General features: G+C 33.3%; 3 protein-coding genes across 5 annotated transcripts; 1 reads left to right on the top strand and 2 right to left on the bottom strand.

Moving 5' to 3' along the window:
• The first annotated feature begins 40,205 nt into the window (after window positions 1–40,205).
• Window positions 40,206–42,999, top strand: LOC139893601 (protein RETARDED ROOT GROWTH-LIKE-like). The gene is made up of 7 exons (XM_071876762.1): window positions 40,206–40,719; window positions 41,015–41,126; window positions 41,294–41,453; window positions 41,570–41,718; window positions 42,156–42,307; window positions 42,541–42,655; window positions 42,747–42,999. Exons 1-7 carry the CDS (start codon window positions 40,283–40,285, stop codon window positions 42,873–42,875), a joined length of 1,254 nt encoding a protein of 417 aa, XP_071732863.1. The 5' UTR covers window positions 40,206–40,282; the 3' UTR covers window positions 42,876–42,999.
• A 1,328-nt stretch (window positions 43,000–44,327) lies between these two features.
• On the bottom strand, window positions 44,328–46,375 carry LOC139893600 (large ribosomal subunit protein uL29-like). Its single transcript, XM_071876761.1, has 4 exons — window positions 46,271–46,375; window positions 46,037–46,172; window positions 44,896–45,052; window positions 44,328–44,548 (listed from the first exon to the last, which is right to left on the bottom strand). The coding sequence occupies exons 1-4, from the start codon at window positions 46,272–46,274 to the stop codon at window positions 44,474–44,476; spliced, it is 372 nt and encodes a 123-aa protein (XP_071732862.1). The 5' UTR covers window positions 46,275–46,375; the 3' UTR covers window positions 44,328–44,473.
• Window positions 46,376–48,418: 2,043 nt separating this feature from the next.
• Window positions 48,419–53,789, bottom strand: LOC139894623 (spliceosome-associated protein 130 A). Of its 3 annotated transcripts, none has more exons than XR_011775108.1 (5): window positions 50,712–53,789; window positions 49,791–50,282; window positions 48,950–49,095; window positions 48,799–48,847; window positions 48,419–48,713 (listed from the first exon to the last, which is right to left on the bottom strand). XR_011775108.1 is itself a non-coding variant. In XM_071878021.1 (5 exons), exons 1-3 carry the CDS (start codon window positions 53,718–53,720, stop codon window positions 48,958–48,960), a joined length of 3,639 nt encoding a protein of 1,212 aa, XP_071734122.1. In that variant the 5' UTR covers window positions 53,721–53,789; the 3' UTR covers window positions 48,419–48,713; window positions 48,799–48,816; window positions 48,950–48,957. The 3 variants fall into 3 exon arrangements, 2 of the variants coding, with proteins under 2 accessions (XP_071734122.1, XP_071734121.1); XM_071878021.1 differs by having other exon boundaries at window positions 48,799–48,816; XM_071878020.1 differs by lacking the exon at window positions 48,799–48,847.
• Between the last annotated feature and the right edge of the window lie 18,300 nt (window positions 53,790–72,089).

The following is a 72,089-nucleotide window of genomic DNA, read 5'->3' as shown; positions in this document are numbered from 1 at the left end:
TAAATTCTGATTATGAATGATACAAAACGTGTTGTTGATAACTGTAACCGAACTTAGGTATTGCCGAGAAGGATAATTCAAGGCCAATTGATAAACGCTGTGGGAGTTTTCGAAGCTTTTTGATGCGTTCTTTTCAATTTGTCATCCTAATTACGTTAAAATGCAACTATACACGATCAAAAGAACGAGTACTTCTACATGATGAGGGTAAGCGGAATGGCGAAATGAAAAGAATTCATCTAGGAGATTTTGAGATAACAAATCTTTGTAATTTGAAAAGTTCTCTTGATAGGTTGACTTAAGTTGACTACAAGCTACATTGGTATTGTTAATAAAACTCTCATGTTTGTTTCAATTATTTGATTTACTGTAAGTATGTTCTAAGTATGTTACTGTTATTCTAGTTCTACTGTTGTAGTTAATGAAATTGTACAGGCCCAAATAAACACAAGTAGTTGAATACTAATCTCATATAGTCGAAGTCAAGTGTAGCAGCCAAGATTGGATTACTCTTGAAATCCGATCAAGAGGGAGGGACAACTGTATCACGGGGATGATTCTTCCAGATCACTTCTCCAAGAGGTTTCTTTTCTTATCTTATACGCCGCTAGCATTAATTAGCTTTTTCAATTAAATTAAAACAAAATAATCCATTTCCCATTTGCTTTTCGATAAAAAAAAAACAAATGGTGATCTGTTTTTTGACACAAACCAGTTTTGAGCCTTATCTGATTATATTGGTTTTATCATACAGGTAGAAAAAACTTACTTGGTAAGCTTGGTCGATTACAATTACATCAACAACAACTCATTCTTTGTGTTCAAGGGCTTCTAATATGTGTTCATTGGAATTCCTACTGCACGTTCATTTCTGTTTAATTTAGGATATCTGCAAGTATCATTGCCTGATGTACCGTTTGTGTCATTGCTTGTAAAGTAGTAAACAATTTAATCTCTACTTGTGTTATTGGGTTTTTGTAAAATCTACTTGTCTTATTGGGTTTTTGTAATCTCTACTTGTATGATAAGGGTAGTATGGTAGCCAATTGTTGTAAACATGTCCATCAGTGTATCAAATGTGAAACTTGGCAAGTTTATTTGTCCTTTTGTTGTGCCGAAAACTCGAGTTCTGCAGGGTTTTGGTATGGTTTGTTAAACTCGAGTTGTGACTGTTATCATTTATTTGATGAATGATATCAAATATTAATTATTCAAATTAAAGTAGAAACTATTTTATATGAAAGAAAATGTAACACCGGCCATATTTTTTTTTTAAAACAGCGGAAGACTTATATATTAAAAACATAACATTTAATACATCACAAACATAATCCACATAATTAAAATTAAGTTTACACGACGGTGTTACTTATTGCAAAATACGTGATACAAAGTACACATCAGAGTTCACATGTCAAACATGTCTTCATCACAAGCACCCGTCCAAACTAGCAGTACCTAAACCTGCAAGGGTGGAAATGTGGGGGATTAGCATAACGCTAAGTGAATGGAATCTATTTAACAGATATCGCATAAGCACCACACATGCGAACGTCCAACTATCATACAACTAAAGACAATATGAGGATCGGCGGCTTGTACGAGCACACGACTCCTAGTTGATCGGGCTAGAGTCTACCGATAGTCCTTGCTACACGATTCACAGCATAGTCATCCGGACGCAGGGGGTGCGTCATTCAAAACTATACTCCACAATCGGTAATCCCTGGGCCCAACCTCCTCAGGCCCGGTTGACCTCATACGAACTCTAACCTCCTCAGGCCCGGTTAAAAGTCCCCAGCCTCCTCAAACCCGGCTGGTGTCAAACACAGTGCGCACATAATATCACATAATCACAGTAAGCATGCAATCATTATCTAAGCATGGCAGTATCACTATATCAAAGCATGGTAATAGAATAAATCACAGTAGCATGGCATGCTACTTAAACTCTATCCAAAGATAGACCCACTCACCAATTACCAGCAACTGCTCAGTTATTATTTATGAGCTTCCTCCTTGTCCTTATCTCCTGAGAACAGCAAAAACCAAGTTAGAATAGTGTTCCTATCAAGATTAGACACACTGACAGTGAATTATAGCAAATTAGTAAAAAAATGTGTCCGCTAAAAATTTCATACTTAACACTTTGTAAAATTTTAAAAAATACACGGACAACATAACGGCTATAAATCAACACTTTGTAAAATTTTCACTGTCTAAGACCATCGGTCGATTGTCCCATCCATCGGCCGATCGTCAACACACCATCGGTCGATGGTCTCCCCCAATCGGCCGATCGTCAAAATTACATCCGCTGATCAAAATCTCACACCATCGGTCGATGGTCTTGTCCACCGGCCGATCGACCCTCACCATCGGTCGATGGTCAAAGACCATCGGCCGAAGGTAGTTCATCAGCTGCAACATCAGTAAAGTGACGGGTTTCAACCCAAAATCACCAAATCTCGACTTTGGACACGTTTTTGACCTCAAAACTGGTTACATCTTTTACACTAAACATTTAGAAATATAAACCCACAACATTCAAACACAAACAACATCAATTTTTACCAATTTGACACAAAACCCCATTTTAACAAAAACTAACTTAAAAACCCATTTAATCATAGATTTAATCATGAAATCTTACAAACTTTACCTTGTTAGAATCACAATGACACAAGGAACGTTTTGACACCAAAATCAAGCTTCAATTCGAGATCAAATGATTTAGGGTTGAGATGAAGATGGTGAAGTTTAGGTTAGGTGAATGTGTGAGTGAGAGGAAAGTTCAGGAAACCTCAAGAAAAGAGCTGGTCACTAGCTTATATTTGTGTTAAAACACAATACCCCATCACACACGGGTATTTACCAGTTATCTGATATCTTTCGCACAAGATTAGGTAACCCAAACGAGGTCCAATTAAAATAAACAAACCTGTTCTGGGACCCTTGTCACAAACTGGTTACAACAAAATTATAATAAAACACTAATAAAATAATTAAAATAAAAGCACTTAAGACTAAGCACAAACCCTAAGGGCAAAATAGGTAACTTACAACTAGCCCGGGTTTCATTCTGTTACAGAAAATAAAAAAATACCCGATGAATGATCAAAATACCCGATGAATGATAAAAAAACGCGATGAATGAAAAAAAATACTCGATGAATGATAAAAATATTCGATGAATGATAAAAATACCCAATGAATGAACAAATAGTTGATGAATGATAAACCAAGAATGATAAAAAAAATGTGATGAATGATAAAAAATATCGGATGAATGATAAAAATACCCAATGAATGATAAAAATAACCGATGAATGATAAATGAAGAATGATAAAAATAACCGATGAATGATAAAAATACCCGATGAATGATAAAAAAGGTTGATAAATGATAAACGAAGAATAATAAAAGAACGATGAATGATAAAAAAAACACCCCATGAATGAAAAAAAAAATACCCGATGAATGATGAAAATACTGATGAATGATAAAAATACCCAATGAATGAAAAAAATAGCCGATGAATGATAAACGAAGAATGATAAAAGAATGTGATGAATGATAAAAAAATATCCGATGAATGATAAAAATACCCAACGAATGATAAAAATAACCGATGAATGATAAATGAAGAATGATAAAAGAACGTGATGAATGATGAAAATACACGATGAATGATGAAAATAGATGATGAATGATAAAAATAGATGATGAATGATAAAAATAGTTGATGAATGATAAACAAAGAATAATAAAAGAACGCGATGAATGATAAAAAAAATCCGATGAATGATAAAAATATTAGATGAATGATAAAAATATCCAGTGAATGTAAAAATAACCGGTGAATGATAACCAAAGAATGATAAAGAAAACGTGATGAATGATATAAAAAAATAACTGATGAATAATAAAAATACTCGATGAATGATAAAAATACCCAATGAATGTAAAAATAGCTGATACTTTTGAGATAATTTGCATTAAGATAATCAGTAAGTTTAGCAAATGACATCTAAGCAAAACCTAAAGAGTTACTCATTAACTGTTTTATCCACACAAGATCATAAGTAGTAATACACATACAAAGGATTAATGAGTCCCAAATGGCTCAACTGCAACGATCATGGACATAAAACCGTACGTTGTAGCAACCGCAAATCGTGAAACATGATTCTTAACAAGGGCAGATTGTGAACGTAGTGGCAGATCGATGACATGTACGTGCCATTTTGTACCACTATAGTTGTACCCTTTGCTGCTAATGAAGTAATAATCTCCAGTATCGTTAAGTTGTACTACTTCTTTTTCTGCTCCTGTGGTGTAATTATAAAGCGGATTCTCTGCGTTTCATGTTTGTCTTGTTGACTTGCAATACGTCGTTCAGGTACCTGGCGTATCCAAAAACTATAACAGACAAACATAGTCAATAAATGTTTGATATAAGATTAATGATTTCATTACAAAAATCTTGGTTGTAATAATAAAAAAGGTTAAACTTCAGGCACATGTTTCCACTTTAGGTGACTCCCGCATCACATAACAAGTATATCTTTTATGCTGACGTTGCAACAATACACATTTTCACATCATCAAATTCGAAGTCGAATCCTTGATTTACAGTTCATGAAAGACTAAAATACATACGTAACAGGAATTAGAAGTTTTAATGTAATGTGGATACATCAAAAACACGCATATTTCAACATTCTAGTGACATTGAATACATCTAAAGACACTAACCTATAAGAATAATAGTATTCACATAAATAAGTGAAATATATAAAAATACATAACGCAGATGAAATTAAGCATAGTTACATACCCAACAAGTGGAATCTGCAACTTAGAAGCTTCAAGAATCACGTAAGACTTCCTTTCAGTATCAACAATCACAATGCAATACGGACTATAAACATAATTAGTACAATAAGTTGATTCCAAACATATTTAGTACAATACGTTAATTCCATTTGACGTCTACATTCATGTAGCATCTACATTTGTGAATCACCACAAACAATTAATTAAGCATCTTATTCTTGATCTATTTAATTACAAAAGCTTGTAATTTAACTATGCAACTGTGCAGCTTTTAATAAATCTAATTTCTCAATCTAGGGTTCTAACATTACATATAAAAGCTTCTTTAATAAACGAATAACGCAAACAATTGATTAAAGTATATCAGCGATAAAAGCGATAGAGTGTAGGTTAGAGATTTGTACCGATTTAGATAAGATTAGACGATTATTATTGAGGATTTTGGATCTGAAGCGACGTACAGATAATTGAAGAGAAGAAACGGAAGAACGTAACGGAGAGCGAGGGATGAATCAGGATTTTTCTTAAGGATCATTATTATGACATAAATGACCATGATACCCCTCCGCGTTTTTTAGTATAAAATTGAGTTTTTTTATTAAAAATATGAAATGTGAGGCTCATATTCACTTATCCAGTTTGTACCCCATTTAGTGCTTATCAATGGATTGGCCCACTATATATATATATATATATATATATATATATATATATATATATATATATATATATATATATATATATATATATATAGTGAAAGGATCATGGGAGAACTTGACATAGGAGAGAACCCATAGCACCATGTTATTTCACTTATTTCACTTCCATGCCGAGCCTTTCTTAGCACCATGTTATTTCACTTATTTCACTCATATTAGTAAGAGTATTTTCGTCCTATCGCATCAATTCATTCCTAAACATAAATTAGGGTTTAGATATTAGAGTTTATAAATTAGGGTTTAGGGTTTAGAAATTAGGGTTTAGGGTTTAGAGTGAGTTTTTAACACGAACGGTTTAGAGTTTAGGGTTTAGGGTTTAGTGTTTTGGGTTTAGGTAGAGTTTAGGGTTTAAGACTTAGGGTTTAGGGTTTTAGGTTTAGGGACTAAACCCTAAACCATAAGCTCTAAACCCTAAACTCTAAATCGGGCTAAATTTAAAAAAAAAAATCGAAAAAAAATTACAATTTTTTTTTTAAAAAAGTTGAATTTTTCCACGTCAGCAGGCTGACTGCCACGTCAGCACAGACTGAGCCATGTGTCAGTCTGTGCTGACATGGCAGTCAGCCTGATGACGTAGCATGTTGACATGGAATTAAAAATAATTTCGGAAATTTTTTTTTTCAGAAAAAAAAAAATTTCCTGGAACTTTTTTTTTTTTTTTTGAGTTTTTTTTCCAAAGAATAAGTGCATATGGTAGGTGCATTTACATTAATATTTGAGTTCACTAGGTTCTCTCTCTACCCAAGTTCTCCATGGATCTTCACCCTATATATATATATATATATATATATATATATATATATATATATATATATATATATAACTAAGTCTTTTCATCAATCGATGAAAGAGACAAACGAAAATACAAACGAAACAAATGCAAAACCAAGGCTCGGAAGTAGAAAACGTTCCCAAAACTATACAAAGAGCCTAAGTTAACTAAGTCCGAGCCTTGAACGATCGTTACACTAAAATACACACGGGTCAAAATCAAACAATCACAACCAATACAAAATCCAAATCTAACCATACCCGCTACAAGCATTGTTCTATTTCTGTAGATGTATATCAAATTGAAGACATCAACTTTGAGATGGTTCGTGAAGTCCCAGCCTTGATTTGACTCCAAAATAGCCATATATCATACGGTTTTCCTATTTTTATCTTTTGGAAAGATATATATTTAAATATCTTATCCAAATTTACATCATTCTTATCTTCCATTGGTACATGGAGAACATTTTGATGTCCCGGGCGAACCCGTATAAAAATGCCCTATAACAATTTATACAAGTTTGGAATTCATTTTAGCTATGCATCTCGTTCCTATTTATCTAAAATACAGAGTACCTATAAGTTATAACAAGAATTATAACTTATAATTATATTTTAAGAAGTCATGTTACTAGGTAAAACCATTATAGAACAATTTATTTAAACCAATATGTATAATTCAGTGCATAAATTTTATAATATAATATTTTGCTTGAAGTTTTTATACACTATAAAATAATAACAGTTATCCTTTTTCTGCCTGAGAGCTAGACCTTATCTGACTTCCAGTCTACTAAGACTCAGACACTGGCTTTTATAATAAAAGTTAAAGTACAAAAAAAGTTTATGGGCGATCTACTAAAACATAACACTCCAATAAGCAATGTTAAATTTTCATAAGAAATTGATAACATTATAATAACGAGCATATTGTCGGCCGCGCGTTGTGGAGGCCGACCATTTAAACGTTTCGTACGAGTGTAGTTCACTAAGGTATTCAGCATAGTATGTTGTCTTTAGAAAGTTGACGTGTTGCAATTGAATGCATTAAATGTACATAAGTAGGATCACCCTTGTAAAACTTCGGCCGACTTCCAACCCTTTTGAACAGTTTCCCCTTTAGACTGAAACAGTAGCAGCAACAACAACAAGAGCACTTAGAAGCAGCTTAGCAGCAGTATGGCAGCAAAGAATTGCATAATTATGTAAAACAATAATATTACATTGAACTTTAACACTTTATTTTAAAGAATCGTCTTCCTTAAATTAAACAATAATATTACGTATTAGATGTACGTAGTTTAACCAGATTATCATGTGACTGTTTCATGTTAAACGGAGTAGATAGATAGGCTCAAGTCCATTTGTGGACTTGGTGCATTAGGGTTTGTTAGAGTTTTAAGGTTGCATATGTATTCTATAAATATTGGCTATTGCAATCAATAATATTTACGAGGTTTACATTGTCTAACATGATATCCGAGCCAGTATCTATGTGACCCGCTTCTGTTTCGTGTTCGTTATCTTCTGACCACTTGGTGGTGATACGGAGAGATCCATACTTATTAATTTATATTGTTTTTTTTTTTTTTTTTCTATCCCACCTACCCAAGGCTTGCAAAATCCTTGAAAAAAAATCAAACTCAGACATGTTGATGGACAGTAGGCAGTAGCTGTCACCATATTATCCCTTACCCATCCTTACTCTATTTGTTATTTTGAAGAACAAAGCACCGTCACATGATGCAATTTTTTGAAATATACAACCTTCTTTTTCTCGTCAATCTTACTTATCTTCGCTTTTTTTTAAGTTGACCACTATTTCTTTTTGTTTTGTTTTCTTCTAAAGCCAAATATGCCACCATCTTAGTTAAAAAAAAAAAAGTTTTTATTCTTGTACCTTAATCAACATGAGGATGAGCCGCCTAGCTTTACTAGGTTCCAATCCCCGAAAAAAAGAGTACTATAATAGATTCTGTTTGCAGCGTTGAATAAAATGGGTATTATCTACAAAGTTGTCTACTCAAGTGCTGCACAATCCTTAGGCAAAACAAGCCACGTCGCATGTACAATCCGAGAATATTGATTTATCGTGTCCACTCTTGAGCTGACATTCATAAATATGGGACTAAATTAAACAATAATATTTCCGCTGCTCAACAGATTGTCTTCCTTTTTATTTTCTTGGCCTCCAGGTTGTGAAAAATGTGGGTTCGCTTAGTGCTTGGAATGAGTTTTGAAAGTTTCAAAAAAAAAAAAAACAAAAAAAAAAAACAACCTCACCCCATGGAATCCCAGATGCTTATCGATTGGTGGAAGACTTACTCTAGTGAAATCAGTGCTCGGAAGTCTCCCCTTATATCACATGTCCCCATTCAAAGTGCCTCATGGTATCATCAAATCTCTTGAGTCAACTAGACGAAACTTTTTTTGGAGTGCCTTTGATCGAAAAAAACATCACCTGTGTGTGAGTTGGAACAAAATTCTTTCTGGAAAAAATACGATGGATTGGAAGTTGGAAGCTTGAGGGAAAAGAATTCGGGTCTTTTATGTAAATGGTGGTAAGGTTGAAACAGACGCATTGTGGCGAAAGATTATTAGCTCAATTCATGACGATGATGAGGGGTTGAAGCAGGACGATAATTTTTCGATGCCTTCGGCTAGACGGAGAAATATAAAAAATTTTGGCTTGGAGGTCAACAAACTTGGTATCGATTTCTTAACTTCTTTTGTCGGGAAAGTTGATTCAGGCTACTCAACCTCTTTTTTGAATGATAGACGGCCTTAGTTCGATTTACCCCGGCCTCTTTGCTTTGGAGAGTAATAAAGAGTCAATGGTTATAGGTAGAGTTAGAAATATTCAGACGGATCTTGTAGGAGAATGGGCATGAAGGTCAATTTTGAGCGGGAGATTCAAAGACGAATTAGAAAGATTAGAGGAGCGTTTAGCAGCTGCCAAGAATTATCGTCTGGCCCAGACAACACTGATTTTCGTCCTTAACCTCAAATGGTAAGTTTCCGGTCAAGAAACTGACCGAAACTCCTAGGAGTCGCAACTATTTTGAACACACATAAATGGTTGACTTGTTTGCCCAATAAGGTGAACATCGATATGTGGCGCTTAAAAGAAAACAAACTCCCAACCCGAATAAATTTAGTGGATCGAGGTATGCCTTTGACTTCTACCTTATGACCATTCCGCTCCATGGTCTCTGAGTGCGCGGACCATATATTTACAAAATGTCGTTGTGTTACTCCCATTTGGCTTGCATACCTAACTTGGTGAGGTATTACGGATGCAATTCCTAATGGTGTTCAAAATGCTACAGATACAGCTTGTTTATTGGCGGGACCAGAGAGCTGCATATGGGTATTTTAGCATCTCGATATGTCCTTTGTTCGATTTGGAAATGGCATAATAAGATTGTAAACAACACATTGGATAAGCGGATAGCAATCCTTAATGAAGATTCGAGTATCAGAATACTCTATCATCTCTAGATATCGAACATGATCGAAGTCAACCTCCCAAGTTATGAAGAATGGAAAGACAATCCGAGGTGCTTTGTTGTCGGTTAATATAGCTGTAGATTTGCATCAAGGAGTTCCCATTCTAGCATTGTACTGTTTTGGTAGAATGTAATTTTTTTAACCGTAAATAAAAACTTTATTAACTGAAAAAACGAATATGTACAAGGGTGACTGAGCTCCTGATTACACGATTACACGAGAAAAACGAAATAAGAACCTAAACAGAAACAAACATACATACACGACTATAAGCATATACACACAAACAAAATGAGGAGCAAATGACATCAAGCTGTAAAATCTTTGGCCATTGGTTAACCACACATATAATACCGACTTAAATAAACAAGCAGGGCATTGGAGATTGTGACGACCCGAAAATTTCCGACCAAATTTAAACTTTATCTTTATATTATTCCGACACGATAAGCAAAGTTTGTTAAGTTGAATCTAAATGATTTTAAACTGTGTTCATACATTCATTTAACCTCAACCAAATTCCGACGATTCACGAACCATTTTATAAATGGATATGATTATATATATGTATATATATTATAACTGGAGAATGTTAACAAAGTATTAAATGTATAATACTTTATACGAACGTATTTGTTTCAATATGTTTATCGATAAAATTAAAAGATAATATCAAATGATTGAATTATCAGATACATTGTGATATAATTAAGGGTCTCTGTTATGAGGTCCACTGTGATTTAAGAAATCTATTCTTTTTAACAACATTCGGAAAATGATAAAGTGATCTACAAGTGGAGATTTTGGAGATTTTGTTACTAAAACGTTTTGAATATATAAAAGAAAACAATATTAATTTTCTCGTAATATATATATAAGGATTTAAAAATAAATAATATAAATGTCGAGAGGTAGAAACATATTATAAAACTTTAAATATTATTAATGTTGTTATCATTATTTTTTTATTGTTATAAATTTTGGAAATTATATAAAACAATTAAGTGTCACGTCTTCTTTAAAACAAATATAATTTTATAAAACATCTAGAACCACGTTTGACAATTTGTTGTTAAGTCATTATGATAGATAAAGGTTTTAACGTTATCTAAAAATTTAGAATCTTTCTAGAAACCTTTTGACAATTATAAAAGATAACGGTCCGTGATTCAATTAATATAAATAACTTACAACGTATGATTAAAAACGTGTTTTAAAACTTGTAAGATGATTCAAAATAAACGTTGGCACGTAAATGAATTATAACAAATTAAGTTTTAAAGGGTAAACGATACGTGTTATAGTATTTTCTAAACGAATTTAAAATGAACCTTGAAATATATCTAGTTTTGAAAAATTAAATATTATATTATTACATAAATATTTCCATTACATACGATATGTATAAATTTATATTTTGAAATGAATATATATATTTTACAATGTGACAAGATATAATATTAATTTAGTTATAAAACGAGTTGAGTTAAAATAATTATATATATATTAGTACATTTGATAGAAACATTACAATACTATAGTTTTAATTTTTTTTTTTACTTGAATAAGATTTTAATGTTTCACATGTTGATACAACTATTATTTTAACTACACACGTCCCATAGAATCATATTCACATATTTTCTTAAAATAGCTAACTACAATGCTTATGATATACTATGCAAACTAGTGATAATGATTATCAACATTAATAATAATAATAATAATAATAATAATAATAATAATAATAATAATAATAATAATAATAATATGCATCAACTTGTGTAATATAATAATAATAATATAATAATAATAATAATAATAATAATAATAATAATAATAATAATAATAATAATAATAATAATAATAATAATAATAATAATACAACTGGCATCAATTTGTCTGGTAACAAATTTGGAGAGTAGTGATAATTAAAGAGTAATTCACGGAGTAATAAATATGGAATGGGTGAACAAACCCCACTAAAACATCACCTTACTTTGTGTGTATATATTACTCGTGCAGATGGAAGAAAATGTACTACGAACACCGACACTCCTATCATCTCAATTTCTAATTTTATTTTAGTTAGTAAAAGTATGAAAATTTTAAGTTAATAAAAGAAGTATTTTTTTATTAAAACTAGAAATTTTGTATATGATATTTTTAATACTTCGTCTATTTTAAATGGGACGGAGGACACGGGATGGACAACTATTTTTAAGAGTCGTCTTAAAGCTACAACTCAAAATAAAAATATGAATACTTTAATAAAAGGTAAAAATTTTAACTATACTTTTACCTTCCATTATTACACGGAGCACGAAATACCATTCCGTAAAAACACGGGGTCATAAAGCAAAAATTTCTTGACATAATTACAACCAAAATTCACGTGATTTTTGGTTCTTATTTCTTTTTGATGCCTCACGTGAAGGCTAGGACAAGTAGGGATTATTATATTTTTTATATTTTTTTATTATTTTTTTTGGATGAATGTACATATATATTTCATTTCAAGTTTTGTGGAGAGAGCTACACAAAAACACACGCACTGGTCAAATGGCACTTACAATTTACACTGTTTTTCTTCCATCTTTTTGAAACTACATACATGCACACCTTATATCTATATACACTTCATCAAAATTTTTTTTTTTTTTTTTTGTTAGAAGTGTTATAGAATAAACTATTAAACTAGTGTTTTTATTTTTAATTCGGGTTTCAAACCGATTAAAAACTAAGGAATTTATGGGTTATAGCTAAGGAGGTTTTGGGTAATGTTCGTGGGTACTGTTCGTGAATCAAAGGCCAACCTTGCACTTGTTACTACCTGTCACACCCCCAAAATGGACCAGGGGTAATTGTGACCAATCATATCATAACACAGTTGTATAAGCGAGAACGACTCTAAATGAGGCGTTTTATTTATTAAATAAACAGCGGAAGTATTATTCAAAGTTTTACATCATAAGAGTACAGTAAATGGAAAATGTCTTAAACAAAATGATAAATATGAATGATGGACTCCATGCAAGCAGCAAAGCATACATCAATCATCTAGTAGCAAGTAGCAGCTAGCTCAATCATCACCTGAGACAAAACACGCTTAAAGTGTCAACCAAAAAGGTTGAGTGAAATTCATAGGTTTATAAATAATATCCAAAGTTTTAGACCACAAGATTTAGTTTAAAGTTGATTGATATAGAAATATCAATCTAAAAGTGTTGCTGCATTTTGTAATATCGCTACTAAACAAGTTTACCCTATGACACCTTGTACTGTCAGTGTCGTGGAATTATTATTATGTAACCAAAGACCAACGGTCGAATGGTTAGAGACGTTACTCTCAATAAGCCTACTCACAATAATTAAGTTTTCATTTAAATGTAGCAATTAACGATATTACGGTAGGGATTTAGCATGAATCAAAGCATGACAGCATAGTTAACAATTTAATACTTGTGTCTAAGCGTAAAACAGTTATAAAGCAAGCATGTGTCTCACCCCAAAAGTTATAAAACAGTTATGAAATAGTAAAAAGTGGGGCTATGAAGTTCACCTTAGTAGCACACGAAAGAATTGAGCGGAAGGACGTGACCGAGATCTCAACCTAGAGATAGAACGTATGATCAGACATTGCCTAACAGACAATAGTATATAGTACTATATTGATAGTAATGGTTCATTAAAGAATTTTCATTTTCAGAAGGTTACTATTTATGGAAAGTTTCCACTTATAGTAATTTTCCAATTTTAGAAAGTTCGGGTTAATCTTTAGCAAGACGTTGTACAACTTTACTCAAACTTCGTTGCTATAAAATAAGTCAGGAATGACCAGATGTAACCGGGGGTCCAGGACTCTTGATCAGAATCTAAGTCATGGCATTTGATAATGCTAAAAACGAACATATATTTTATAGCATTATTCCTCAAGAAAGACAAGCTTTTAGTTGCAATTGTTCTATTTACAAGTGATATTCGTTTAAATAATAAAAGGTGAAGACAAAAGACAGATTAGACGAATTGAAGACGCAAATGACCAAAAAGCTCAAAAGTACAAATGACAATCAAAGAGGTTCCAATTATTGATAAGAAACGTCTCGAAATTACAAGAGTACAAGATTCAAAACGCAAAGTACAAGATATTAAATTGTACGCAAGGACGTTCAAAAATTCGGAACCGGGACCAGAGTCAACTCTCAACGCTCGACGCAACGGACTAAAAATTACAAGTTAATTATATATATATAAATATAATATAATATATAATTAATTATATTAATTATATATATATTATATTTATAAAATAAATCGTCGACAAACAAAGAGCCAAAAGCTGGTGAGCTGTATTTACAAACTCCGCGACTCGCGGAGTTCGAAGGCAAAATGGGCCGCGAGTCGCGGAGCCCCAAAGTTTGAAACTCCCTATAAAAACAACCGAATTCTGAGCATTTTTAATCATCATATATCCATCTCTCTTTCAATATATACGTAAAAATATATATATAATTTATATTTTAATTTTAATTTTAATTTTAATTTTAATTTTAATTTTAAATCCTAATAATAAGGGTATGTTAGCAAATGTTGTAAGGGTGTAAGTCAAAATTATGTCCGTGTAACGCTACGCTATTTTTAATCATTGTAAGTTATGTTCAACCTTTTTATATTAATGTCTCGTAGCTAAGTTATTATTATGCTTATTTAATCCGAAGTAATCATGATGTTGGGCTAATTACTAAAATTGGGTAATTGGGCTTTGTACCATAATTGGGGTTTGGATAAAAGAACGACACTTGTGGAAATTAGACTATGGGTTATTAATGGGTTTTATATTAATTAAACAATACCTTGTTAATTTAATATACAAACTTATAATTCGACGTATTTATATATAACCACATACGCTTGACTGGGTACGGTGGGCGGGATATCTATAAATACCAATAATTATTCATTTTATCGGATACGGAACTGGATTAATAGTTAATAGACTTGTTGAAACAGGGGTGAATTACATTCAAGGGTAATTGGTGTAATTGTTAACAAAGTAGTAAAACCTTGGTTTACACGCAGTCGATAACCTGGTGTATTCATTAAACAAAGTATTAAAACCTTGTTACAATTCGAATCCCCAATTAGTTGGAATATTTGACTTCGGGAATAAGAATAATTTGACGAAGGCTTTCGCTCTTTATATTTATGACTGATGGACTATTATGGACAAATCCGTATGGACATATTAAATAATCCAGGACAAAGGACAATTAACCCATGGGCATAAAACTAAAATCAACACGTCAAACATCATGATTACGGAAGTTTAAATAAGCATAATTCTTTTATTTCATATTTAATTTCCTTTATTTTATATTTAATTGCACTTCTAATTATCGCATTTTTATTGTTATTGTATTTAATTGCACTTTTAATTATCGTACTTTTTAATTATCGCAAGTTTATTTTATCGCACTTTTATTATTCACAATTTCATTATTGTTATTTACGTTACGCTTTAATTTAAGTCTTGTATTTATTTTTAATATTTTACATTTTGGTTTTAACTGCGACTAAAATTTTAAAATCGACAAACCGGTCATTAAACGGTAAAAACCCCCCCTTTTATAATAATAATATTACTTATATATATATTTGTATTTTTATAAAAGTAAACTAATATAGCGTTAAGCTTTGTTTAAAGATTTCCCTGTGGAACGAATCGGACTTACTAAAAACTACACTACTGTACGATTAGGTACACTGCCTATAAGTGTTGTAGCAAGGTTTAAGTATATCCATTCTATAAATAAATAAATATCTTGTGTAAAATTGTATCGTATTTAATAGTATTTCCTGTAAAAATATAAGCTATTTTATATACTACTCTGCTAAAACATCAAGTATTTTTGGCGCCGCTGCCGGGGAACTCTTAAACGCCGGAAGCGCAACGCTAATATAAAAAAAAAAAATTTTAGTTTACTTTTATTAAAATTCGTTTTTTTATATAAAAATACGTTTTAAATATTCGAAAATATAAAAAGAAAAACAAAAATAAAAATCGCGTCTAATTTTATTTAACCTGTCAGTTGAATTCTGGAACCCCGCGAGTCGCGGGGGTTTGATGCTTTGAATACCACAAGTCGCGGAGCTTTTCTGACACGCGACAGAAACCCTAACTGCAATTAATTACGGAGTAATTATTAATTATTATTATTATAACCCTAAATATTTATTGTTATTATAATTAGTTTTATTTTAAGTTTTACTTTTTAATTAATTTGTTTTATTTAGTTAAATTAGTTTAATTAAATTATAAAATTAGTAGTTTTATTAAATAAATAATATAAAAATAATATTTTTATAAAAAATTGTACTTTTTACGACTTTTTGTATATTTTTATATTTTATCCATTTTTAATTGTTTTAGCGTAATATTTGTATTTTTCGCTCATATTTAGTTTTAAACTTAGTTTTTGCCATAGTTATTTTTACTTCTAGATTTTTAGGCTTTGCCGTAGAATTCCTTAAGTGCTTTTTCTTTAGACTAAGATTTAGGTGCTTTAGAATTTTGCGACGCCTTTTTAAGTTTTTGTTTCTTTTTAAGTTATTTCCATTTGAGATTTAGTTTTTCCTGTAAGCTTTAATATTTTTAGACGACTTTTACCTATGTATCAATTATCATTCCAATTAGTAATCTCAATATGCGATTACAATTTTAAGTTAGTTGTAGTAATAAGGTTAGGTTAGTCAAATATTTTTAAGTTTTATAAGTTTCTTTTATTTTTCCGTCACCTTTTATTTTTCAACCATTTTTCTTTTTCGATCTTTTTCCGACGAACTCTTTTTCTTTCTTATTTCTCACTATTCTAGTTTTAGGACATAGATTTTTATTCTACTTCTTATCTAAATTTCTTAAAATTACGAAAATTTATTTTAAGTGGTTAAATTGATAGACATCAAAATTTTCTGGTTCGTAGTAATAGTTGGATTTGTACGTGGACCGGGTTATTGGAGCCAAACAGTCCTCAATTATATTGAGACCAAACAAATCCTGCCCCTCTGCTGCATCTTTTGGCTATTCGAAACGTGGGCAAAATCAGAAAAGTCTATTGATTGGATAACTTATTATAATTTTTCTTTCCTTTTAAAAACTAATAGGATATTCAGTGAATGCACCGAGCAAGACGTTCACCACCTTTTGTACGTTCACCACCTGTAACTAGATCAAGACATTTAGCAAATATTACCACCGTTGATTTTTCTTTAGAATCGTCATCCAGTCGACCAAGTACTTCAGTTCAAATTTCCGATAATCCATTTTTTGAACCCGACCTCACAATTGAGAATCCGAAGAATATTCAGGAACGATTCGTAGATCCTGAACCACTAAACTTTCCTCCGGAACCACCAATCATTCAAACAGAGATTGTTGAGGAACGAACCATTAAATCAGAATCCTCTAATGATTCCGATTCAACAAATTCAATTATGGAGAATCTGGAACCTTTAAGTATGGAAGACCGAATGAGAGCTAAACGCACTAGCCAAGGTCACGCAATTACTCATCCAGACATTAATGCGCCAGATTATGAAATCAAAGGACAAATTCTACACATGGTGACAAATCAATGCCAATTTAGTGGTGCGCCGAAGGAAGATCCAAATGAACATCTACGTACCTTTAATAGGATCTGTACACTATTTAAAATCCGAGAAGTGGAGGATGAACAGATATATCTCATGTTATTTCCCTGGACTTTAAAGGGAGAAGCCAAAGATTGGTTGGAATCATTACCTGAAGGGGCGATCGATACATGGGACGTTTTAGTTGAAAAATTTCTTAAACAATTCTTTCCTGCATCTAAAGCCGTAAGACTTCAAGTAGAAATTGTTACGTTTACACAGAAGCCGAATGAAACTCTATATGAGGCATGGACTAGATATGGAAAGTTATTAAGAGGATGTCCGCAACATGGTTTAGACACCTGTCAAATAGTATAAATATTCTACCAAGGATGCGACATCACTACAAGGAAAGACATAGATATAGCAGCTGGTGGTTCTATTATGAAGAAAACCGAAACTGATGCTTACAAAATTATTGATAACACTGCTTCCCACTCACATGAGTGGCACCAAGAAAAAGATATCGTTAGATCATCTAAAGCAGCTAGAGCCGATTCTAGCCATGACTTAGATTCCATTTCCGCAAAGATAGATGCTGTCGAGAGACGAATGGAAAAGATGACTAAAGATATTCACTCAATACGAATTAGTTATGAGCAGTGTGGAGGACCACATTTGAAAAAAGATTGTCTCAGTATTGAATTAACAATGGAACAAAGAGAGAATATTTCATACATAAACCAAAGGCCTGGAAATAATTATCAGAATAATTATCAACCGCCAAGACCGATTTACAATCAAAACCAGAATTATAACCGAAATATTCCATACAACAACCAACAAGGTCCTAGCAATCAACAAGTATCCAATAATACTTACAATCAGTAAAGACCTAATTTTCAAAACAAACCACCACAACAAACCGATGATAAAAAGCCGAATTTAGAAGATATGATGACGAAGCTAGTTGAAACTCAAACGCAGTTTTTCACATCTCAGAAACAAACTAATGAACAAAATGCTCAAGCATTTAGAAATCAACAAGCTTCTATTCAAAATCTGGAACAAGAAGTAAGTAACCTAGCAAGGTTAATAGGTGAAAGAAAATCGGGAAGTTTACCTAGTGATACAAATGCTAACCCCCGGAATGAAACAGCTAAAGCCATTACCACAAGAAGTGGTACAACACTTAAACCACCGGAAATACCTGTAACTTCTGATGAAGCTATTCCTACTCCACAAGAACCACAACCTGATCAAGATAAGGAAAAAGAACCGGTAGTTGAAAAGGTTAATGAAGATAACACAGCTAAGGATAAACCTTATGTTAAACCATAACAACCACCACTTCCTTACCCGAGTAAAATGAAGAAAGAGAAACTTGAAGCCGAGCAATCCAAATTCTTGGATATGTTTAAACAGATAAATGTAAATCTTCCTTTCATTGATGTGATTTCAGGAATGCCTAGATATGCTAAATTCTTGAAAGATCTAATCTCAAATAGAAAGAAAATGGAAGAACTCTCGACTGTTACTATGAATGCTAATTGTTCAGCAGTGCTGTTGAATAAGATACCAGAAAAATTATCTGATCCAGGAAGTTTCACGATTCCATGTTTTCTGGGTAGTCTTAGTTCAATAGAAGCATTGGCAGACTTAGGTGCTAGTATAAATCTAATGCCGTATTCACTATACGCTAAACTAGACCTTGGAGAATTGAAACCAACCAGAATAAGCATACAACTAGCCGATAGATCAATAAAATATCCTAGAGGGATAATGGAGAACATGCTAGTTAAAGTTGGTACTTTAGTATTTCCAGTAGATTTTGTTGTTCTGGACATGGAAGAAGATTCTCAAGTTCCTCTCATATTAGGAAGACCATTCTTAAACACGGCTAAAGCAATGATAGACGTGTTCGGTAAGAAATTGACCCTAAGTATAGAGGACGAGAGTGTTACCTTTTCAGTTGATAGAGCAATGCAACAACTACAATATGCAGATGATACATGTTATTATATTCAAACTATAGATGCACATGCAGAATTATTAGAAGAATTTCCAGAATTACAAGGAACAGGAGAATGTTCTTTAGGAGAAGGTAATGAACCAATTGATGAAGCTGAAATGTTAGCTACACTTATAGCTAATGGATATGAACCAACAACAGAAGAAATTCAAATGCTAAAAGAAGAAGACAGATATCGATACAAATCATCGATAGAAGAACCTCCGAAATTAGAGTTAAAGCCACTTCCAAACCATTTGGAATACGCTTATTTACATGGTGAATCTGAATTACCTGTAATAATATCGTCTTCTCTTACTGAAAATGAGAAATCACAACTCATTTCTGTGTTGAAAGCTCATAAACCAGCCATCGCATGGAAGATTCATGATATTAAAGGAATAAGTCCTTCGTATTGCACACATAAAATCCTTATGGAAGAAGGTCATAAAACGTATGTGCAACGCCAACGAAGACTAAATCCTAATATGCAAGATGTAGTTAAGAAAGAGATTATTAAACTGCTAGATGCAGGTCTAATATATCCAATCTCTGATAGTCCATGGGTAAGCCCAGTTCAATGCGTGCCTAAGAAGGGTGGCATGACTGTCATTACAAATGAGAAAAATGAGCTTATTCCTACTAGGACTGTAACAGGATGACGTGTGTGTATTGATTATAGAAAATTAAATGACGCCACCAGAAAAGATCACTTTCCCTTACCTTTCATAGATCAAATGTTGGAAAGATTAGCCGGAAATAGTTACTATTGTTTTTTAGATGGATTTTCCGGATATTTTCAAATTCCAATAGCACCAGAGGACCAAGAGAAAACCACATTCACGTGCCCTTATGGTACTTTTGCTTACAAACGCATGCCATTTGGACTTTGCAATGCCCCTGCAACCTTTCAAAGGTGTATGATGGCGATTTTTCACGACATGATAGAAGAATGCATGGAAGTTTTCATGGATGACTTTTCAGTCTTCGGTGACACATTTGAATCATGTCTAGTTAATCTGGAACGAATGCTTATTAGATGCGAACAATCAAATCTAGTACTTAATTGGGAGAAATGCCATTTCATGGTTAAAGAAGGCATCGTTCTTGGTCATAAAATTTCAAAAGAAGGAATTGAAGTGGATAGAGCTAAAGTAGATGTAATTGCTAAACTTCCACATCCCACCAATGTTAGAGGAGTTAGGAGTTTTCTAGGGCATGCCGGTTTTTACCGATGTTTCATAAAAGATTTTTCTAAAATTGCCACTCCTATGAATAAACTCCTAGAAAAGGATGCTCCATTCATCTTTTCAGATGAGTGTATCAAATCTTTTAATATTTTTAAAGAGAAACTCACTAATGTGCCGATCATGATAACACCAAATTGGAATCTACCATTTGAACTAATGTGCGATGCAAGTGATTTTGCAATGGGAGCCGTTTTAGGACAAAGGATTGAAAAACGATTTCAACCTATATATTATGCTAGTAAGACGTTACAAGGAGCACAAACGAACTATACAACTACTGAAAAAGAACTCCTTGCTATTGTCTTTGCTTTTGACAAATTTCGATCATATCTCGTTCTAGCAAAAACGGTGGTCTATACCGACCATTCTGCTCTTAGATACCTATTTTCAAAACAAGATGTTAAACCAAGATTAATCCGTTGGATCTTACTCTTACAAGAGTTTGATATTGAAATCCGAGATAAAAGAGGAGCAGAAAATCTCGCCGCTGATCATCTTTCTCGTCTTGAAAATCCTGAATTAGAAGTTCTAAATGAATCGGCCATACAAGACAACTTTCCTGATGAATATCTATTGAAGATAGATTATAAAGAAATTCCATGGTTTGCAGACTATGCAAACTACTTAGTTTGTGGATTCCTTGAAAAAGGATTATCGTACCAAAGACGAAAGAAATTCTTCAGTGATATAAAACACTATTTTTGGGAAGATCCACACCTGTTTAAAAGTTGTCCCGATGGAATAATACGCCGATGTGTATTTGGAGATGAAGCTAGTAAAATATTAAACCATTGTCACACAGGACCAACAGGAGGGCATTATGGGCCTCAACTAACAGCAAGAAAAGTTTATGATGATGGATTCTATTGGCCTACAATTTACAAAGACGCACACCTTCTTTGCAAATCCTGTGATGCTTGTCAAAGGGCCGGAAAAATAAGTCAACGTGATGAAATGCCACAAAATGTCATCCAAGTATGTGAAGTATTTGACATTTGGGGTATTGACTTTATGGGTCCATTTTCAAAATCTCATAATAATCTATATATACTCGTAGCCATTGATTATGTATCTAAATGGGCGGAAGCACAAGCTCTCCCAACTAACGATGCACGAGTTGTAGTCAACTTTTTAAAACGTCTTTTTGCAAGGTTTGGAACACCGAAAGCTTTAATAAGTGATCGGGGTACTCATTTTTGTAATAATCAACTTGAGAAAGTTCTTAAAAGATATGGAGTAACTCATAAAATCTCCACCGCATATCATCCACAAACAAGTGGACAAGTTGAAAATACCAACCGAGCTTTAAAACGTATTCTAGAGAAAACCGTAGGATCAAATCCGAAGGAATGGTCCATTAAATTGGAGGATGCACTCTGGGCTTTTAGAACAGCCTACAAAACTCCAATTAGAACCACACCTTTTAGACTTGTTTATGGAAAAGCATGTCATCTTTCAGTAGAAATTGAACACAAAGCATTTTGGCCTTTGAAGGCATGTAATCTTGATTTACATGAAGCTGGACGTTTACGATTAAGTCAACTAAACGAATTAGAAGAATTAAGACATGAAGCATACGATAATTCGTTAATCTATAAAGAAAGAACGAAGAAATGGCATGATAAAAGAATCAGAAGTTCAAAAGAATTTAAAGAAGGAGACAGAGTTCTTCTTTTCAATTCACGATTCAAGCTATTTCCTGGAAAATTGAAATCAAGATGGTCTGGACCATTCATAGTCAAAAGAGTTTTTCCATACGAAACGATAGAATTAATAAATTCAAATAGGATTGAATTTAAAGTTAATGGTCACAGAGTTAAACATTACATACATGGTCCGATGGAAGTTGACAACGAAGTTAATCACAATTTCGACACCACAGCTAACTAAGTGTGGGGAGAATCAAGTCTTTAAAGGATAATATGTATTTCTGTTAGAGTTAGATTGTCTGTTTTCGTGTAGTTCTCAAAAATGGAACCCGAATGGTCTTTCCCTAGCAGACCCTAAAGAACTAGTCTTCTCCCCCCATTCTGATTTTTTATTTTTTTTTTAGGTTTTTACAAAATGAAGACTGCCTGTGAACTAAACCATGGTCTAATGCTACACGCTTTGATCACTAAACGTAATAATGACATACTACCGAGTGAAATAGTATCAGTTATCAGAGAAAGAATGGACGGAGTTAGAAAAGAATCTAGATGCGAAGATAATAAGTTACAATTTGGTAAAGGAAAATCAAAATCCGCAGCAAAAAGAAGAGCACGACACCTAGAAAGATGTCACAAATGCGGAAAATGGTCACATGGAGGTAAATGTTCAAATAATCAAACCTATTCAAACACCGAATTTGTTACTTTATGCAGAGACGGACCGTTCATATGTTTAGAAGAAAAGACACTGAATGCTCGAGGTTATGCCTATGTAGCCATGGAAAACCAATTAAACCGACTATCTTATGAATGGGATAGATCATATAACTAAGAAAACTATTTCACATGTATGTTTGTACAGTTTTTTATTTTATTTTTATTTTTAACCTTTTGATAATAAATGCTAATTTGTTCGCTAAAAAGTATTAAATTGGTATTGAATAAAATTAGGTTTGGCGACCGAAATTATTGATATCATCCAAAAATTTATTACATCACTGCGAAATTTAACGTTTATTCTTAAGGTATAAATATCTTTAAACAATCAACCCAAAATATTTCAAAAATTCGTCATGAGTTAAATTAGGTCTTGGAACCGAAATTACTTTACCGAAAAGAGGGGCGTATATTTTTGATAATATTTGATTGATTAAAGTGGGATAAAAAGCCAAAAAGATTTTTAATTTTATTTTTACCATGTTTTTAAAATTAATATTTAAATCTTAAATTAATATTGTAAACTTTGTAAAAATAATATATTTAAAATTGTAAATATTTGAAAAATTAATATAAGTTTGGTGTGAATTTATAATATGAATTTTTAAATTAAGTTTGGTGTGAATTTTTAATTTTTAAAATATGAATTTTTAATTTTATGCATTTCAAATTTTAAGTTTGGTGTGAATTTTTAATATTAATTTTGAATTTTATATTTAAATTGTGTGAATTTAAAAATAAAAATTTACTTTATCTCATTAAGTTAAAAATATGATTTTTAAAATTCGTCGTAAGTTGAAGACTAGGTCTTTGAACCGAAATTGCTTTACCCAAGGGAGGGACGAGAACTTTTATTATCATTATTTTTAATCTTATTGAATTAAAAGTATGCCAAAAACATTAAAAAAACCAAAAAACTTAGCTTTTAAAACAATCGCTACAAAAAGAAAAATTTTAAAATTTTGTCGAGGAACGGACTAGGACATCGATCCGAAACGACCTCGTCCTAAATAACAAGGGAAACAAAATTTTAAAAATTAATTACTTAATTATTTTATAAGTTAAAGATTATATATAAAAAAAAAACAAACAAACAAACTCCGCGACTCGCGGAGTTTGAAGGGTAATTCACCGCGAGTCGCGGAGGGATCGGATTACAGAAAAAATAAAAAGAGCTGAAACAGCTCAGTTGCACACCACAAACTCAAACAAACTGCGAAAATAACTGCCGAAAAAACCCAAAAAATACACCCCAAAATCACAATTTTTAACCGTTAATCATCAAATCTTTTACTAAAATCATGTTGAGAAGGATGCTATCAAGGAATTACTCAAGAAAAACGGTAAATTTCTACACCTAAACACCATTTAATCCGAAAATTAGTGTTCTTGAGCAATTTTATACCCAATTTGATTTTGATGCTTTTTAGTGTAATTAGGCTTAAATTGTTTATGTATTATGCTTGTATAACCTAGATTGATGCTGTTTAACATGATTAGAAGCCTTAAACTTCAAATTTTGAGTAATCTAGGGTTTGTGTTCTTGAGCAAATTTGGGGCTTTTTGATATACACAAGTTATGGCCGATTTTTGTCATGAATTGTTGCTAAATTAAGTAGTGTAACATGTCTAGGTAGTTAAATGATCCAAACTTTGAGCCTAAACATGATTTTGAGAATTAAAGTGGACTTTTTCAAGTCTAAAATTCATGAACTTGATTTTTGAGAGATAATGCCATTTGAAACTTGTTTAATTGCTAGTAATGATTATTTTGACATGTTATTTGAGTTGAATGCTTATGAACTTGGCGAACATTTTCGTATATGCTATTTTGAAAAAGTGTAGATTTGATGAAAATATGAAAATGAGCTTAAGTTTGATATAAATTGATCATGTCATTGTAATTATTTTGATTGATGATTTTGCTGACACTAATGCATATTTGGATGCACAAAAATTGTGTTTGATGTGTTTTGCAGACTGAAAGGGGTGAATCTTCATCCCAAGCTCGCAATGCTCCTGCTGAGAATGCGGAAAAACAGGAGGTGGATAACTACTACAAGCAAGATATACCTCATCCAGTCATGACCTTTTCTGATATGCACTTGGAAGATTTGCACCCGAACCTGAGATTTGACAGACTTTGGATAGATTATCCAAAATATCAAAGGGGTTTGCATACTCTTCATTCCAAAGTTGTTGAGGTACCTAGGGTCATAGAATGGGGACCCTTAGAAGCTGTAGAATTGGCCGGGCCAATTAGGGAATTACTTGTACAGAGGTATGGTAATTCTACTTTTAATGACTGGGTACGTTTATTCACCATGCGTAGACCTGTATATAAAGTATGGTGTGAAGAATTGTTGTGTAGTATAGAGTTGAATGATCGGGTAGCTAGTTTAACCGATCGATCTTTTATTAGATTTTTGTTAGGCGGTTCGATGCACCACATGTCTTTACTAGACATGGCTCAGGCTTTACGTATATATACGCCTGAGGAGTTAGCATCTGCCGATTGTAGAGGATTGATACTAAATGGTAGAAAGATAGATGAAAATTTTGATACACACGGTGTATGGAGTCAAATGACAAGCCATCACCGATTCAAAGGGGGAAATTACTCTTATTTGGATATAGATAGAGCCGAATTAAGAGTGATTCATAGGTTTTTAGCTAATTCGATTACACAAAGAGGTAAGAACAAGGAAAAGGTAAATGAACAGGATTTGTTTTACCATATGTGTATTCGAGACCCACAAAGCGCTGTAAGTATACCTTATTGTGTGGGTTATTATTTATCAGCTATGGTTAGGGGGATGAGACTGCATAGCATAATAGGAGGTGGTATTTTTATTACTTTGATTGCTGAATATCTCGGTGTGGATATAAGTCGGGGGGATTATTAGTCGAAGAACCAGAACTCCGCGATACTATAGGTTTAAATGTATACCATGGTGCAAAAGTTTTGAGGAGGCAAAATAACGCTGCAGTACAATACCATGGTAGACATCCACAGGTTGAGAGAAACCAACAGCAAGGTAATGTAGGAGGGGGAAATGAGATGCAAGAAATACAAAGGTTTATAGCTTCACAGGAGTACGAAAATGCTAGACAGAGAGCATTTGAGGATTGGCAAGTTCATCAGAACCAAATCATAGCTCATTGCCAACATATAGGTAGAAACTATATTCCTACACCAAAACCCATATTCCCTCCCTGGTCTATAGAGATGCAACCACCGTATCCTACGTATAACCCTGCCGAAGCATTCTATAGCACCTATGGTTATGCTTGGAACCCCTATTGGTATCAATATCATCCCTAGTCTACTTAGTTTTTTTTATTTATTTTGTAATTTGTAATGTTGATACGTTTAATACTTATGTTAATATTGTAATAGTTGTTATAATTTTCTAACTTTTATTCTTAGATTTTAATAATTTTTGAATGTGGGGTAATATACCAAACTTCAAAAATATGTATATATGTTTGCAGTTTATCTTATGTACACAACAGGGTAAAACAACGCATTTTCAAAGACTGACATTAAGTTCAGCAAAAGCAACTAATTTTGACGACAAGATGCAAAATATATGTGAAATAACAACAAGACGGAATGAACAAATGATGTGCACCATTTATCATTCAGCAAACAAACGCCAATATATTTGGAAACTTTGGTAAAAATTTAATCATTTTCACACAAATCACCCTCAATAATTTAAATTGTTACTGATTTCTTGCAAATGAGGGCATTGCAAGATCTTAAGTGTGGGAAGGGGTTAAATTCTTTTGGATTTTAAAATTTTTATCTTAAACACTTGGTTACCATTAAAAATACTAGTAAAGCAGTAGTTGTATTAGAATCTAGTGCTCTCTGATAATAAAGAACAGCCCTAGTCTTATATACTGATTACCCAATTCTAGTAAAAATTTTCAAAATTTTCAATTAAATGAACTCAAAATCATGCTTATGCATATTTATGAACGATAAAACTAGGTTTCAACACCGAAATTATTGCTACCTAAGAAGGGACATAAATTGAGAAACAAACCAAAATGTTAAAATTCATTTAAAATGGAATAGAGGACGATAAAAAAGGAAAATAAAAGCCAAGTGTGGGAAAATTCTCCAAGTTATTCAAAACATATATCACATATTTTTGTACAAACAACTGAAAATACTTTTGCTTTGGACGATACTAATCAGTTTTACCCGGTTTACTGTAATATATTTTAAAGAAAGATGGATCTACACGATGAATCAATTCCATCATTAAAAGGAAGTAAAGTCTTCCGAAAAAGACACGCGCTTCTTGATTTAGGTCATGAAGTTGTCGTCCAGACCAGCTGTAGGTTGACGAAAAATCTAGAAAAGTCATCACTAAAATCAGCAGGAAATCCAAGGACCTCAGCATTAAACAGGGTCACCAAGTGGTCAGATTTATCCTAACCATGAGAAGGATTTATCTCGTACAATAGGGGGCACCATGCAAATTAGCTTGATAAGACTAATGAATCAGATCCCCAGAAAGGATAATCTCCTTAAAAGATCAAAAATCAGCTTTTAAGCCTGATATAACTCAATCCTTGAGATTGACCTTAAAGATTGAGAATTACAAACTCATGGAATTCAATGATATCTAAACTCGAGCTTGAACGAGAAAATATTTTGATCAAAATTACAAACCGATTTGTTTTCTGAAAACCCTATTTTCAATGCGTTCATTACCATTGAACATAAAATCCTAGGAATTCACCTGGAATTCATTAGGTCACCTGAACTAAATCGGGTGTCAACCGTAAGAACGGTGGTTGCATAGTGGTCAAAGACAGGACCTTGTACCAGACCGAAAAATCATAAGACTATTGCTCCTACTAAGGATAGTAATTGTGTCCGACACGTTATAGACCATAATTAAAAGCATGTCAGGGGACATTGCCTTAACAGTTGCTTGTTCAACGCTTTCCTTTACAACCGGACGGTAGTTTACCGAAAGGTAATATACGGGACAAGTAAACTGGACGTGTTGCTTTCCAAATACAAGGTTAGCAAGTGGGTGACACAAAACCGCAAGTTTTGAGCTAAAATTTTCAAATCTGAAACCCACCAAACCCACAAAAATATTTTGCAAACACCGGTGAAGGGTTATTCCGGAAAACTTATCTAGGGTAAAAACTAGATTTAATTTTCAAAAGATCAAATGTTTTCATAAAGATCCAATTTCCTTAATGGATCTAAATTTTTATAGTCATGTGGGACTGTAAACCATATCGTTACTACCATTGTTTATACCGCCGTATAGAAATCACTGATGTACAAAGTGTGAAGAATAAAGAAGTGATTCTAGTATTTCAAGATGATATTGCTTGAGGACAAGCAACGCTTAAGTGTGGGAATATTTGATAATGCTAAAAACGAACATATATTTTATAGCATTATTCCTCAAGAAAGACAAGCTTTTAGTTGCAATTGTTCTATTTACAAGTGATATTCGTTTAAATAATAAAAGGTGAAGACAAAAGACAGATTCGACGAATTGAAGACGCAAACGACCAAAAAGCTCAAAAGTACAAAAGACAATCAAAGAGGTTCCAATTATTGATAAGAAACTTCTCGAAATTACAAGAGTACAAGATTCAAAACGCAAAGTACAAGATATTAAATTGTACGCAAGGACGTTCGAAAATTCAGAACCGGGACCAGAGTCAACTCTCAACGCTCGACGCAACGGACTAAAAATTACAAGTTAATTATATATATAAATATAATATAATATATAATTAATTATATTAATTATATATATATTATATTTATAAATAAATCGTCGACAAACAAAGAGCCAAAAGCTGGTGAGCTGTATTTACAAACTCCGCGACTCGCGGAGTTTGAAGGCAAAATGGGCCGCGAGTCGCGGAGCCCCAAAGTTTGAAACTCCCTATAAAAGCAACCGAATTCTGAGCATTTTTAATCATCATATATCCATCTCTCTTTCAATATATACGTAAAAATATATATATAATTTATATTTTAATTTTAATTTTAATTTTAAATCCTAATAATAAGGGTATGTTAGCAAATGTTGTAAGGGTGTAAGTCGAAATTCTGTCCGTGTAACGCTACGCTATTTTTAATCATTGTAAGTTATGTTCAACCTTTTTATATTAATGTCTCGTAGCTAAGTTATTATTATGCTTATTTAATCCGAAGTAATCATGATGTTGGGCTAATTACTAAAATTGGGTAATTGGGCTTTGTACCATAATTGGGGTTTGGATAAAAGAACGACACTTGTGGAAATTAGACTATGGGTTATTAATGGGTTTTATATTAATTAAACAATACCTTGTTAATTTAATATACAAACTTATAATTCGACGTATTTATATATAACCACATACGCTTGACTGGGTACGGTGGGCGGGGTATCTATAAATACCAATAATTATTCATTTTACCGGATACGGAACTGGATTAATAGTTAATAGACTTGTTGAAACAGGGGTGAATTACATTCAAGGGTAATTGGTGTAATTGTTAACAAAGTAGTAAAACCTTGGTTTACACGCAGTCGATAACCTGGTGTATTCATTAAACAAAGTATTAAAACTTTGTTACAATTTGAATCCCCAATTAGTTGGAATATTTGACTTCGGGAATAAGAATAATTTGACGAAGGCTTTCGCTCTTTATATTTATGACTGATGGACTATTATGGACAAATCCGTATGGACATATTAAATAATCCAGGACAAAGGACAATTAACCCATGGGCATAAAACTAAAATCAACACGTCAAACATCATGATTACGGAAGTTTAAATAAGCATAATTATTTTATTTCATATTTAATTTCCTTTATTTTATATTTAATTGCACTTCTAATTATCGCATTTTTATTGTTATTGTATTTAATTGCACTTTTAATTATCGTACTTTTTAATTATCGCAAGTTTATTTTATCGCACTTTTATTATTCACAATTTCATTATTGTTATTTACGTTACGCTTTAATTTAAGTCTTGTATTTATTTTTAATATTTTACATTTTGGTTTTAACTGCGACTAAAATTTTAAAATCGACAAACCGGTCATTAAACGGTAAAAACCCCCCTTTTATAATAATAATATTACTTATATATATATATTTGTATTTTTATAAAAGTAAACTAATATAGCGTTAAGCTTTGTTTAAAGATTTCCCTGTGGAACGAACCGAACTTACTAAAAACTACACTACTGTACGATTAGGTACACTGCCTATAAGTGTTGTAGCAAGGTTTAAGTATATCCATTCTATAAATAAATAAATATCTTGTGTAAAATTGTATCGTATTTAATAGTATTTCCTGTAAAAATATAAGCTATTTTATATACTACTCTGCTAAAACATCAGCATTCGAGATCCACAAGCTTACCCATAAATGGCAACCTAGACATCATTCACTTACGACCGTGAGTAGCGATGAAGTTCACATGAATTATACATTATCTTTGATTAACCTTCACTTTAGGTGTATACACACAACGAATTATTAATGTACTTAATAATTATATATGTGATAATATAACCTAAATATTATTTAATATTTAGTTATTATACCTTAGTATGTCTTATATATATTAAATATAATTACCTTTAAATAAATACCTAAATTACTTCAAAAATAATAGTATTTTATTAATCGAACATTATTCAAAAATGTCTAAATAATAAATTAAATATCTAAAAATTACATACATAATTTTTATAGTCTTAGTTAATCATATAAATTAGTAGAAAAATTTAAGAAAACGTTTTTATTATATTTTTGTATTTATTTTTGTTTTTACCCTTAATGTATTCACAAAACAATTTTAATTCTACATAATTACTAAATAGACCCAAATAATTATTTTTATAATTTTTATAAGTTTCTATCAGTCTAATAACCTGTAGAAAAATATTTAAAAAAATATTTTTTATTATTTTATATTTATTCTTAATTTACCTTCGAATTACATAATAATAGAGTTTAATTATATAATAAATACCAATTTGACCCAAGTAATTATTTTTATAATTTTTTTCAGATCTATATAAGTTTTAAAAACTCAGAAAAAAATTATATATATTTTATTTTTGGTTAAAAGTATTTATTACGAATTTTACATTATTTTTACGTTTAAACACTACATAATTTGTATTTAATTATAAATAATATTCCATAAATTATCAAAATTATTTTTATGCATCATAACACTTATAATACTAATTATAACATATAAATATAATTAATTTCGAATTTTACAAAGAATATACAATAAATATAAATATAAATGACAATATTGAAAAAAAATTAATAAAAATAGAAAGTACCTCAAATTTTCTTCAAGGTTTTGAGAGAATAACTTAAGTTTTTGTGTTTGGCAAGAAAAAATGAATGAGGAGCCATGTATTTATAGGTAAAAAATGGTTGGTGAAAAGAAAAAATAATAATAAAATAAAGGTGTCAATTTTGACAAAATAATAAAAACATGTTAAAAATATTTTTAATAAGTTTTTGTTTTTGAAAATATTTAGTCAAAATTCATGGGCTCATTATTTAATTTATTAAAAAAATCTTATTTCTTTTTATTTTTATTTTTTTATAAGCTAAAAATATATATAATGATTAAAATAACTTATCATTTAATTAATAATTATGTTACATATAGTTTTAAATATAATACGCATTAATATTAACTAAAGTTATTTTATATAATTAGTGTAAACTTTAGTTAACAGAACGTGTCAACTAAAAATAAATATTTGATCAACGTCGAATTTAATTATATATTACGTATGGATAACAACCCTATAGTCAAATTAGTCAATTCAGGTATGGAAATATGAGGGTTGTTATAGTACCTACCCGTTAAAAGAAATTTCGTCCCGAAATTTAGTTGTTGCCATTAATCGGTGTTGTTCGTACATAGACGAGGATATTTACGTTTTATTTGGTTTTCACGTTCCCAGGTATGCTCGGGGCCTTGCGTGAATTCCAACGGATAGAATATTGTTCTGTTTCAAGAATTAAAATCATACATACTATAATTTCTACAAGTTCTTCTACGAAGTTCATTTTATTATTAATGCGGAGATCATTCAAAATGATGATGTTATACAAGTCATTTCAGTAAAATGGATATATAAAATGTGTTATGAATAATATCGAGCTCATTTAAACCTTGAGCGTTTATGCCACAATGTTAGGGTAGACAAAACAGAGAGTAGTTCATGAAAATTATAGTCATGAATTTTGATAGAGATCATCATTGTTTACAACAAGAATATTGTAATGATGAATATAAGTTGAAGAATAAAGTTTTATCACTATTGAATAATATGGATAGAACGATTCGATTATAGAAAGAGTATAAACGAAGCTATCGTAAAAGAGTGAATGAGTAAATTAAATGTTCGCCTTAACTTTTGACGTAGTCACGATTGATTTCCGGAATTCAAGGGATTAAAGGAAATCTTCGTAATCTATAAGATTTGATTATCCGGTATTTACGGAATTTTGGGATTTCTTTGATTAAATGCGATGAATTGCCTCGATTGCTGTGTTTGGAAATTTTGCTATAAATTAGCTTCTTCCATTTCATTATCTTCATCACTTCTATACTTTCTTCCTAGATTCATACTTCCAAAAGATTTGTTAATATGCTCAATCCCGTATTGATATTTGTTATTATATTGACCATATATGCAGTCATGCTTCTTTTTCTTTTACCACCAGAGGAATCTGTTTACTTCTACTATGCTCTTGGGGTTATAGTGTTTTTAATTCTCCCGTGTCTTTATGTTGCTATACGCATTGATATACACGATTTGTAATTTCCGTGTTGTTATCGGGCTTTGTATTTTCCCTTATATGTCGGAGCTCTTTACCTTTTTATTCTGATCTCGACTCTAAGTTAAGCGAGTAATGGTCCAGAATTTGTAGGTATGAAGTTTCGAATGAACCTAATGTTCTAAGCGTAATATCACGATTTGATTTGGTAAATTACCAGAATTACTGAGGATAGAACTATCAAGAATATATGTTCTTGATATGTTCAGAGATTAAGTAGAATGTAAGAGTCGTGTAACATGGCAAATAATGATTATAAAGTCTATGAATCATCATCTTCCATTAAAAATTTAGCATGACTTACTGTAATATAATCACGTTGGCCTGACGTCATTATATTATACTAACTCATGCTTCAATTTCCAACATTTCTTCAAAACATTTATAATTTAAACTTGAATTTTACTGAATATAGAAACTAAAATAGTTTCCTTTATAAAGATATCGCAAAGAGATACTTAATTGTGGACAAGAATCGTTATGAAAAAATCTTCAGAAATATAGAGGATATTTATAACGACATTTTGGAATTTCTAAGTTCGAAGGTTGATGGAGAAAAATTTTCCGCAAGCTTTTAACATAACTTCGGAGCAAGATATTCTCTAAAGATTTCATCGGATCCAGAATTACCTGGATTCTTTGAATATAGGGTTTGGTCCTTGTATTTGTCCTTGGTCTCCTCCATGGTTAGCTCAATCCGTTTTTCAGTTCCAAATTTTCTTTTGAGCTTTTCCAACGTACCATTCTTTATTATCAAACTTTTGGCCATTGAGACCATCTACAATTTTGCTGTTTCCTCTGGATTTAATGCAGCCATATTTGATTCATCGGTTATCAATCCGAGATGGTTTCAAGAAATTTCATTTTTAGATGATTAAACGCTGATTGTAATCGTCAACGGTTCTAATGGTTGATGAATAGGCGTTGTTGATTTCAAAAGTAATGAACGATAATTTCGGTGGTTTGATGTGATAATTCATCATAGAATACGAATGAATATAATTCATGAATGTAGTGATCTTTAGGAAGATTACACTTTCTAAAGCTTTACTTGGATTCCGATATGTCCAAATCAGAATAGGTAATTAAATTTGTATGAAAATGGTTGTTCTTTAGTGAACGGATACATATGTGGATGTAAGTAGTATAGTTACTAATTATTGAATCAGAATTTAAAGAATGTACAATGTAAGATATTGATGTGAGATATAAATATTTCTCGGGTTTTACCTACCCGTTAAAATATTTTCACAATTAACAGTTTGTACAAAAGGATTTTTAATTACAATCTTTATGAAGATATACGTTCATATATGTATTCTTCACGTATAATATAGATTTAATGAGTTAATATACTATTAAAATCATTTGATTTGAGGTTGAAGCGAGAATAAATAATCTTCAAAACTTGAGAGATTACATAATCATCGCAGAATCTTTCTTTAATGAAGTTATGAATCAATACTCCATCGTTCATTGTTATTGATATACCTCGGTATATGATGTTGATGCTTGTGGAATTCTTGTGAAATTCACAAGGCACGAATGATGTTTTCTAAAGAGTTTTGAGTACATCGAAAATGAAAGTGTAAAACCAAACATGTATTTGAATAATACACTTAGTTTATTATGAAATGGAGTTTATTGTGATGAAGCAGTGATTAACAAGGAATGTATATCATAGCATATTAGTGATATGAATTAACCAAGTAGTACATACTATTTAAGATTCACACGTAATAGCTTAATACGAAAAGATTTATTATTGTTCCAAACCATATATATATAAAGTATACATATATAATTTTCAGGAAGAATGAGTCAATACATCTTAACTCATTATTACTAATATTCCTTGGTATCTATGGGGCGTATGATGTTGATATCCGAGGTATAGATTATGGTGTTTGTTATTGGTGAAGCTGATGTTGTTGGTGGTGATGATGTTGGTACTGGTGGTGATGCTGGTTATGCTGCTGGTGCTCGTAGGTTTCGCACCATATTCTCCAGAGCCACCACTCGAGCGCGAAGCTCATTGACTTCTTCTATTATCCCGGGGTGATTGGCGGTTCGGACAAGTGGATGAATAAGATCTAGAATTTTAGATATTATATATTCGTGACTGGATACCCTGGAAATGAGGGTGAAAATAGTGTTCCGAACGGGTTCGCCGGTAAGTGCTTCAGGTTCTTCACCAAGAGGTGAATTCGGTTGGTAGAAGGGATCACCTTCTTCTTGTCTCCATTGATCAAGTTTACTACGAACCCATCCCCAATTCATCCAAAATAGATGATGACTAATTGGTTGGTTCATTCCGGTTACGCTGCCATTGGAGCTCGAGGAGTTCGAGGAATCATGTGAGAAATCCATATTATCTGATCGGAATAAGGGTTTTTGTTATGAGATGAGTGTTGAATATTGAATGATATATTTGTCTTCTTGATATACGTATATATAGCAAAAATATTTCCGTAATTTACGGAGGAAATTTAGGAAAAGTGTTAGACAAAGTTTATTAAGATAGATATGATAAGATATAATAAGATATGACGTGTCTATAATCCAATAATAGCAGTATGACGTGTCGAGATCATAAAATGATAAGTATGTAATCTGATAATCTTTTGATTAAAGACTTTCAATTCGTAATGGCCTATTCAGGTCTAGGGGCTTGAGCTATAGGATCCTTTAAATCGGTAATCCAAACCCTTCCATTCTAGAGTTTCGTAGACGCCATCCGTCAAGAAAATTCAATAACGAGAAATAAAAGGTATAAAAGTAATGAATATGAGTAGTGATGACATTATAATGTCTTTGAGATTCTCGATAACTCAATGACATTTTTCGGTTCGCAAACTGATGCATAAAGGCATAAAGCATATAGGTACGTGATATAATAGGGAGTTATATACGTTTGAGTATGAATAGTAACAAATATAGGAGTTTCAAAAATTCATGGATAATATTTCATATAATACATATGTAATACACAAAACCATGATAAATGACATAGGAATGTCGAGAACGGTGTCGCATTTAAATGTGGTGGCGGAATTGAATAGTACTTAGGAGAATGAGCAGAGTTCTTAGATTGGCTCGGCATTCTAAGATAAGTAAAGTTTCTAAAGTATAGTGTAGCATTTAACAGTTAAAGGCAACAATTAAAGGCACTATAGTCAAAGGAAGTTGTAGTCCTACATTGCTAAGGTACCTAATTGTATAAGGCACACATAAGATGCAATCCTGGTTCTCTACAACAACCTGCTCTGATACCAATCTGTCACACCCCCAAAATGGACCAGGGGTAATTGTGAGCAATCATATCATAACACAGTTGTATAAGCGAGAACGACTCTAAATGAGACGTTTTATTTATTAAATAAACAGCGGAAGCATTATTTAAAGTTTTACATCATAAGAGTACAGTAAATGGAAAATGTCTTAAACAAAATGATAAATATGAATGATGGACTCCATGCAAGCAGCAAAGCATACATCAATCATCTAGTAGCAAGTAGCAGCTAGCTCAATCATCACCTGAGACAAAACACGCTTAAAGTGTCAACCAAAAAGGTTGAGTGAAATTCATAGGTTTATAAATAATATCCAAAGTTTTAGACCACAAGATTTAGTTTAAAGTTGATTGATATAGAAATATCAATCTAAAAGTGTTGCTGCATTTTGTAATATCGCTACTAAACAAGTTTACCCTATGACACCTTGTACTGTCAGTGTCGTGGAATCATTATTATGTAACCAAAGACCAACGGTCGAATGGTTAGAGACGTTACTCTCAATAGGCCTACTCACAATAATTAAGTTTGCATTTAAACGTAGCAATTAACGATATTACGGTAGAGATTTAGCATGAATCAAAGCATGACAGCATAGTTAACAATTTAGTACTTGTGTCTAAGCGTAAAACAGTTATAAAGCAAGCATGTGTCTCACCCCAAAAGTTATAAAACAGTTATGAAACAGTAAAAAGTGGGGCTATGAAGTTCACCTTAGTAGCACACGAAAGAATTGAACGGAAGGACGTGACCGAGATCTCAACCTAGAGATAGAACGTATGATCAGACATTGCCTAACAGACAATAGTATATAGTACTATATTGATAGTAATGGTTCACTAAAGAATTTCCATTTTCAGAAGGTTACTATTTATGGAAAGTTTCCACTTATAGTAATTTTCCAATTTTAGAAAGTTCGGGTTAATCTTTAGCAAGACGTTGTACAACTTTACTCAAACTTCGTTGCTATAAAATAAGTCAGGAATGACCAGATGTAACCGGGGGCCCAGGACTCTTGACCAGAATCTAAGTCATGGCATTCGAGATCCACAAGCTTACCCATAAATGGCAACCTAGACATCATTCACTTACGACCGTGAGTAGCGATGAAGTTCACATGAATTATACATTATCTTTGATTAACCTTCACTTTAGGTGTATACACACAACAAATTATTAATGTACTTAATAATTATATATGTGATAATATAACCTAAGTATTATTTAATATTTAGTTATTATACCTTAGTATGTCTTATATATATTAAATATAATTACCTTTAAATAAATACCTAAATTACTTCAAAAATAATAGTATTTTATTAATCGAACGTTATTCAAAAATGTCTAAATAATAAATTAAATATCTAAAACTTACATACATAATTTTTATAGTCTTAGTTAATCATATAGATTAGTAGAAAAATTTAAGAAAACGTTTTTATTATATTTTTGTATTTATTTTTGTTTTTACCCTTAATGTATTCACAAAACAATTTTAATTCTACATAATTACTAAATAGACCCAAATAATTATTTTTATAATTTTTATAAGTTTCTATCAGTCTAATAACCTGTAGAAAAATATTTAAAAAAATATTTTTTATTATTTTATATTTATTCTTAATTTACCTTCGAATTACATAATAATAGAGTTTAATTATATAATAAATACCAATTCGACCCAAGTAATTATTTTTATAATTTTTTTCAGATCTATATAAGTTTTAAAAACTCAGAAAAAAATTATATATATTTTATTTTTGGTTAAAAGTATTTATTACGAATTTTACATTATTTTTACGTTTAAACACTACATAATTCGTATTTAATTATAAATAATATTCCATAAATTATCAAAATTATTTTTATGCATCATAACACTTATAATACTAATTATAACATATAAACATAATTAATTTCGAATTTTACAAAGAATATACAATAAATATAAATATAAATGACAATATTGAAAAAAATTAATAAAAATAGAAAGTACCTCAAATTTTCTTCAAGGTTTTGAGAGAATAACTTAAGTTTTTGTGTTTGACAAGAAAAAATGAATGAGGAGCCATGTATTTATAGGTAAAAAATGGTTGGTGAAAAGAAAAAAATAATAATAAAATAAAGGTGTCAATTTTGACAAAATAATAAAAACATGTTAAAAATATTTTTAATAAGTTTTTGTTTTTGAAAATATTTAGTCAAAATTCATGGGCTCATTATTTAATTTATTAAAAAAAATCTTATTTCTTTTTATTTTATTTTTTATAAGCTAAAAATATATATAATGATTAAAATAACTTATCATTTAATTAATAATTATGTTACATATAGTTTTAAATATAATACGCATTAATATTAACTAAAGTTATTTTATATAATTAGTGTAAACTTTAGTTAACAGAACGTGTCAACTAAAAATAAATATTTGATCAACGTCGAATTTAATTATATATTACGTATGGATAACAACCCTATAGTCAATTCAGGTATGGAAATATGAGGGTTGTTATACTACCGTTGTATCTGCATATTTTTCCTACAATATTGAACCACAATATTGAACAGTGAGTTTATAGATCCCTTTTTAATTGCTTTTGAAATCTATATTTTTGGGCTGAGAATACATGCACTTTATTTTAAATGCAATGGACACAAGTACATACTAAATTCTACACTGAGTTTGAACCGAAAATCCCTTAGCTTTGGTAACTAGTAACTGCCAGTTATAAGAATTAGTGGGCGCGAGTAGTTGTATATGGATCCATAGGGCTTGACATCCCCGTCTGTTCCAGGTATAGAAACCCTAGCCTGAACTATAAAACAGACGTATGCTATTTGAGTTTAGTACACGTTGGATTGCGTGTATTGTACATGTTGGTTGCATGTATGTTAAAACAGGGGTACTTATTATAACGTTAAAGTTTAGTTACCAGGGTGCTCAATCTTGTAGAATATTTTGATAAACGTTTCTGGATGAAACAACTGAAATCTTGTGATCCACCTTTATATACAGATTATGCGCAATACTAAAACTATGAACTCACCAACCTTTGTGTTGACATTTTTAAGCATGTTTATTCTCAGGTTCCTAGAAGTCTTCCGCTGTTTGCTTATACGTTATACAAGCTATGTGCATGGAGTCATACATGCTTTATACAAGAAAACTTTGTATTCACAAAATCATCATCATGTATCTTATTTTGACTGCATTGTCAACGGATGTAGTATTGTAAACTATTATATGCGGTGATTGTCTATACGTAGAAATCATCAGACGTCGAAAACCTTGGATTTATATATTCATTTATAGTGTGCCTTTTCAAAAGAATGCAATGTTTACAAAACGTATCATATAGAGGTCAAAACCTCACTATGAAATCGATGAATGATGTAATACGTCTAAAGGGATTTGGACGTGTCATCACAGAGATGCTACAGTACTGATCAATTCAGCGACAAAGCGGCATCACCAACACCCATTTCACGTTATACGTGCGTATGCTTATAACCAACAAGGAAACAACTTGAGCCATGAGTCTTGAGCCAAAAGTAACCTTCAACCAATTCCCAAACGGTTGAAATCATCCATATCGAAAGATCTTGGGTTATGAATCCATTTGTCCCAATCAATGCCTTTTTGCTTCTATTAGAAACTCATTCGAAAGTTTTTTGTAAAAGATGACACTCAGCTAGTGTGCTTTTGGTGTATTGCTATTTCTGGCCTTTAGAGTAATAAAAATAACTTTCTAAAAAAAATAAAAATAAAAATAAAAAATAAAGTTAACTATCAGTACAATTTTTAATGATAATTAGTGACAAACAGTATCCACATAATTTGTGCAAACTATGATGATCAAGGTTAACTGCATAGACCAAGCGAGTAATTAAACTGGATACACTGGAAAAGCAAAAAGGCTCAAACAAACAAACAAACAAACACCCTAAACCCTTTTACGCCGTCGCTAAACCACCACCACCATCACCACTGATAATTCTACGGCAATAAAAATGTGGCGACACGGCAAATTTATAAGCAACACAACAACAACCGTCACCATGCTTTCCATCCCATCTTCCCAAACCCTAACCCTAAGATCATTTCGTACACTCATCACGCTTTCCTCAAACCCTATTACTACCTTATTCACACCACCACCTCCACAATTTCACCCGATACTCTCTAACCTAACCCTAACTCAACACCGATTTTTAAATTCCTCTCCGATTACAACAACTGTTCGTGAATTCTTCAGATCAAGTTCGAGTTTCGTTAAGGCCAAATGTATTTCGTCATTTTCAACGCCGTCGGTTTCGGTGGCGGATACGGTGGAGCGGGATCAAACCGTGCCCGAGACCGCGGTTGATGTGGATTCTGGTGATGATTGTGCTATTGATGAAGATGTTAAACCTTCTATTCCAGTGAAGGCTTATTTTGTCTCTACTAGGTATCCACTTAATTGTTCTCAAGTGTGTTTAAATGGTCTAATATGAATTTGGAGCAACAAATTTGCCCAATTGCAATGCCTAATATATCTGAGAATGAATGTTAAAGTGTTTGAAGCGAATATATGCCGGTGAAGATTGTTCCGTGAATATATGAATAATGCTTAACAGAAATGAAGCTAGCTCTTATTTTAGGACGATGATAGCTAGTTCTTTTTATTTGATGAACATATATTGATACTATTGGTTACTGTGTTCAACTTGAATTTGAATTTTAACTCTGTGATTTGTTTGCAGTGTCGATTTGAAATCTTTGGAGAAAATGAACAAATCAAATTATGTACAGCCTACGTCTCGGATGACTAATTACGTTGTCTTGAGGTTTGGTAGTACCAAGCCCGAGAATATCGTAAGTCTTTTTTTTCTTGTCGTTATAACTTTCAGTTTCATTCTTGTGTGTTTGATTATGTGCGATAGTGATTTTGGGGAAGCATTTGTATAATAAGTGGATGATTATTAATTATTAAAAACAGTTATATTTTGATGATGATTGGTGATTGGTAATTATTCTTTCAGGGTTTGGGTGCAAGTATAAGTGGGAGTGACATCAGTTATATGATAGTTTTTCAGTATGGTTCGATTGTCATGTTTAATGTCCGTGATGATAAAGTTGAGGAGTATCTGAAACTCGTAACAGATCATCATGCTAGTAAGAAAGTTGAAAGGAGACATGATGGTAAGCCCCTCTTTTAGTTTATGATTTATTTTTCTGTTCATGCTACTTTAATGAATATCATATCTTCTTGAAACTTGGATACAGAAAAATGTGAATTATTTTATGTTTAAATTCAGAGTATGAGGTTAGGGAGAAACCAAGTTTGGATACATGGATGGAAGGTGGGTTGGATTATATAATGCTGCAGTATTTGAATATTGATGGGATCCGTACAATTGGCAGTGTTCTTGGTCAAAGTATAGCTCTTGATTACTATGTTCACCAGGTAGGTCATGAATTCTGCAGTGTTAAGTTTATCATAGTAACTAAGGTGGCAATTTGGATCCATTTAATTATGAATGGGTCATTTCGTTCATGATATGCTTTATTTCTAACAGCTCAAACAGGTTATATTAAAAGTTTGCTAAGAAGAGAAACGATTTGAATTGATTAATAGGGTCTATCAGGTTAAAAGCCACTAAAGTGTATTACTAATCTTTAAACTCCCCTGTATTTATTTGTACTTTTCTTTAATCATAATTGACACATTAAACATGTATAATTAAATTTTCAAGACTTTGTATGAACACAGTTTTGACTTTCAGTACTCAACCACATTAAGATAATCCATTTGCACCCATGACCTAACGTTTTCGAGCCATTCGTTTGGCTTCTGTAGTAAATATGAATATATAGTACAGTTTCTAATAATTCGTTTTTTAGGTTGATGGTATGGTTGCAGAATTCACTGATATAAATCGTGGAATGGAAAAAACTGGAACCTTCACGATGCAAAGGAAAAAACTATTTCAGTTGGTGGGCAAGGCTAATTCAAATCTTGCTGATGTCATACTTAAGCTTGGACTTTTCGAGAGGTAACCAAATACTAATTTAGACATTTTTTATGATTTTATCCTATGGAATTGTACTCTTTGATATATACTAATACTATATGCACTAATTAGGAGTCAATTATAAAAATGATACATTATAGTGAAATGATGCTAAACGATCATAGAAAGATTAAGAAACCAATAATTTAAACAAAACTACAGATATGAGAACCGATACAAACCTGCTAATAGAAAACTGTGTTTGGCTTGAATAGATCTGATATTGCCTGGAAGGATGCCAAATATGCACAAATATGGGAGTATCTAAGAGATGAATTCGAGTTAACTCAGAGATTTGCTAGTTTGGACTTTAAGTTGAAATTTGTGGAGGTAAGAATTAGTATTGTTCTTCCTGCAAACTTCTTTTATTTATATCCAGTGTTTGGTTTAAATGAACTTTTTTTTTTATTTTTTATTGCAGCATAACATTCGTTTTCTTCAAGAGATTCTGCAGAATAGGAAATCTGATTTTCTGGAATGGCTAATTATTGTGCTGATCGGTGCTGAAATCATTATATCTGTGTATGACATTGCTCATAAGTCTCTATAGAACTCATCGTTGTTCTAATAAGCTAACTTATGCTCATTTTTGCTGCACATGTATAGAGTTTAGTCACAACTCTATAGAACCTATCGTTTATTTTGCATCACTATCCAGTACATATATCATTTTTGTTGGCATAAAATGCATAAGCATTGGTTCAAAGTTCTATTTAGGCAGTATAGGTTACTTGTTATATATTCAACCGTTAAGTCTAAAAGTTTAGATTTCCTTTATAATCTGGAAGTTGGAAGACCAGCTTGATATTTCTTGCCGTTTAATGTATCAACAACAAAAACAAAACCCAATACCACATAAGTGGTGTATGAGAGAGGTGAGATGTAGACAATCTTTCCCCTATCTGAGAATAAAGACAAGTCATTTCTCTACTCAGAGTGAAAACACTCTCAAAAGTAGAAAAAAGTCATCCCCTCTATCTATTCTACGGATAGAGAGATTGCTTCCGAGTGGACCTCCGGCTAATAAGTAGGAAATTTTTTAAAAATAAAAAAAATAAAATAAAGATTAAAATTGACACGCCATGAAAATGGTAATATCAAATTTCCATGTGTTTTATATCCTGTCTGAAATTCACTTTAGGCTCTAAGAGTCATTCAAGTCGCCAATAAATCGACGCTTGTTATCCACAAAATATTGAAATTCAGGAAAAAGCTCAATACTACGATTGCGTTTCGAATGTGACACTGAAACAACCCTATATAACCTATTGAAATACAATGAGAAAACAAATCGACAAACATTGATCCAAAAACAGCCTGCACACTCACGTATCATAAACGTGTCATGGAACGTGATAGTCAGTTGAACTTGAACATGACGGCTGGACCTCAATCTTAAAGTTGTAAAGACATATAATCCCAAGCTACCCGAAAGTAACTTATTCGGATCACTGAACCAACCGAACACCACCACGAAAAGGGCAAACACCCGATAGTAGACATTGAAACGGTCTGAAAACAGAAACTTGAAGTTGCAACACGAGCCGAGAGAGAAACCTGGTTCTTGAACCCGAGCAGGAGTGAACAGAAAAGTATCCAAACTGACTGAAGACTACAGTTGTCGAGCAACAAGGGTATCAATATTGAGAATCGCAGAAAATGTAAACAGTCTAGGTGACCCAAACCAAACTAGGTAGTGGATCAGCAAGATGCAGCATTAACATAGGGTCATTTCGCAAGATGGGGTAAGATTGATGATCACAGAATATATGTTGTTAAGCTACAACTTTGGTGTCAAATGTTCATATCGAGTGTGGGCAATCACTTGAATTAACTACATATATCAAATGAATCCTTCCCATGTACCCCCTACTAGTTTTGAGTTTTGGAAGCATATAAGTGGTCCTACCGATATAAAGTTGATGTTCATGAGCTTTGATGGCAGTACGGTACAAAGATCATCACGGACAACAAACATATCTAAAAGCAACGTGTCAACAGAGATACTAACCAATAGGTAAAATTAAGCAGTACTCGTATAATTCAAAGATGAAGATCAAACAACAAAAATTTAACTTGGTCCATAAACATAAACAAAACCAGGTTCAAAAGTCAAGTGATAAAGCAATTGATATAGTTGAATCTACCCTAAGCCTTGATAGCATACTTCCTCAGCGGGAAGTACTTCTCTTTCTTCTTCTCTCGTTCAGTCTTCAGCGAAGCCTATTGCCAAAATACAAATTGAACTTCAGATTTAAAACGCATGATATAATACAAACTCAAAATAGATATATATACGTTCGCGTCATCAGCATGTTATCCAATTCTGATATAACTAAGAGTACTTTTTGAATTCAAGATTTGGGTAGCAAATTAACCATTAACCATATAGCTAATAGTATAAGAATTCACATGGCATTTCATGCAACTTATGAGACTTCCCCAAAGCAGAAACGCATACTTTCAGGCATTACAAGTATCCAGTAGTATAAAATCAGTATTGATTATTTAAAAATCAATGCAAATGTAATGTCAACATCCATATGTTGAAAAGAGCATTAAAACAATACCTGGTGCTTGGTCAAACGCCTACGAATGGCTCTAGTTTTCTTGGGACGTAAATCAAGAGGCAGATACTTCTTATTCTTGTATGCTTCCCTGAGCTTTGACTTTTGAGTCTGTGAAATAACAGTCAACACCTGTGCAATAGATGTCCTTACCACTTTTCTGCATCCACAATCACAAAAGATTAATAAATAACAATAAAAACTTAAGAACTAATAAGTTTTCTATTGCAGCCTAAAGCTATATACCCCAGCAAGCAGACAAATTACACAAGGAAAAAACAAAAACAATTTGATAACCCAAAAGGATAAACGAGACTAATCATCAAATGAGCAACCATTCCAACTTTCCATGAGAAAGTGACTGAGTATAAACAATAATGCAACATAAACATTAGCAGGACATATAGATCATTTCACCAATGTATACCATATGTATACAGAATATATAACGTTCTACATTACTATTCAGTCTTTAATAAGACTGGGTAATGGATTACTAATTACTGCTAGATATGCGATATATTATGTATAATTACTAGAAACTTAATAACAGAATGTCCAACCACCACAGCTTAAATTAAAAATAAATGACATAACAAATGTTAAAAAAACTAAACCTGAGTAGCAGACCGATAATTTAAAATACTTCAATCTCTACATGTTGCTAGACCAAATTATAAGTTAAGATTAATAATAAATAAATAAAAAAAAAGCTACCTGAGACGAATCATATATTGTTTCAACATAACAAATATACGCAGATTATAAGAAATTAATGGCTAACATATCAATAAAATCTTAGTTTAGCATCATTTAAATAGATTAATATTTCCTATGAACTAACCTACACACTACATATATAATCAGAGTGCTTGTACAATTAACTAGTTATACCTCGGAAAACAAACAAAAACAGATTGCAATATATGATTCGTCTTAAAACATATTTTTTGTTTCTACTTACAAAATTTGTATATTGCTTAGAACAATTTCTGAAAAAACCAAATTCAGTGAAACACATCAAACAGGCATCCTTGCAGCATTATTAATTTAATCTAATCATAAAAGATAAAACTATTGTACGCATAATAAAATTGATATAAGATATATATAAAAAATACACAAATCAGTTTATAGAAAATACATTTTCGAGAGCTTGTTAGGAGCACCACCGGTAACTTTAGCAACACGAAGGAGAGCAAGTTCAGCTTTGAGATCCTTCAATTGAGTAAACAAATCAGCTTTTGTTTTTTCTCTCAACTCATGAACTTTGATACGAGCTGCATTTCACAAAATTATATAATATACAAAAAATTAAACAGTGAAATGAATATAGAAGATTAAAATGAGAATTAAAACATTAGTAACTGAAGATTACCCATGGATAACGATTACGTAAAAGCTGCGGCTGCTAATGGAAGGTTGTTATGAAACCCTAAAATCGAAACGATGACCGGCCGGTGTTTGGGGATGTGAGGCTTTTTGGTATATAATGGACGTAGTATTAAATTTAGTAAGCCCGGCCCAAAATACTAATGTGTAAAGCAGAGGGCCATTTTAGGCTTCAGCCCAATTAATCAAACCAGCTTTGTTAGAAATGAGGATAAAAAAAATTCGTACTTCGCTGCGGGGTGATTTTGGTCAATTAACGGTTGGTTAAGTGCACGTTTTTAAAAACGGTTAACGGTCGATTACTCAAAAGTTTAAAAAAATAAAAGAATGAAAAAAAAGAACATAAAAAAAGAAGATGAAAAAAAGTTGTAATAACAATAACCGCTAAGTGGTTTTTATCGGTTAACGGTAGGTTAATTTAAAATTAAGGATAAGGTTAATGGTCGGTTAATTAAACGTTTAGAAAATAAAGGAATGAAAAATGAAGGGGTAAAAATGAAATGGAAAAAGTAGGTAAACAAAAATGGAAAGAAGTTTTCTCGTAAAAAAAAAAATTAAAATGCAAAATGACAAAAATACCCCTATGAATAAAACAAAGGGTGCCACTATTTACGGGAGTAAGATGGTGAAAAAATCTCAGTTAAAAAAAATAAATGAATAAAAAAAAGAAGATGAAAAAAGAAAATGGAAAAAAGTTGTAAAAACAATAACTTCATCGCGGTGGTTTTTATCGGTTAACGGTATGTTAATTTAAAATTAAAAGATAAGGTTAGGGGTCGGTTAATTAAACGTTTAAAAAATAAAGGGGTAAAAAGGAAATGAGAATAGTATGTAAAAAAAATTATGAAAAGAAGTTTTCTCATAAAAAAAGATTTTAAAATGCAAAATGACCAAAATACCCCTGTGAACAAAACAAAGGTTCCCACTGTTCACACGCGTAAGATGGTAAAAAAATCTCACCCTTTTAGGATGTGTTTGGCACACCAGCTTATTGGAGCTTATGAGAGCTTATAGGAGCTTGATCTTGTGATTTTAATAAGCTCTAAGTCATAAGCTTTGTTTGGTAGACATAAAAAGTAGAGCTTATGAAAATTATAAGCTCTTAAAAAATAAGTTACTTGTAGCAGCTTATGAAAAAAAAAAAAAAAAAAAAAAGAGCTTATGAACTGAAAAATAAGCTCCAACTAGATTATCAAACACTTATAAAATAAATAGTAAGCTCCAGCTACCAGCTTCAAAAATAAGCTTCAGCTCCAGCTCCAGCTCCAGCAAGTTTCATCTAAACACACCCTTCGTAAAGTTTATAATTTATAATTATAATGGATATTTAAGTTAATAGTTGAATATTTATTTGTGATGTGATTTGTGACAACGTATTATTTATGTTTGCTTCATAATGACAACAAAATGATGGAATAGTTGTCGGTATCATAATATCGAAGTCTTAAGTTCACATCTTACTGACAATTTTTAAAGTGACCAGAGATGGGTCTTAAACATTCATGGATAACTCAATAGGATCGCATGCACGTAAGTAAATGTACTCGCTTTCTATGGGTAACTAGAACAGTACAAACATCCACTGTCCATTTTATGTTTGCTACATAATAGAAGCAAGATATGATTCCACAGGGGTATGATTTTAAACAAGAGACTTGGACTTTGTTCTACGCAAATAGCTTTCATGAATCGATAAAAGAAGAGTAAAAAGGAAAGATTGTGTTTAACAGAAAAGAAAGGGTCAAACTAACATTTTTTTGTTACTGCGCCCAATTACAGTATACCAAACAGTGATTCGATAAAGACAATTGTTGAACCTTCTTATCTGAACATTAAATTCATGAAATGCTACTTCTCCGCCCAATGATTTACCGTTAAATGTTCCCATAGGTTTGAACTTGTAGACAAAATAAAATCTACAACTGCGAGAAATAACAATTGAGTTTTTGTGACACACGACCAACTACGCTGTTTAGAACAACTAATCAACTATCCTAAGTTTCTAACGCAAACACGTTACTCGAAGAAAAATTAACATGGCATATAACATTATCTATTTGTAATACAAGAACAAGAATAGAAGAACATAAGGTAATGCCACCATTCATCTAGGAAAATGAAGATAACAAGAACAAAAACAGGAAAACTAAGTTGATCAAGGCATTTTCATCCAAAGTCAATATATCGAAAGATAATTGGTTCATACGAAGTTTTACCAAAACATAGAAATTAACGACTTCACAAATCGATAATATTCCAAAAGGAAGATATCTGACTAAATACAACAAAACATCTAAAAAACAGGAGATGCTAATAAGCTGAGAGTCTAGTTGCAGTTTAACTTGTACAATATCAGTTACTTTCAAGTTTGAATCAGTTGCAGCATCCTTATGCGACTCCTTTCAAGAACTCAGGTAACATGACATGTTCTGCATGCATCAGAAAACAAGGTTAGGATTTTAGACATTACATGTTCTTGAAATTCCTGCCCAGATAAAATTTACCCATTTTTACCTAAGCCCGTTTTGACACCTTTATAAGAGAACCAATTCCACAAAGAGCACTTTGTCATTTATCATGTACAAAAGAAACCAACAAAATCAGACAATTACCCAAATAGCACACATATGAACATGTATATAAGATAAATGTATGGGATATGAACCTTTCATCTTAAACGATCTTGTTTCTAACTTCTTCCAACTTCTTCAAAATCTCGCCAGGTGTCCTATCCAGCTCATCAGCTATTTTCCGCTGAACATCTAGGGGCAGTGTGGGGTACTGTTCACACAAATCTCCATCGATCACGTCCTGCACAAATAATTCAAATATACAGTGTCAATTTAACATCAGATCAGATATAAAATTAAGACAAGTCTAGAAGGTTGATCCATTTTACTGATTTTCTTACGTAAAGGCATATAAGTTAGGACTGAATTATTTGACATCATAAATTTTCCTGATATCCAAGCCAAATTTCATTTATTTCTTTAATGGTCAAATGGGCCCGAATTATAAATTAATGTGACCCACGGCTTAGGGAATTAGATACATTGAAAATGAATCTTCCTATATCACAGCAAAATAGATACATTGATACCAAAATACCCAAAAAAATGTACAGATATTCATGATTTAAGAACATTGGCAGATATCTAGAAGCGTCAAATTCGACCCATAATGTTGTATGTACAATAATATTGATATTTTACCAACAAATTCTAGCTGATCAAATTAAGAAAGGAGATCATGTCAAACGAGGAAGTCTATTTCTACAATTAACTACATTATTAGTCGCTTTATGGAAGTAAAAAAAATAACAAAAATAATTCATTTACAAGTTTAATAATATAAGTTTTGTGACGATATTTAACACATTAGTTAACTAGCTATTAAAAATAAGTTTCAAGAGTTGCATACAATTACCCATTTTAACAGGAAGAACCCACCCATATTGCCACCTCAAATGTCACATTCATTACAAATAAATCAAGAGTTGTGATTACCTTAACAGGAAAATAGGCAGATCTAAACGCCATGTGGTCTCTTCCACACAAAGGTGGATGTTCCTGTCTCATATGCATCTCCAAGTGAGCAAAGAAATCAACATCATCACGTGAACTAAACGCCAACAACGCCCCTAAACTACCCATCACAGTTCCATACATCACGCATTCAACGCCACCTGGAATCAACGATGCTTTCTGCATACATGTCACCACATCACCAACATGAAATTGCACAATCTCTTCAACCTTATTTGGTGCACCATTTAACTTCCCCTGTTCCCACTTAATCTTCCCACCAGTTGGATCTTCTTCAATTTCATCTGACACGTCCTGTGGCAACCGCACGAAATAAATATTCCCGAACTTATCTGCACCCGCCATGGTGTCAAAGTCTACATGGTATGCAGCTGTTAGCCATCTTGGAACTGAGTCATCAGCAAATACATATAACTGATTTTCGTCACGTCTGTATTTGCAATAGTGAAACGACTGCATATTAAGAAAAGAAAACAAGTCAGAACGGAAGATAAGCAATAAAATCATGCTTAACTTGCAACTTTAACCATTTGAGCCTCATCTTAAATGGTCAGATAAGCAAAACTTAGCTAAAAAGAAAGTTGCCTCAAACAGGTCAAAAGCAGCATAATGTCTAAATTTCAAGCATACAATCGTCAATAGTGTTTTACACAAACGTTTGTATTACAAATGCAGTTATACTGCATACTTGAAAAACTGATTACTTGAAAAATGAGGAAAATGAAGTGTGTGTGTGTGTGAAAATTTCCCATTTTGACCAATACTGTAAATGACCCATTTTGACGTATTCACTGCCCCACCCATTTGTCACCTGTAGGTAGCTGAATGTAGAATATTTTATGATATTTTGTCACGCAAAGAACACAATATAAGACAACATACCTCCTGAATGTCGCCTACATAAATTCGATCGCGATAGGTATGAATAGAATTGATTGTATTTGGGAACAACTTATTCTCACACTTCCTAAGCAGCCTTTTTTTCCCTAAATCATAAAGCCTAAGAATAGATCCAATTCCAGCAAGCAATCTTCCTTGAAACTGGCATAATGCAAGAGGAACGCCATCCATTTGAGTTTTGTGCAAAAGTTCAAGCGATTTTCCATCTTTCACAAACCGATAGATATGAATATATCCAGCTGTCACAGATCTTTTGGGCCAAAACTGTAAACCCTTTGCTGTACCCACAGCTAAAAGGGTTCCATATTCTTTATCATGAAAGTTAACAGTACAGATACTGAAAGCTGCTTCATTGTCTTGTAGTTCTAAAAGACATGTTGTCTCGGTTGACTTTGGGTCAAGAACACGAATGCAAGAAACCCATTTATCCGACTCGGCTTTCGGGTAACCATATTGTTCATCAGATAAAGGGTCATCTTTATCTTCATCATCACCACCATTTTCTAACTCCATTTTCCCATTTTCTCCCTGTCCTGCAGCTTCAAAGCATTCTTTTTTAGCACTTTCACGCAGTTCAGCAGGGAACGCACCCTGATCACTCTCAATTGTTACCAAAAGTTTCTTTTTAGGATGGAAAACAAACTTTCTTGGGGTGTATCTTAAAGGTATAGCAGTTTCATTGAATGTTTCCCCTAATCTTTCAATTGTGAATACTCTTAAAGCATCCCCAGCTACAGCAACAACACCTTCAGCACACTGATCAGATGAAAACGAGGCTGCATACTCAAGAGTTTCATATGAAAGAGGAGTCAAAAGAAAATGTCCTTGGTGAACATAACCTAGCCATGGCCTACTCGACAAACAAAGCATGGCCCGTTTTCCTCTTACCAAAACAGAGAACAGTTTAGGAGCTCTAAGTCCCAAAAACCGAGAACGTGCATCTGATAACTGACCCGTAACCATATCAACAACGGTCCTAAAAAGGACCCCGCTTTGTAGACCCGAGTTTAAAAACAGGCTAGCCGGGTGATCTGCACCATCTTCACCACCTATAGAAGCTTGAACCTCAAGAAACAAAAGTGACTCAGGTGAAGACGAAACACTTTGCACACTAAGAACCTGCATACAGTCATCAGGGTCCAAAGATAATATCCTAATAGTATTATCATACGATCCAACGGCTAGAAAACGAGATCTTTGTCTTCCTTCAGGAACTGGAGCTATATCCAAACACGCCACATCACCCGACATTTCATTTTTCTCAACTTCCATTAACTGACCAGTCATATCCACCTCAAAGTATATAATCTCCCCTCCACTTAATGCAATAACCACTTGAAGTCGGTTAGATCCAACCTTAACAATAGTTCGTTTCCCAGGAGTTCGCCATTCATTAATACGCCCGTCTTCTCTTATATGCCTAATACCACTAGGATGTACTTGCATAAGAGAATCATCACCTATCAATGAAACAGCAAGTGATGGTGTGGTATCAAGAAACCCACTATCGTTAACTTCTTCAACTGTTTCACCAATAGAAAGGACCAGAGTTGCATTTGCAAATGAAACTACAATGTAAGCATCAAACTCATCACTAACGTTTCTTTTAACAGTCCAAACTGCACTAGGAACACCAGGAAGCTGTGAAACCGCCATTTCACTGATCGCGAGCCCAGGTCTCAGAATCCTAAGAGACGAACGAGGACCTCGACCGCAAAGTGTAAATATCTGAGGGGTCTCTTCTTCAAAAAGATTGACAACTTTCATGTCCATTATTGGCATCAAACTCTCCACTTGATCAATTCTAACAAGATTTTTCAACCCTCTAGGCTTGAAAAATACAGGCTGGAATCCTTCTTCAGTTTCCATCAATGTAGCCGATGATGACTCCACATCAGGATCATCTCCTATCGCTTGAAATTGATACAACGCGTGGTTACCAAACTCTGATGCAGCAAACAAAAACCCTAATTTCATGACGCACATAGCAGAGGACACAGGTATAGTATCAAAATACTTGATTTTAAGCTCTGTAACACGCTCATTGTCATGATCAAGTGTCACCTTAAACACATCCCCATACTCAGTTTGCAAAAGAAAGAAAAACATAGACTTCTGCTTGTGCATAGTAGCTGAAACTATAAGAACCCCTCGTTCATCAGGCAAATCCGCCCTTCTAGGAATAACCGCCCTTACATCTGGATGACCTTGATTCTTGTAAATAACAAAATTCTCTGCACAAACAAGCACACCACTCGGACCATCCCCGCCTCCAGGAACAGTCACAAGCATATTAGCTCCATTATCAACCTGCTCAGACCATTTCCTTGAAACATGATTAAGTCCTAAATCCAATTCATAGAATGTAAGATGCTTTTGAGCCTCACTTGCAGCCTGGCCAGTACTATCCTGATCAGCCTCAGAATAATCCAACTCAATCGCAGCAAATATTGGATTATCAAATCCACAATCAACACCAGTAATCGAGTAAGTGATTGTGTGTGACTTATGCGCCTCTAACGGCGAGGAAATCGTTAACCTAGCAGACGTATCTCTGTTCAAAACATAAACTAGTTTCTGTTTCTCACAAGCACCAATCATAACAGCTCGACCTTTCGGATCAATAGCTAGATACTGCCCTGGCACAATTCGACGACTACCGGATTTACCAAAGGTTTCCTGGTGAACTTGATCAAATACATTTTTTTCCTTATTATATTCTAATATAACAATACGACCTGAATCTGAACCAACAACGATATAATCTTTTTGAGCTCCTGTTAACCTAAACTGAGCTAGAGATCTAATTGCACCAAAAACATCAACGGATAGTATAGTTTGAATCTTACCGTTTTCGTCAGGGCGTAAGAGTTCGAGAACTTTACCGCGAGCGACGACGATTTCTTGAGATTTGTTGCCGCCGGAGAAACTGCCGTTGATTGCGGTGACGATTCCGGTGGCTTGTTGGAGAGTGAGATTGTATAGATACATGGCGGATAATCTAAAACCCTAGGTAGGTGGAGTAAACCCTAGAATGAGTATGAAGAACAAATGTTTAATGTGATCACAAAGCTAGGGCTTGTATTATGTGAAGAGACCGGGTTTTGTATTCAACTAAAAAAGAATGAAAATGAAAATAATGGATAAAAATACTATAGCTGTTTTAAAGTTTTTTTTTTTTTTCTCTCTATAAAGGAAAAAAATGCAAGGCGGAAAGAAAAAAAATTAATAAATTAAAGGCTTTTTATATATAACTAGTGTTCGAACCCTCGCTTCGCGCTGGGGTTCGGTTTTCAATGTATTATATTGCGTTTAGTTTGTAAAATTATTTTGTGGCTAACGATGATATCGTTGAAGCGCAACTCGAGTCGAACTAAAAGATATAATCCGTGAAAGATTTAAATGTTATTTTAAATTAACAATATATGTACATCTCCGCGTTTCACTATAGAATTGTCGACTTTTAAAAATTTAACGCAAAATCGACGTGTATGAAAAGTACCTCAAATATTTAGCGTTTTTTAAAAAGCGTCTGATTTGCGTATAGTTAGTGACAGTGTGCTCCTAAAATTGTTTCGAGTTTAACGATGGTTTCAGAAAAATTTAACTCGGTGCGAGCGAGAAGATATGGCCCGTTGAATATTTGGGTGTAGTTTTTTTAAATTTTTTTTATGAAAATGAGTATTTGACACTTTACTCCCTGTTTGGGGGTCGATTTTAATATTTGAACAAACTATGAGGGCTTTTTTTTTAAAAAAAAAAGGTGAAAAAGGGGGAAAAAAGTGAAAGAACGAAAGCATCACTGGCGACTATTAATTTTTTTTGTCTATTAGGTAGTATATAAAGTATGTAGTCGATTTATAACGAATGAGAAGTTTAATGGTTAAAGTCTAAAATGTTAAAAGTTTGTGATAAGTTTGTAAAAACCATAAAGTTAGCTTTTACATATTTTTTTGGGTTAAAATGTAATTAAGTAAAAGAGTGGGGGTGGTTTGTGAAACGTTTGGGGTGCTAATATTTTTTTGGGGTTAAAATGTAAGTAAGTAAAAGTGTGAGGGTGATTTGTGAAACTTTTGAGTTACTATTCACTTGGGCTTTGCCTTTTAGATATAAGGTCTATTAGGTAGTATATAAAGTATGTAGTCGATTTATAACGAATGAGAAGTTTAATGGTTAAAGTCTAAAATGTTAAAAGTTTGTGATAAGTTTGTAAAAACCATAAAGTTAGCTTTTACATATTTTTTTGGGTTAAAATGTAATTAAGTAAAAGAGTGGGGGTGGTTTGTGAAACGTTTGGGGTGCTAATATTTTTTTGGGGTTAAAATGCAAGTAAGTAAAAGTGTGAGGGTGATTTGTGAAACTTGTGAGTTACTATTCACTTGGGCTTTGCTAGATATAAGGTATAATATATAATTTTTAGTAAATAAAATAAATAAACATATATTCTAAAAGAAAAGGAAATTATATATATGTTTACAATTGCTCATAAACTAGGGGTGTGGATAGTACGGAAAAAAAAATGAGGATCAGACCGAATTGATCCGGACCGAAACCGAGCATTCTTGAAGAGTTTCGGTATGGTCCACGGTCCTTATTTTCATACATTTCGGTCATCGGTATGAGACAGACTAAACCCGAAAAAAGTGAAAATGGACCGGACTGAAAAGTGAAAAAGTTTTATTTTATCATGCTTAATATTTAATTAGTGGTGCAATATGTTATTTACTAGAGAATAAATAGTCTGTGCGTTGCCGCAAAAAATAATTTCGTTCGATAGCTTAAACTTTGTTTCAGTAGTAGAGATTACTCGCGCATTGCAGCGGAAAATTGTTTTCATCAATATATGAATTCCCTATATGCATTAAACATTTTTTCGGTACTTTATAATTACAATATGAATTGGTACATATTTATTTTATGAAAGTTAGAAAAAAAAAATTGGGTAAGCGAGGAAACCCTCATATGAACCAGCACATTGGCTCCCCCATAGAAGGTAAAACCTCGGGTAATCAAGCCCCCCGAGCGCGAGACCTGGTACCGGGTGAATTGCGCATTATGCGCACCCTCTAGTCACACTCCCTTTTTGAACAATTTGGCATGGCCAGGAATTGAACCCGGGTGGTGTGCTTCATTGGGCAACTTGGTGGCCACTCAGGCAAGCCTGAATGGTTAAAGTTAGACAATTTTGAAAACAGATTAACATTAATGTTTAGGATGTCGTTCTCAAAATCATTTGCAAAGGGTTGTAAATCGTAAAAAAAATATTCGTGATTTGCACAGACATTTATTAATATTAAATTTTTTTAAGTTAATGGTTATAATACGTTTCAAATATGACCATTTATTAATAACAAATTAATAAAATTAATAGGAGTATTTACTAATATCACCAGAAAGTTCACTAATATATTCACATGTTCACTAAGACTAGTAATAACGTAACGTTATCCACCCAATTTGACGGATAGCTGGCAACTTTGACGCCTGGTAGTGGCGAGCAACATGTTGTTTGGTGGTGTCAATTGACACCAATGAAATATTTTGTAAGCCTGTAATTTTGTAATACTTCGTAATAGGTGAACTTATGGATTGTTAAAATTTAAAACTTGATCCCATCCCATTTTATGGAGTAAACCATTACAAGATACAGAGTACTAATATTTACTGCAATCTTTTAGGAGTTGGAAATGGACTGGAAATCAAGTATTTAAAAAACACATGTAGAGCTTAAATTTTGAACTATTTAATAGTGCAATATTTAAACAAACATATTTAAGCATGTTAACGTAAGAATAATAATAAACATTTTACTAACGACGGCCATATAAGTTATTGTTAACACGTTTAAAAGCTTGTACAATTTAATAGTCGCTACCATAACTTCATAACCGCTTTGTATAACATGTTTAAGCATGTTTACGATGTCGGTAGCAAAATCCTTTAATTTGATAAATCTATTACGGAGTATATAACACCAATTGTTTATCTTATTTATTTGTACATTCTATATCATAGATCAGGGATGTCGATCATATATATATGCAACTGCGAAGCGTTTTCAACGACAGAAATACCGTAATCGACATTTGTGAAAACGATATCGTGATTTTTTAATATTTACCGAATCGTACTTTAACAGATAAATCTTTGAAACTTGATATATTTTAATGTTATTTTATGACACCATTCAATGAAAATCCTGGCTTCGCCACTGCTACCAGCATGTAATGCGGGACGTCGCGGCAGTGTTAATCGCGGTTGTGACGGAAATAGCTTGAGGCTTTATGTTTTGTACAACCAATCAATATTTGACAACTGGATTCACTCTCTTTTGGGTTTGCATTTTTGATAAAAATAATTCAAGAATAAAATGATGTTTTTGTATATATGGAGAAATTGGGAAGAAAAGCTGCTATATGTGTCAAGAAGAAGAAAGAAAATGATTTTAGGTTTCAAATTTTTAATTTTGTGTTGGTGGGCGTAAAAGTTAAATCCAAGACAATCCAATTTTGTGTTGATCGGCTTAAGAACAAAACTCAATATTTTTAATTAATGAATTTCAAAATACAATAGTAAAATGTACTTTTTCGAAGTTATATGTATTTTTTTTATGAATATTAAATTATGAGTGTTTATTAAATAATGTATTAAATTTAAATAGTAAAATGTTAATATATAAAATATGTGGACCCTACTCGAATTTGACACAAACATTTAACATTTTATGTTAATGACGGTCAAAGTGTGACCTTACTACGTCACAGACACATTTCACTTTTTGATCAAAAAGTGCATCATTTGTCTGTGACGTTACATGCATGGTTTACTTTTTTATTTTATTTTTTTCGGCGAAAGAGAGAATATATTAAAGCTAATAAGATAATTCATCAAAAAGATGAAAAATACTAAGAATACAAATAAAAGAAAATACCTAACGTCACACAAAGTCTACTTGAAGAAAAACAACTAACCATGAAACCTATTGGATCAATAGAAAGTGTTCCTAAACTAGAGATACAAATAGCATGAGTGTAGAACTGAACCATTTAGGGACGGCAATGGGCGGAAAAAAACTCGTGACCCGCGGGTACCCGTGTCCGTGATGAGCTGGTATTTATGAAAAAAATGTACCCGCGGGTACGGATCGGGTAAAATTTTGTACCCGTTGGCAGGTCGCGGGTATTTAATACCCGTCGCGGGTAAAAATCGATCCGTGAATCCGTGATGCCCGTTTGAGCTACCCACGAGTATGTAGTGACCCGAACTTTTCCATGTTTATATATATTAATTGAGATTGATATTTACATGATTAAATGTTTCCAACATGTTAAGCAATCAAACTTGTTAAGACTTGATTAATTGAAATATGTTTCATATAGACAATTGACCACCCAAGTTGACCGGTGATTCACGAATGTTAAAACTTGTAAAAACTATATGATGACATATATATGGATATATATATAGTTAACATGATACTATGATAAGTAAACATATCATTAAGTATATTAACAATGAACTACATATGTAAAAACAAGACTACTAACTTAATGATTTTTAAACGAGACATATATGTAACGATTATCGTTGTAAAGACATTTAATGTATATATATCATATTAAGAGATATTCATACATGATAATATCATGATAATATAATAATTTAAAATCTCATTTGATATTATAAACATTGGGTTAACAACATTTAACAAGATCGTTAACCTAAAGGTTTCAAAACAACACTTACATGTAACGACTAACGATGACTTAACGACTCAGTTAAAATGTATATACATGTAGTGTTTTAATATGTATTTATACACTTTTGAAAGACTTCAATACACTTATCAAAATACTTCTACTTAACAAAAATGCTTACAATTACATCCTCGTTCAGTTTCATCAACAATTCTACTCGTATGCACCCGTATTCGTACTCGTATAATACACAGCTTTTAGATGTATGTACTATTGGTATATACACTCCAATGATCAGCTCTTAGCAGCCCATGTGAGTCACCTAACACATGTGGGAACCATCATTTGGCAACTAGCATGAAATATCTCATAAAATTACAAAAATATGAGTAATCATTCATGACTTATTTACATGAAAACAAAATTACATATCCTTTATATCTAATCCATACACCAACGACCAAAAACACCTACAAACACTTTCATTCTTCAATTTTCTTCATCTAATTGATCTCTCTCAAGTTCTATCTTCAAGTTCTAAGTGTTCTTCATATATTCTACAAGTTCTAGTTACATAAAATCAAGAATACTTTCAAGTTTGCTAGCTCACTTCCAATCTTGTAAGGTGATCATCCAACCTCAAGAAATCTTTGTTTCTTACAGTAGGTTATCATTCTAATACAAGGTAATAATCATATTCAAACTTTGGTTCAATTTCTATAACTATAACAATCTTATTTCAAGTGATGATCTTACTTGAACTTGTTTTCGTGTCATGATTCTGCTTCAAGAACTTCGAGCCATCCAAGGATCCGTTGAAGCTAGATCCATTTTTCTCTTTTCCAGTAGGTTTATCCAAGGAACTTAAGGTAGTAATGATGTTCATAACATCATTCGATTCATACATATAAAACTATCTTATTCGAAGGTTTAAACTTGTAATCACTAGAACATAGTTTAGTTAATTCTAAACTTGTTCGCAAACAAAAGTTAATCCTTCTAACTTGACTTTTAAAATCAACTAAACACATGTTCTATATCTATATGATATTCTAACTTAATGATTTAAAACCAGGAAACACGAAAAACACCGTAAAACCGGATTTACGCCGTCGTAGTAACACCGCGGGCTGTTTTGGGTTAGTTAATTAAAAACTATGATAAACTTTGATTTAAAAGTTGTTATTCTGAGAAAATGATTTTTATTATGAACATGAAACTATATCCAAAAATTATGGTTAAACTCAAAGTGGAAGTATATTTTCTAAAATGGTCATCTAGACGTCGTTCTTTCGACTGAAATGACTACCTTTACAAAAACGACTTGTAACTTATTTTTCCGACTATAAACCTATACTTTTTCTGTTTAGATTCATAAAATAGAGTTCAATATGAAACCATAGCAATTTGATTCACTCAAAACGGATTTAAAATGAAGAAGTTATGGGTAAAACAAGATTGGATAATTTTTCTCATTTTAGCTACGTGAAAATTGGTAACAAATCTATTCCAACCATAACTTAATCAACTTGTATTGTATATTATGTAATCTTGAGATACCATAGACACGTATACAATGTTTCGACCTATCATGTCGACACATCTATATATATTTCGGAACAACCATAGACACTCTATATGTGAATGTTGGAGTTAGCTATACAGGGTTGAGGTTGATTCCAAAATATATATAGTTTGAGTTGTGATCAATACTGAGATACGTATACACTGGGTCGTGGATTGATTCAAGATAATATTTATCGATTTATTTCTGTACATCTAACTGTGGACAACTAGTTGTAGGTTACTAACAAGGACAGCTGACTTAATAAACTTAAAACATCAAAATATATTAAAAGTGTTGTAAATATATTTTGAACATACTTTGATATATATGTATATATTGTTATAGGTTCGTGAATCAACCAGTGGCCAAGTCTTACTTCCCGACGAAGTAAAAATCTGTGAAAGTGAGTTATAGTCCCACTTTTAAAATCTAATATTTTTGGGATGAGAATACATGCAGGTTTTATAAATGATTTACAAAATAGACACAAGTACGTGAAACTATACATTCTATGGTTGAATTATCGAAATCGAATATGCCCCTTTTTATTAAGTCTGGTAATCTAAGAATTAGGGAACAGACACCCTAATTGACGCGAATCCTAAAGATAGATCTATTGGGCCATAAAACCCCATCCAAAGTACCGGATGCTTTAGTACTTCGAAATTTATATCATATCCGAAGGGTGTCCCGGAATGATGGGGATATTCTTATATATGCATCTTGTTAATATCGGTTACTAGGTGTTCACCATATGAATGATTTTTATCTCTATGTATGGGATGTGTATTGAAATATGAAATCTTGTGGTCTATTATTATGATTTGATATATATAGGTTAAACCTATAACTCACCAACATTTTTGTTGACGTTTTAAGCATGTTTATTCTCAGGTGATTATTAAGAGCTTCCGCTGTCGCATACTTAAATAAGGACGAGATTTGGAGTCCATGCTTGTATGATATTGTGTAAAAACTGCATTCAAGAAACTTATTTTGTTGTAACATATTTTTATTGTAAACCATTATGTAATGGTCGTGTGTAAACAGGATATTTTAGAATCTACGTAAAGCTTTTTAAACCGTTATTGATGAAATAAAGGTTATGGTTTGTTTTAAAATGAATGCAGTCTTTGAAAAACGTCTCATATAGAGGTCAAAACCTCGCAACGAAATCAATTAATATGGAACGTTTTTAATCAATAAGAACGGGACATTTCAGTTGGTATCCGAGCGTTGGTCTTAGAGAACCAGAATTTTGCATTAGTGTGTCATATCGAGATTGTTAGGATGCATTAGTGAGTCTGGACTTCGACCGTGTTTACTTGAAAAATGATTGCTTAACAAATTTTGTTGGAAACTATATGTTTTTAACATGTGAATATTATGTGATATATTAATCTTTTAACGCGTTTGATATTATGTGATAGATGTCTACCTCTAGAACAAGTCCCATTGACTCACCTAATAATAATGAAGAGTCAAATGTAAATTGGAATGATTCGTGGACTGATTCACAAGTTCCCGAAGAGGAACCGGAAGAAGAGTCGGAACCGGAAGAAGAATCGGAACCGGAAGAAGAATCGGAACCGGATCAAGAAATAGAACCGGTGGGGGAAATAATAAAACGGTTAAGTAAAAGAAAATCCTCAACCAACCGACCAAGGTTAATTATGGTCAATGGTGTTTCCGCCAAGGAAGCAAAATATTGGGAGGATTACCAATTTTCTGATGAATCGGATTCCGACGAGAATTCCGATGATGTTATAGAAATTACCCCAACTGAATTTAAAAAGGCAAAAGAAAATAATAAGGAAAAGGGCATAAAAATAGAGAAATCTAATTCCAACCCCGATGAACTTTATATGTATCGTCAACCCCCGAAGTCCTTAAGTTGTAACAATGACCCGGGAACCTCTAAACCACCAGGTTTTTCTAAACCAATGTGGAAAACGACGGCTCGTATTAGGGGAACATCATATATCCCTAGAAACTTGGCAAAACGAACCAAAACCGAAGAAGAAGAAACAAGCGAGTCGGAATAAGATAGTTGTATTCGTGTGGTGTAATATATGTAATATAGTGTGCTTATGCTTTATGATATATGTAAAAATTGCTTGTATTAATAAGTATTTTTTTTTATGAATCTAACTCTTGTCTATTTTACAGTATAAAAACACAAAATGGATAGACAACCCAATATTTTAAGAGACCTCCCCGGAGACATGATTGATAAAATCTTGTCTAGAGTCGGTCAGAATTCTTCGGCACAACTATTTAAGGCGAGATCAGTTTGTAAGACATTCGAAGAACGTTCCAAGAATGCCTTGGTTTATAAAAGGCTTTCATTCGAAAGATGGGGGATATCACATTGGGAAATCCATAAGTTACGATGTGTTTACTTTGACGCATATATTGCGGGGAACCCAAATGCTATTTTACGCAATGGGTTAAGAAATTATTTTGACTCAATATATCCGAATATTGGACTTCGTGATTTAGAAAAAGTGGCTAACATGCAACATAAAGAAGCATGTTATGCTTACGGATTAGTAATGTTCGCTTCTCACCAAAGTGAGAACAAGAACATCGGGCTACAACTATTAAACAAAACGTTCCCACAAGTGACGGAGTCGGTAATTGGGGTAAGAAATGAGGTTTTTAGATTGTTACGGGACTGTTGGACATTACGTAACCCTCGTCCCTTTGACGACGTTACAACACGCTGTCTTATCAACAGCCATAACGGTTATGTTCCACAAGACCAAGGATGGGAAGTAATCCTAGTAAAACCAGAATGCATGACTTGTTTCTGGACGTATGAATTACGTGTCTTTATTGCCTTTGCTGAACGACTTGTGTACTAGCTAGAATTATCTTCACAACCATCTTGTATCAAATTTATTGTGTGCTATATTTCATGCTATATGTAAAATAAGCGGTATTGTAAGTTTGTAAAATATTGTGTAAAAGTTTGAACGCGAAATATTATAATCAGTTTTTCATATAGAATTGTAGTAGTTGAATTGTATATTAGCTACTAAGTATGAACTTAACGGGTAGGTACTACCCGAATTTAAACTTATAAAACGCTAATATGAAGAAAAAGCTTTTATAAATGAGTTCATATTATGCTATGAAATACTATTAACTACTCTTAATATTCTGTATGATTAACTTGTTCCATTTGACTATTTTGAAGGAAATGGCACCGACTACTCGACACACCGTGAATATGAATGAAGAGGAATTCCGTACTTTTCTAGCTTCAAACATAGCCGCAGTACAGGCTGCGCTACACACCAACAATAACCTTGGATCTAGCAGTACAGGAAATCGTGTAGGATGCACCTACAAAGAATTCACTGCCTGCAAACCTTTGGAATTTGATGGAACCGAAGGACCGATCGGATTGAAACGGTGGACCGAGAAGGTCGAATCGGTGTTTGCCATAAGTAAGTGTACTGAAGAGGACAAAGTGAAGTACGCTACGCATACCTTCACAGGTTCTGCGTTAACATGGTGGAATACCTATCTAGAGCAAGTGGGACAAGACGATGCGTACGCACTACCGTGGTCAGCATTCAAGCACTTGATGAACGAGAAGTACCGTCCCAGAACTGAGGTCAATAAGCTCAAGACAGAACTTAGAGGGTTACGAACCCAAGGATTTGATATTACCACATACGAAAGACGATTCACAGAATTGTGCCTATTGTGTCCGGGAGCGTTTGAAGATGAGGAAGAGAAGATCGACGCGTTTGTGAAAGGATTACCGGAAAGAATCCAAGAAGATATAAGTTCACACGAGCCCGCCTCCATACAACAGGCATGTAGAATGGCTCACAAACTAGTGAACTAGATTGAAGAAAGAATTAAAGAACAGACTGCTGAAGAGGCCAATGTGAAGCAAGTCAAAAGAAAGTGGGAGGAAAACGGTGATAAGAATCACCAATACAGCAACAACAGCAATTACAACAATAATCGCAACAATTATCCCAACAATCGCAACATCAATCGCAACTACAACAAACGGCCCAACAACAACAACAACAACAACAACAACAACAGCAACTACAATAATCATCCCAACAACAATAATAACCGCAACAACAACAACAATCAGAAGCAGCTATGCCAAAGGTGTGAAAAGTATCACTCGAGGTTCTGCACCAAATTTTGCAACAAGTGTAAAAGAAATGGTCATAGCACAGCGAAGTGTGAGGTCTACGGACCAGGGGTTAATAGAACGAAAGGAACAAATGGTGTCGGAACGAGTAATGGCGGAGCAAGTAGTGTCGGAGCAAGTTATGCCAATGTAGTTTGTTATAAATGTGGAAAACCGGGCCACATTATTAAAAATTGCCCGAACCAGGAGAACACAAATGGACAAGGCCGCGGAAGAGTTTTCAATATTAATGCGGCAGAGGCACAGGAAGACCCGGAGCTTGTTACGGGTACGTTTCTTATTGACAATAAATCTGCTTACGTTTTATTTGATTCGGGTGCGGATAGAAGCTATATGAGTAGAGATTTTTGTGCTAAATTAAGTTGTCCATTGACGCCTTTGGATAGTAAATTTTTACTCGAATTAGCAAATGGTAAATTAATTTCAGCAGATAATATATGTCGGAATCGAGAAATTAAACTGGTTAGCGAAACATTTAAGATTGATTTGATACCAGTAGAGTTAGGGAGTTTTGATGTGATAATCGGTATGGACTGGTTGAAAGAAGTGAAAGCAGAGATCGTTTGTTACAAAAATGCAATTCGCATTATACGAGAAAAAGGAAAGCCCTTAATGGTGTACGGAGAAAAGGGCAACACGACGCTACATCTTATTAGTAATTTGAAGGCACAAAAACTAATAAGAAAAGGTTGCTATGCTGTTCTAGCACACGTCGAGAAAGTACAAACTGAAGAAAAGAGCATCAATGATGTTCCCATTGCAAAAGAATTTCCCGATGTATTTCCGAAAGAATTACCGGGATTACCCCCACATCGATCCGTTGAATTTCAAATAGATCTTGTACCAGGAGCTGCACCAATAGCTCGTGCTCCTTACAGACTTGCACCCAGCGAGATGAAAGAACTGCAAAGCCAATTACAAGAACTTTTAGAGCATGGTTTCATTCGACCAAGCACATCACCGTGGGGAGCTCCTGTTTTGTTTGTCAAGAAGAAAGATGGTACATTCAGGTTGTGTATCGACTACCGAGAGTTGAACAAACTTACCATCAAGAACCGCTACCCACTACCGAGAATCGATGACTTATTTGATCAACTACAAGGCTCGTCTATTTATTCAAAGATTGACTTACGTTCCGGGTATCATCAAATGCGGGTGAAAGAAGATGATATTCCAAAGACTGCTTTCAGAACACGTTACGGTCATTACGAGTTTATGGTCATGCCGTTTGGTTTAACTAATGCACCAGCTGTGTTCATGGACCTTATGAACTGAGTGTGTGGACCATACCTTGACAAGTTTGTCATTGTTTTCATTGATGACATACTTATTTACTCAAAGAATGACCAAGAACACGGTGAACATTTGAGAAAGGTGTTAGAAGTATTGAGAAAGGAAGAATTGTACGCTAAGTTTTCAAAGTGTGCATTTTGGTTGGAAGAAGTTCAATTCCTCGGTCACATAGTGAACAAAGAAGGTATTAAGGTGGATCCGGCAAAGATAGAAACTGTTGAAAGGTGGGAAACCCCGAAAACTCCGAAACACATACGCCAGTTTTTAGGACTAGCTGGTTACTACAGAAGGTTCATCCAAGACTTTTCCAGAATAGCAAAACCCTTGACTGCATTAACGCATAAAGAGAAGAAATTTGAATGGAATGATGAACAAGAGAAAGCGTTTCAGTTATTGAAGAAAAAGCTAACTACGGCACCTATATTGTCATTGCCTGAAGGGAATGATGATTTTGTGATTTATTGTGACGCATCAAAGCAAGGTCTCGGTTGTGTATTAATGCAACGAACGAAGGTGATTGCTTATGCGTCTAGACAATTGAAGATTCACGAACAAAATTATACGACGCATGATTTGGAATTAGGCGCGGTTGTTTTTGCATTAAAGACTTGGAGGCACTACTTATATGGGGTCAAAAGTATTATATATACCGACCACAAAAGTCTTCAACACATATTTAATCAGAAACAACTGAATATGAGGCAGCGTAGGTGGATTGAATTATTGAATGATTACGACTTTGAGATTCGTTACCACCCGGGGAAGTTAAATGTGGTAGCCGGTGCCTTGAGTAGGAAGGACAGAGAACCCATTCGAGTAAAATCTATGAATATAATGATTCATAATAACCTTACTACTCAAATAAAGGAGGCGCAACAAGGAGTTTTAAAAGAGGGAAATTTAAAGGATGAAATACCCAAAGGATTGGAGAAGCATCTTAATATTCGGGAAGACGGAACCCGGTATAGGGCTGAAAGGATTTGGGTACCAAAATTTGGAGATATGAGAGAAATGGTAATTAGAGAAGCTCATAAAACCAGATACTCAATACATCCTGGAACGGGGAAGATGTACAAGGATCTCAAGAAACATTTTTGGTGGCCGGGTATGAAAGCCGATGTTGCTAAATATGTAGGAGAATGTTTGACGTGTTCTAAGGTCAAAGCTGAGCATCAGAAACCATCAGGTCTACTTCAACAACCCGAAATCCCGGAATGGAAATGGGAAAACATTACCATGGATTTCATCACTAAATTGCCAAGGACTGCAAGTGGTTTTGATACTATTTGGGTAATAGTTGATCGTCTCACCAAATCAGCACACTTCCTGCCAATAAGAGAAGATGACAAGATGGAGAAGTTAGCACGACTGTATTTGAAGGAAGTCATCTCCAGACATGGAATACCAATCTCTATTATCTCTGATAGGGATGGCAGATTTATTTCAAGATTCTGGCAGACATTACAGCAAGCATTAGGAACTCGTCTAGACATGAGTACTGCCTATCATCCACAAACTGATGGGCAGAGTGAAAGGACGATACAAACGCTTGAAGACATGCTACGAGCATGTGTTATTGATTTCGGAAACAGTTGGGATCGACATCTACCGTTAGCAGAATTTTCCTACAACAACAGCTACCATTCAAGCATTGAGATGGCGCCGTTTGAAGCACTTTATGGTAGAAAGTGCAGGTCTCCGATTTGTTGGAGTGAAGTGGGGGATAGACAGATTACGGGTCCGGAGATTATACAAGAAACTACCGAGAAGATCATCCAAATTCAACAACGGTTGAAAACCGCCCAAAGTCGACAAAAGAGCTACGCTGACATTAAAAGAAAAGATATAGAATTTGAAATTGGAGAGATGGTAATGCTTAAAGTTGCACCTTGGAAAGGCGTTGTTCGATTTGGTAAACGAGGAAAATTAAATCCAAGGTATATTGGACCATTCAAGATTATTGATCGTGTCGGACCAGTAGCTTACCGACTTGAGTTACCTCAACAACTCGCGGCTGTACATAACACTTTCCACGTCTCGAATTTGAAGAAATGTTTTGCTAAAGAAGATCTCACTATTCTGTTAGATGAAATCCAAATCAACGAAAAACTTTAATTCATCGAAGAACCCGTCGAAATAATGGATCGTGAGGTTAAATAAGAACGGGATTTGGAGTCCATGCTTGTATGATATTGTGTAAAAACTGCATTCAAGAAACTTATTTTGTTGTAACATATTTTTATTGTAAACCATTATGTAATGGTCGTGTGTAAACAGGATATTTTAGAATCTACGTAAAGCTTTTTAAACCTTTATTGATGAAATAAAGGTTATGGTTTGTTTTAAAATGAATGCAGTCTTTGAAAAACGTCTCATATAGAGGTCAAAACCTCGCAACGAAATCAATTAATATGGAACGTTTTTAATCAATAAGAACGGGACATTTCAGAGTATACCCGTTTACCCGTATACATATACTTAATTATATATTATTAATTTTAATTTTAATGTATTCTTATAATTATTCGCGGGTAAAACCCGCGGGTAGTGAGTATCCATGAATAAAAATTAGGCAAAATGCACATATTATAAACCCGCGGGTTTACCCGCGGGTATACGGGCAAAAAAGTTTACCCGTTGGCGGGTAAACGAGTACCCGCGGGTAAAGAAAAATTTTAACGGGCGGGTCGCAGGTACCAAGGATCCGTGCCCGTCGCCCGCGCCATCCCTAGAACCATTAACCACTGTTGACTTGAAGCTTGACTCCGTCGAGAAGAAATCATTCCATTAAATTGATTGAAACTTGGAATCATATTGAAAACATGTACTTTGACAAGGAAGATGGAGTGTTTCACTCGGGGTGGAGAAATGATTTCTCTGTATTCTAGGATAGAGGAAGGATTGTCTACGATCAACCTCCCCCATACCCCATATAGGTGGGATTGGGTATTGTTGTTGTTGTTGTTGTACTTTGACAAGGAAGACTCAACTTGAAAATTCAATCCGGCAACACCACTATCTTGAGCTTGGAACCAAAATATATAAACTATCCTCAACATTGATGCACCAAATTGCTTTGCTCACTAAAACTTCCACACCTTATAACAATTGAAACATCAATTGAAAGATTATAATGCCTATAACCACACCTTGTGTCAAACCATTGAACCCGCCAAGCGACTTTTTTCTATGAAATCGACATCACAAAAATTACTCAAGTCTACCCTCATGCTTTCGACTTGGTATTTGGCAACTCTTCTTCCGCCATTTGTTGCATTATAATGTCGAAGTTTTGGAGTTCTTCCTTGTAAGTGATTTTCTTCTTACCCACCTTTGGTTTCGTGTTAGTAACGACGTCAACGTTAACGTTGATCTCACTAACCGTATCGAAAATAGGTGACTTGATTAATGAATTATCAACTTGACCATCATCATTCTGCACCGATGGTTTTTTCAAATTGGGACTTGACAGATTAACCTTACTTTTGGCGATTTTCACACTATCTCCTCTTTTACGAATAGCCTTGCAATAATTCTGACATTCTTTGTCGATGCATTGACCTTTAAGGAGTTCGACAGTTGGAGAGGTGGAATGAGATTGAATTGGGTGTCTAGAAGAGAGAATAGGAAACTCTTTTTAATATTGGGAAGTAGAATTGATATTCAAGTTCTCAACATGCATGGTTAATGGTGGTCTAATATGTTCACATTATAAAAGATGAAGTGAACTGACAAAAATCAATGGCAAGTTCCCAACATGCGCTTAAAGAGTACCACATTAATCAAACCATTAACTTTGCCATTTGAGTTGTACTCCATTTATTATTGCATTTGCATATCACATATTTTGAAGTATAAAAAGCAACCTCATACGACGCTGTCTTATTTAAAATGACAAATTATGAAAACTAAAATGGCCAAATTTTGCACGCAAATTAGTATATAGGGTTAACTAGTTAGAGTGTGTGTTCAAATTCTTTTGTGTTGTCTAAAGGCCTAAAGCTACAAATATGCTACTATTTTCTTAAATGTCCTAATGTAGGGTTAACTAGTTAGAGTGTGTTTGGATTTTAGGACCCAACCAATTACTCAACCCACAAAAGATAAACGAAAGAACAATGCGAAAAATTAAATCGACACAAGCAAAATAACGTGGTTATATGCAAGCGTTGTGATTGCTTTAGTTCACTGCCAATGGTACAGGTTTACATTAGAGATATATTTATAGCACAAAAGAAATAAAACAATACGTAAGTCCACTTGCTGGACAAGTTGAAACAGTGGCGAAGCCACATACAAAACAATGGGGTCATTTGACCCCACTCAATTCACCCAAATTTCATTGCATATATACGTGAGTGAGTCGTGTGTTCGGAATGTGAAAAATTACATGCGACCCCATTTGACCACTCACAATATGTAACTAATGTATTAAAAAGGTGAAAATGTGGGTTGGTCTGTTTACATGTATTTAAATGGGCTTGACAAAATTTGCCTTCATTCCCGTATACTTAAATAAGATAATAAATGAACAAAAAAGTTACGGAGTAATTTATACTGGGATTGACAAAAAGAAAAAAATAAATAATTTGGCTTATTATATTTGTCAATTAAATTTTATAACTCAAATTAATTCTTTCTAAAAAAATGATCCTTACACTTTTATTTTTAATCATACACTACTAAATGTGCATTAAAATATTGTAGAATACAATACTTTAAGTATTTTAAAGCATATTTAGTGGTGTATTACAGAAAAATTATAGTGTCGGATCTTCACTCATTTCTTTAATTTTTGTTGACCCCACTCATTTATAACTCTGGCTTCGCCACTGTTGAAACCTCACATTTGGTGAGGATAATGTCACCAAACGTGACATCAAATATGCTCCATCAGCTCAACCTTCGATCACTATTATCACGTAATGCAATATGTTCTCACGTTTAAGCCATGAGTATAATTTGTTACCTTTTTCACGTTTGATATTCATGTCACCAATGGTGACTTCAAGTCACCATATGTGACCATGCTAGCCCCACTTTTTTTTTCTTTGTTAATTTCTTCTTCACATTACTCCAACAATCTCCCACTTGAAGGAGAACATTAAACAAACCCAGTCTTCGTCAACCCGTCAACCAAACAATCTAACCAAGAACGCTAAACCACCATTATACCGCCAAACTCCATTTGGGACACGCACACTCAACGCATACTTCGGATGAGTAGACTTTCGATACAAGGTCTTCAACACTACTTGCTAGAATAGAAATATCAACCCTCTAATTCTCTAGTCGGCGTCTTCTCTCAAGTCATGAGAAGACCAGCTGAGGCAATACAAAACCTTAGCTTGTCCGTCGTAACCACCTTAGTAAGCATATCCGCGGGATTCTTCGAACCAAGGACTTTCTTCAAAATTAAAGTACCATCTCTTATATGATGTCGAATAAAATGATACCTTAACTTGATGTGTTTCGTACGACTATGAAACACCGGATTCTTCCCAAGATGAGCCGCACTTTGATTATCACAATACAAGACACAATAGTCTTGTCTTTTACCCAACTCACTCAAGAAGTCCTTCAACCACACAAGCTCTTTAGCAGCTTTCGCAATAGCCATATATTCGGCCTCCGTTGTTGATAAAGCAACACTTCTTTGTAGTCGAGACATCCAACTAATCGCCGTCTTTCTTAATGTGAAAACATAACCCGTAGTGCTTTTCCCCGAATCATCACATCCACCCAAATTAGCATCCGCATAACCTCTAAGTATGACATTATTTTTAGTAAAACACAATCCCATATTAGAAGTACCTTTCAAGTAACGAAGCAACCATTTGACCGCTTCCCAATGCTCTTTCCCCGGTTTAGACATATAACGGCTTACTACCCCCACCGCATGGGCAATATCGGGTCTCGTGCAAACCATGGCATACATAATACTACCCACGGACGATGCAAATGGAACCTTCTCTATCTCCTCCTTGTCTTCATCCGTTTTTGGTGATTAACGTTTCGATAACCTTATTGAGCTACCCAAAGGCATAGAACGAGCCTTTGAATTCTCCATGTTGAACCTCTCTACTACTTTCTCAATGTATTTAGTTTGAGACAAGTATAGAGTTCCTTTTACATGATCATGCACAATACTCATCCCAAGTATTTGCCTAGCTCCACCAAGGTCTTTCATCTCGAACTCATGGGAAAGTAATCTCTTCAACTTGTTGATTTCGGACATGTTAGAACCCGCAATCAACATATCATCAACACACAATAACAAGATGATATAAGAATACTTGAATTTCTTCAAGTAGCAACAATGATCGGCTTCACATCTTAATAAATCAATCTTCTTCATAAACTCATCAAACTTTAAGTACCATTGCTGAGGTTCTTGCTTCAATCCATACAAACTTTTCTTTAGCTTATAAACCCACTTCTCTTTACCCTTTACCTCAAAGCCCTCGGGTTGCTTCCTATAGATTTCTTCATGAAGATCTCCGTGTAAGAATGCGATCTTCACATCTAGTTGCTCGAGATGTAAGTCCTCAGATGCAACTATAGCAAGTACCAACCGAATAGTAGTCATTTTAACTACCGGTGAAAAAATCTCG

This window comes from Rutidosis leptorrhynchoides, chromosome 2 (assembly GCF_046630445.1).
Source record: "Rutidosis leptorrhynchoides isolate AG116_Rl617_1_P2 chromosome 2, CSIRO_AGI_Rlap_v1, whole genome shotgun sequence".
Lineage (NCBI taxonomy): Eukaryota > Viridiplantae > Streptophyta > Magnoliopsida > Asterales > Asteraceae > Rutidosis > Rutidosis leptorrhynchoides.
This window is presented reverse-complemented; position numbering and strand designations above follow the sequence as displayed.

Bases quoted from the DNA above. Each gene is read 5' to 3' on its own strand.
- LOC139893601 (XM_071876762.1), top strand. From the start codon at position 40,283: ATGTGGCGACACGGCAAATTTATAAGCAACACAACAACAACCGTCACC. The intron at 41,127-41,293 runs GTAAGTCTTTTT...TTATTCTTTCAG, and splicing joins GTACCAAGCCCGAGAATATC to GGTTTGGGTGCAAGTATAAG. The intron at 41,719-42,155 runs GTAGGTCATGAA...TTCGTTTTTTAG, and splicing joins TTGATTACTATGTTCACCAG to GTTGATGGTATGGTTGCAGA.
- LOC139893600 (XM_071876761.1), bottom strand. The intron at 45,053-46,036 runs GTATTTTCTATA...TTGTGGATGCAG, and splicing joins CCTAACAAGCTCTCGAAAAT to AAAAGTGGTAAGGACATCTA. The intron at 44,549-44,895 runs GTATTGTTTTAA...TTTTGGCAATAG, and splicing joins GGCGTTTGACCAAGCACCAG to GCTTCGCTGAAGACTGAACG.
- LOC139894623 (XM_071878021.1), bottom strand. From the start codon at position 53,720: ATGTATCTATACAATCTCACTCTCCAACAAGCCACCGGAATCGTCACC. The intron at 50,283-50,711 runs GTATGTTGTCTT...CTTAATATGCAG, and splicing joins ATGTAGGCGACATTCAGGAG to TCGTTTCACTATTGCAAATA. The intron at 49,096-49,790 runs GTAATCACAACT...TTATTTGTGCAG, and splicing joins CTGCCTATTTTCCTGTTAAG to GACGTGATCGATGGAGATTT.